This window comes from Clarias gariepinus, chromosome 27, assembly GCF_024256425.1.
Source record: "Clarias gariepinus isolate MV-2021 ecotype Netherlands chromosome 27, CGAR_prim_01v2, whole genome shotgun sequence".
In the NCBI taxonomy this organism is placed as follows: Eukaryota; Metazoa; Chordata; class Actinopteri; order Siluriformes; family Clariidae; genus Clarias; species Clarias gariepinus.
In genome coordinates, this window is record NC_071126.1 from 18815272 (window position 1) to 18887360 (window position 72089).

General features: G+C 38.6%; 4 protein-coding genes across 10 annotated transcripts; 2 read left to right on the forward strand and 2 right to left on the reverse strand.

Annotated features, from left to right (window-relative positions):
- Positions 1-2772: 2772 nt before the first annotated feature.
- LOC128514908 (hepatic sodium/bile acid cotransporter-like) lies at positions 2773-5339 on the reverse strand. The gene is made up of 4 exons (XM_053488827.1): positions 4948-5339; positions 4357-4558; positions 3564-3742; positions 2773-2974 (listed from the first exon to the last, which is right to left on the reverse strand). Exons 1-4 carry the CDS (start codon positions 5337-5339, stop codon positions 2773-2775), a joined length of 975 nt encoding a protein of 324 aa, XP_053344802.1.
- Positions 5340-14128: 8789 nt separating this feature from the next.
- Positions 14129-28268, forward strand: max (myc associated factor X). Of its 7 annotated transcripts, none has more exons than XM_053488949.1 (6): positions 14129-14287; positions 14706-14732; positions 23485-23592; positions 24864-24911; positions 25293-25479; positions 26947-28268. In XM_053488949.1, exons 1-6 carry the CDS (start codon positions 14252-14254, stop codon positions 27132-27134), a joined length of 594 nt encoding a protein of 197 aa, XP_053344924.1. In that variant the 5' UTR covers positions 14129-14251; the 3' UTR covers positions 27135-28268. The 7 variants fall into 7 exon arrangements, with proteins under 7 accessions (XP_053344924.1, XP_053344925.1, XP_053344928.1 ...); XM_053488952.1 differs by having other exon boundaries at positions 14134-14287; positions 25293-25416; XM_053488950.1 differs by lacking the exon at positions 14706-14732 and having other exon boundaries at positions 14130-14287.
- A 1891-nt stretch (positions 28269-30159) lies between these two features.
- On the reverse strand, positions 30160-42841 carry fntb (farnesyltransferase, CAAX box, beta). Its single transcript, XM_053488933.1, has 12 exons — positions 42581-42841; positions 42226-42290; positions 40258-40330; positions 38643-38734; positions 37826-37972; positions 37659-37742; positions 37361-37447; positions 36237-36366; positions 35075-35207; positions 33940-34051; positions 32570-32684; positions 30160-30544 (listed from the first exon to the last, which is right to left on the reverse strand). The coding sequence occupies exons 1-12, from the start codon at positions 42665-42667 to the stop codon at positions 30422-30424; spliced, it is 1248 nt and encodes a 415-aa protein (XP_053344908.1). The 5' UTR covers positions 42668-42841; the 3' UTR covers positions 30160-30421.
- Positions 42842-46453: 3612 nt separating this feature from the next.
- Positions 46454-60038, forward strand: rab15 (RAB15, member RAS oncogene family). The gene is made up of 7 exons (XM_053488947.1): positions 46454-46869; positions 55691-55751; positions 55858-55918; positions 57573-57650; positions 58382-58471; positions 58600-58665; positions 59483-60038. The coding sequence occupies exons 1-7, from the start codon at positions 46746-46748 to the stop codon at positions 59639-59641; spliced, it is 639 nt and encodes a 212-aa protein (XP_053344922.1). The 5' UTR covers positions 46454-46745; the 3' UTR covers positions 59642-60038.
- The last annotated feature ends 12051 nt before the right edge of the window (positions 60039-72089 follow it).

Here is a 72089-nt window from a genome sequence, read left to right on the forward strand (position 1 = left end):
CCACCTTTCAAAACCACTAGAGGGCACCCTCATTCACAGTTTTTAATTATTATTCTTAATTAAATTTCTTCACTTTGTTTTTAATGACACTAAATACACTTCATGCATTTTCCCAACCAGTTTTATGTTCTCCTTTTTACTTACATATTCTGTGTTTTTTCTTTATGTGGTTCTGGAGAGTTTCGCTTTCCATCATTTATTGTGCTTTTGTTCTGTACTTTTGTTTTGTTCGATTTGTTTGTTTAGGTGTTTACTCAGTAAAGATTATCCAGAAGCATACAAGACAAATAAAGTAATAGATCCAATTACGATGCTTTGGATTGAGTTGGACCGAAGAGTGAAGGAAGAAAAGCCAACATGTACTTAACATGTCTGGAACCTTGTTCAAGATTGTTGGGAAAACCATCCCAGGTGATGACCTCATGAGGCTGCCAAGAACATGCAAAGCTATCATCAAGGCAGAAGGTGAACATTTTCTTTTCGACTATCAAAGTCTATAAAGCCAACCACAGATTGCGTTTGTTCAAGTGTGTGGCACCCAGCATACTACAGCATATAAAGGAATACTGGCCACTACTGATTGGTAAAAACTCTGCAGGAGCTTCTTGTAGATGTTAAAAGAGCCCTTTTCCTCAGAAAGAACAGCCAACACTGATAAATGTTCACAGATCCACTCCAGTTTGTACATCCAGCAACAGTCATGGGTATTTATAGGTCCTCAATACCTTGACATTAACTCTGTCACTGGTGATCAAAGTCTATCACCATTCCTTTGGACATAGAAGTGTTCAGAACTTCTAAGTTGGAGGGAAGTCAAAGAACATGATCTTCACAGCACCTTTTCCTTCTTCTTATGGCCTGTAATGGCATTCACACCATTCCAGACCTCCCTCATGGTATTGTCCTACAGTTCCTAGGTAAAGTGGAGACACTTGCTGGACAGGGAAATTGGCATCTCCATAAAGCTGGCAGGCCTCAGGAGACTGCAGCCACTCAATAATTTAGGACTGAAATTCCCATGTAGAGTTTTTCACCCAAGCCTCCAAAAAGGAAGGTGGACCCTATATTAACTTAAACACCATTCCTGTTATATAGTTAATGTTCAACCTCATAGCACACAAATATAGCAGTGTCTGATTTCTGGCCATAGGATGTACAGTAATATCAGTGAAAGGCGAATGGGTTTCGTGTTGAGTCTGGTTCTTCTCTAGGTTTCTTTCTAATTTCATCTCAGAGAGCTTTTATTTGCCACTGTCGCCCCTGCTTGTTTCACAGAAGCAAACCTGTTCATTTTCCAAAAATATAAATTCTGTAAAAGCTGCTTTGCAATGACCACTGTAAGAAGCACTGTGGAAATAACATTTAATTAACTTAATTTTTTTTTTAACATTACATACAAAAAAATAGCAAGCCTATAAAATCCCAAAGTTGTTTTATCTACTTGGTACTTTTGCACAAAGTGACAAGAGTCACTCAACCACGTGTCATCCTGAGGGAACCAGAAGGTAGCAAGGTCTGAAAAGAAACAGAAAGAATAGGTCTCCAGTATCCCAGCAGCCCCACAAAAAGCTGCGACAGGCTGTAGTGATATTCATTCTGTTGTCTCTCGCTGCGTCACTGCTTCTTCTAAATGATAAAAAAAAACAAGCTAATCCTAGCTACTGGTTTTGTTAACATGAATAATTATTTCTTCTAATTTGCTAGCCAGGTGCATCATTATCAGCCCTTGATTAACTGATCATCAGCAGCTGTGCAGCCCTCTCTATAAAAGCAGAAGTTTTTTTGCAGTTTGAGGGTCTGGTGCATTCAAGTGTGTGTTAACACAATGTCAAGCCAGTTCTGAATATTGGCTCATGCTTGCGAGAAAAACAAAAGGGCTACACAGTGAGATCAGTTGTGTGTTATAGTAACTGAACTTGGTGAGGACTTCCCTGTTTTCCTTGAAATCCTAATTTTAAACAAACAAACAAAAGCATATAGATTTTTTTTTTTTCCATGCCTGTAGAAAAAATTAACAGATTAACACAGGAACAAAATGTGCATCAGCATTGCACAGTGATAACTAGAAGGAATAGATTTATTCAAATTATTTTCAGCAGCGAAGCACATACAGTAGTTTTACATAATTTGTGGACAACAGTCTAAATAGGTTGTTCTTTATTAAAATAAGATGCCTGAAGAAGCCTTTCATCCTCCAGCCAAAATGATTTCCAGGAATTCCTGCTAGCAACCACACCCATATCCTCAGCTCCAATTGTTATCATCATTCTACACACTAAGGCGGTGGCTTCTCCTCCACCATTATTACATCATTATAGTCTGTAGATCAATTCCCCATACCTGGCTGGTCTTTATTTTCAAACCTTTTTAATTAGCCTGTTTGTATTAGACATGCAGTTATAAGACTTCACAAAGAGCTCACATGGACTGGGAAAGGAACTGATCAACATAGAAACTAATACAGGTGTATTAATAAAAACCTAACAAGTAATTCAACGAATTAAAAGAGATAACTAAATACAATAATGATGCAACTATTTTTTGACAATAATTACAACAATTTTTAAATTGAAACTTGTACTGTACATTTTCCTGCCTTTTCCCCATCATGCATATTACAGCTGAGTAAATATTTCACATCCCTCTTGCTTCTATATTGAACTCAGAGAGTTGCAGAAAATCATAAATATAACATTTATTATTCCATTAAAAATGATTGTGTCGCGCATGAGGAAAGTGAAGTCAGATTGACATTGAAAACTCCCGCTAAAGCTACAGTATTTGATTTGATGATTTCTTGTAGCATCTGAAGATGATTATAAACACCAATGCCTCAAGAATTTGAAAGAGAAAGTAGACAAAAGGGAAAAGAGTGTATGGGCCGATGACCTCGCGATCGAAGACTACCTCTAGGATTGTGAAGCACAGCTGAAGATTTTGGCAACCTGTCTCCACGGCAACAGTCCTCCTACAGCTTAGGGTTAAAACAAAAGTAATAGACAACTTCAGTATCGGGTCATTTTGAATAATTTATTAACTTTAAATACTTTAAATTAACATACATTTATAGAGTAGAATAGAGCTAATGCATAATAATAATAATAATAATAATAATAATAATAATAATAATAAAATAAATAAATAAATAAATAAATAAATAAAAATAATAATAATAATAATAATCCTCATCATCATCATCATCTTCAGGCATTTTTCATGCAGAGATATTGTATTGATTTTTGTTTTATACAATCTAAATAATGCACCTCATTTTAGGGCTCAGTTAATGAGATAAATGGGGTTTGCTGGACAAAAACATATCCTGCTATTTAAACATTTAGGTTAGGATAGAAATCAATGTTCATCTCTCTTTAACAGTTCAGCCTTTTTTAAACAAATTTGGATGAGTTTCCTTGCCAATGTCACCTCTGACTTAATCTATATCTACTGTACACACTGTACATATACATAATCATACTAATTATGTACTGTATATGCAGAACTGTGTAAAACAATACAGAAGTGTTAAATCCATACAAAACAATGCTTTCCTATTAACTTACGGTTCATCAAACCTAAAGAACAAAGACAGCACAAAGCCAAGTAGGTATCCAATAAGTGGCATCAATGCTCCTGCAGCCACAAGCGGAGGTTCTGTAATAGCCCAGATCGTAGGTCCCAGGGACAGGCTGAAGAGAACACCTAAGACAACGTAACTAACCATCAATATGCCCAGTCCAACCTGTGACAAAAGAGAGAACACTGATATGCTCTTCAAATATTTACAAGTATGTACAGTACTGGGTGGCTATATAACGGTCACTGTCATGTTAGAAGGTAAAAATCTTCTTCCCATTCAACTGTCTGAAAAAGGGCATCAGATGTTCCTCAACAATTTAATGGTATTTTGTCCCATCCGAGCTGCAGAGAAACACCGGTAACAGGATATTACCCCTTCCAGGCTTTACTGTAGTAATGGTGGTAGTTGGATGGTGAGCTCTATTGAAATTCTACCAGACATATCTTTTGGTGTTGTGACCAAATAATTTAATTTAATCTGACCGCCTGCGTTTTAACCACCAACTTCTGCCTTGCTGATCAAAGTTATAAGTCGAAGGGATTTGTGTGCAATTGAGAAGTTGATTCGCTTCACCTGATTGAGTTTGCAAGTCATTTTTAGAAGGGGGTGATCCTTTTTCAAATCAGTGATTCTGTTTTTTTTTTCTGAACTGTTGCTGTTATATCTTTAACTTGGATGTTAAAAGTTGCACCGAGTAAATACAGATGGATAAAAAACTGTGTCTGCAAAGCAACAACATGGGATTTTACTTTTAGATACCCTGTTCCTAGGCCTACCTTGACAAACAGTTTGGACTTCTCCGGTACACGATAGTTAATATGGATGCCAATAGCACCAGGCAGCACAACCGAGATCAAGGCCAGGAAGATGCCGGCGTAAGGCACGGCATGAACATTGGAGAAGCCATGGCAGTAAATAAAGAGCAGAAGGGGTATCATACCTAGCGCCGCCAACGTCGAGCAGGTCGTCATCACAAAGCTGAGATGGGAAAAAAAATCAATCACATACAACTGATAGCAAAGAGCCAACTTTATTCATGTTTTTAACATTCGAAAAGAGGTTCTACAGTATATTATATAGTGTGGAATTGCTAGCATTTAGCTCTCTACCTTCTTAAGCTTTATTAGCTAGTTAGCTAGTTAGTTTTTTGTTAATTTATGTTGTAAATTTATGTCGTTTGTAGCACCTTGGCCCTGAAGGAACGTTATTTCGTCCATCGTGTACTAAACTGTATATGGTTGAAATGACAATAAAACTTGACTTGACTTGATTATAAAAATTCAATAATTATATCAAATGCATACATAACAAATATGTGAAATCATTAATGAATATTCTTGCTTTATAGTGTAATGGGAGAAAGGAACCTGAGATTCATGTCCCCATTAAGAGCAAAGGCCAGAGTATTGGAAAGAATTCCTCCTGGACAGCAGCCACACACCAGCACTGCCACGGCTGCACCAGAACCCAGCTTGAACAGTTTAGCCAATGAGAAGGCCGTGAGTGGCATCACTCCAAACTGAGCCAGCATGGCGATCACCACGCCTTTGGGCTTTACGATGTGGGCTTTTATCTTGGAGATCTCCATTGTACAGCCGAGAGAAACCATAGTGTCACACAGGAGGATTATGCAGATCCAGTTAATGGCCTGCTCCAGAGCTGTAGAAACAGGGCTGTTTGGTTTCACCAAGGTTCCATTGGGGAAATTATTTTGGCTCTGTAGATCCAGATCATAGGTTTGGTTAGAGGTGTCCTCCATTTTCAGTGCCAGTTGAGTAAAAGGTTCAGTTGAGCAAGTTCTGTAAAAGGAGGTCAGATACACATGTAGGATTAATATAAATAAGAGTTTTTTTCTAGACTAGCTTTTTAACATTCTCTGAGATTCACTGAAGTATTATTCAGGTGTGTCTTGACTTTCAAATCTTCTTTAAGAGATTGAGGTATATAAAAAATTATTGAATCAATTTTCATTATGTTTATGCAGGACCTTCAGTGACTTTTATGAAATCTCTTAGTTTTATAGATTTCTAAATTCATGCATGCCATGTAGTGGACACAGTCACTTTCTATACCTTTATTGGCTTGTGAATGTCTGTTTAAAATGCTATGAGACAATATAAAACATTTAGAACCACATATGGACAAGGACATCAGTGTGACATTATAATGAATATTAATGAAACATGATAACACTAGAAACGTTCTAACGTATATTTATCCATGTGGTAGAAAATAGTGTAAATGTTTTGACGGCCAAACAAAAATTTTTAGAAATGCTGATTTACTGTACTTCATTCACTGATGTGTATGTTAATGTGTAAGTATCGCACAGTTGCTTTACTTTTACTAACAAACTCTTAGAGAGCTGAGAAAATGACGGCTAAAACTTTGAAAGACCTTAAGAAAAAAATCCTTACATTTTATCAAATTTTACATCTGAGCAGTTAAAGGTTAAGGGCCTTAGGTTTAGTGATATACTGTATGTTAAAGAGTAACAAAGTTGTATTTGTATCATCTTGTACAGAGTGACATTTAAAAATCTTAAAATACTGCTTAGTTGTAAAACCAACTTAAATTCAGTTAAACTGACTTTGAAAGAGTCAATGCAATATTATTGTGAGAAATTCTCATAGCTTAAGATAGTATCAGTGTTGAATGTGCAAACTGTTTTAATATACAATGGCTGTAAATGCAAAAGTGGGCACTTTTTATTCATTCTCCTACGGCTGGTTGTTTAAACTGCACATGTTGGTAGAGTAACTCTACCTCCATAGTTACACTTCTCTGTGTTCCTCCATCCCCGAGGGTTCCTGATGGAAGAGGGGTGCAGGATGAACGACATCCGAGGAAGGCTACAAAAATTTTGAGATGACGGGAGCGAAGTGCACAGAAGGATGAAGAAGGCTAAAGAATGTTGGGTTCAATGATGGCCAAATGCATTGCTCGTGTTGGAGACTACAGTATGTAGAGTCGTACCTCTGTATAAAAGAGGTTATTCTATGTCAGGTAATAAGTTATGGACACTTTTTAAGCACTCTTTTTGCTGAAGAAAATGTTTTGATTTCCCCGCAAACCCAGGTCGAGTAACATATCTCAAAGATCTATAGGTTTACTTTGGTGTCTTATGTCAGTGTGGTCGCTTGAATTTAAACATACATCTATGGAAACCTTACACATGAAGATCTCAGCGGCTGTACACATTACTGTTACTTATTCACATTTAACACTAATCATCAGAGGACGCTCATGAAGGATTAAACTTTGAAAAAGTGAAACATTTTTTAGTTACTGTATCTAGTAAAAGTGAATATATATATATATATATATATATATATATATATATATATATATATATATATATATATATGTGGATAAATGTGTAAATGTGGGTAACAACAAATATATATTTGTTGTTATCCACATTTAACCCTAACCAGAGGAGGCTCATCATGCATACAATTTGTAAAATAATAATAATAATAATAATAAGTTTTTATCCACGTTTACCTAATCAGAGAAGGATCATGAAGTATGAAATTTTATTGTAAAACAATAAAAGAAATCTCCAGTTATTTAAGTAGAATTTATAGGCCATATTTAATTTTTCTTGTTTTTTTGCAATACATTTTTGGGGAAGAAAAAATTGGATGGCATGCAACTACAATTATCTATATTGAAAATGTTAAAGTTTGAAGTTTGTTGTTTTTTAATAAGGAAAATTGTCTTAGATAGAGAAATAATAATAATAATAATAATAATAAAACCAAATTGTTTTTCATTATTCTGTTAGGGCTTACCTTGATGACTTGCCTCCGGTGTATGTATGTAAACAGTTGTCCTTTGACCACGGAGATGCCTTTATTTGAATTTAGCCAATCCGACAGAAAGCGTTAAATAAATTATTTTTCTTACTATTAAGGTATTTTAACCCTGGGATGAGTCTCATTATAAACTACATGTTTGAGCAGAAGAACGTGCAACATATATCTAAAGGTTGACTTACATAAAATAACCATTAAACCACCTGTATTACAGTACAGTACATATTGAGCAAAGCTGGGTGGACGTTTCTGTTAATTATTACTGTAACGCACAGTCAGTCCTGCATCCTACTTGTTATTCTTACAAGCCGTCTGTGGGGTTTAAGGAATAAACATGTTTTTAAAAAACTGCAAATTTGGAATTTTAGTCAGTTTGGTTGCTTTTGTTTTTAGTTTTCTCACCAGCCAGTCAGCATTGTGAGGGTTATAAGACATTCAGTGCAACCTTCAAGATTCTGACTTTTGTAAGGATCAATCAGACTTTAAAAAACCCAAAGTGAACAGAAAGCTGAGAAAACAGCATTATTTAAAAAATACAGTCTCACGTGCAAATCATGCTGCAGTACCCAGAGTTAACCAGGGCCCGGTTTCCCGATAACGGACACTCTTAGCGCGCTTGAAGACTCTTAAGATATATCTTAAGTCGCTGCCTCTTACGTCCGACGTTACAAGGCGCTGTCTACAGTGAAGGTCCTGAATTAAAAGACAGAACTTTATATGCAAATTAAACATTGCACAAAATGCTTCTAATAACGTACATGGGTTAACTTATCTATGACATGCCATAATAGACAAATATATAAATTGAATCAACAAACTGTCGCTAATATTTTCATGTAACCTGTAATGGCGGTGAAATGAACCGGGTATACAATCATAGTTGATTGACAAACAGCTGCGGTCTTCTATACTTTTTCCTTAGTTCCTCCCAAAGACTTTGCTAATAGGCGTTTCCAAATTGTGTGTGAATGCACATGGTACTGTTGACTGGAGGTTCTACCAGTCAACGGTAGTCACTATTGGCCTCCACGGTCCCTAGTTGGACTACAGAGGTTTGTTGATAAATGGAGGGATTATCATTTATAAGTGGTATTGCACACTTTAATAAAATGCTGTTTTGTTTCTGTAAAAACATTGTGGGGTTGTTTATGCTGGGTCACAATTCTGGGTTATTTTGGGTACGTTAAACACACTTTTGGGTTGGGTGATGTTGGGTTACAAATGAACACCTTGTTGGGTTATTTTGACTCAACAACTTGACCTGGTTTATTCTTTATTCTTTGGTTTCTTAAACGTCAGCCTGCAATTTTTAAAAAATTGCCCCAACGTTTTCAGAGTATCCGCCCAACGCTGCCTCACCTCGGAAAGAACTTCTGTTTTTTCTTATTCAAAATAATGAGAAAAAATGAGTCATTGTTAAATCATAGTTGAAAACGAGCGTCCTTATGAAATATTCTGTTGTAAATTCATCACTTACTGTAAATATTGTATTTATCTAGGGTAGCTAGATGTAGCTGTATGTTCTTCACAAAAATGCTTAACATAAATGCCAGTAAAATTGCAACACTATGTGATGGTGTGTAATCCACAGGTGGATCAACATGGCGGAATATCTGCTAAATATGGAGATGTCTGGAGCACTGTTCCAAGTTTTGTGCCTTGGGGATGAGACAAGGAGGACCTGACGGACCTTTCCCATTTATGAGACAATGCTATTGAGACAGACTCTTTGGTGGAGGCCATTGATGCTTTTTTGAAGGTTTTTTTTCTCTTTGATGTTAACTTTATTAACTCCTCGGTATCGAATCGAATCTTAAACGTCGTCATCAAGTCGCTATTAGTTCTTATCGCCTCCTCACCTGTTCAGCAGCAGCAAAAAAATCCTTATATTAAATGTAAATGAAAGTAATGACAAAATTAACAAACTTATATTTTAAGGAAAATATAATTTAAACATATGATTCAAAGAAATATTACATGTTAACGTCTGATGCACAATAGAAATGTCTTTCATCTTAAATGTCTGTGGTTTGATCATTTCTGTTATTTTCATTATAAAGTCTGATGACAATTTTTTCCCCCTAAAACATATGTATTTTATTCAAAAGTTTGGAAAACATAAGTAAATTTTTTTTCATAAGTCTAATATCATTATAGTATTTATACATCAAGTTTCTACAAGTTTTATCAAAATTTCATTTAGATTTACAATAATTATATAGTTAATCACAAAAATACAAAAATTTATTTACTTCTTGAATAAATGAATGAATGACCGAAAACTTTATCATTCAAAAACATCCAACGGTATTGCACAATCAGAACAAAATTACGTTGCAGTTGACTCTCTGTTTAGAACTAAAAAAATACCTCATGGTTAAATTATTATTTATATAATTTATGTAATTTATTATTTAGATCTGTTATGTTCATAAACTTGATGAACAAATCCAAACCTGCAGTAACATTGTATATTTTTACACAACGATCTCATCGAACCATGTCTTTATAGTCCTTGCTTTGTGCACTGAGACACAGTCATGTTGGAATAGAAAAGGATCTTCCCCAAATTGTCGCCACAAAGTTGCATAGAAGCGTAGCATTGTCCAAGATGTCTTGGTGTGCTGAAGCATCAAGATTGTCCTTCACTGGGGATAAGGGGCCTGATTGAAACACCTCAATTCTATAATATGTATAGTGTATACAGTATGTCAGCAATCTGGCATCACCTAGTGTAATTAAGTTGATATGTACAATATACAAGTATAGTTTACATGTACAAGTATAGTACTGTATATTATGGAAGGCAGTACTGTATAAGTATACTTTGATATTACAAAAACAAACCACTGCTTCAGTGTAAATTAGTGAACAGGGTTCATTAGATAATCTGGTAAAGGTTATTCCATGATGTGTGTGTGTGTGTGTGTGTGTGTGTGTGTGTGTAGTTCTACAGTGTGCACGTCTGTATGTGTCGAGGATCCTACCCTGAGATACGTGGCCATGTTGTTATATGTGTGAAGCATAAGAACAATAGGAGGAAGAATTTGACAATAGATGTCAGAGCTTGTTTTGCCTCTGTTACTGATTGTAAAAACAACTGAAGTCATTAACATGGATTATTGACAAGTGGTGTTTAGTTGAGGCAGAAAGAGGAATACGGCTCAAGCCTGCTGAACATCGTCTTTTAAATTCATTCTTTAAATGAGTGCAGGGCAATTAGACGAGTTTGTGTTCATGTGTACATGATCAGTGATCCATTCCTAGGGAGGCAAAGTTACATGACAGCAGTTTCATGAGCTTTTGATAGTTGCAGAGATTATTATTATTATTATAATTATTATTATTTGAGGTTGAAGCCCACGTCCATGTCTGTGTGTCTCTCTGTACAGCAGAACTCTCTGTCTAACTTATTAATACAAAGAAATCCCATTCTGTAAGGTTGAGTATCTTACGCCTTGTTTACACTAAGTTGTCCTTCTTTGGTGGTCAGACAAATACACTCCCTGTTCGGTAATCGGAGAGTGAATCACAGATGAGAAATGGAAAAAGTAGATCAAAGGATAAAGATGAAGTTTTGTCTTAAAACCACTCCAGCGTGTTAAAATTCACTTATACAACTTCAGCGCTGTTATTTCAGCCAAAGTGAAAATATGAACTAATCCCAGTAAAAATATTCACTTTATCTTTTCTAATTAATATCTATTGGTGCAGGTGTTTGTTTACATTGAGACAGTAGCGCATTAGTAGCGCATCACTTTTACTCAACATTTAGATTTCACTTGAGGTTCAGGTTAAACTTCAGCTGTTACAAGAACAATACACACTTTGCAACTTGCATTTCAAGGTTGAGGGTCTTCATGGAAACCCAAACTTTGCACTATAATAGTGCAAGGACTAGAACTTACAACTTACCGTTCACGTGCCTAAAGCCCTAAGCTACATTTGTTAGGACCCATGTCTCCACCTTGCTTATATGAGAGTGACGTTCATTATTTCATCTCAGATTGGCTAAAGATTTTTGCACTCAGCATGGGAGGAATAGCATACCTGGGCATCTGCTAGCTCATGTATGCAGATGTGGCTTTACATATTTGAGAGAAAGCCACGTTTGCCACACCCTCCTCTGCTGGTAGTTGTTGTACAACCTAGGGCTTTTGGGAACTGGTTAAATTAGAGAGAAAATATGCTGGATTTGTTCTCCGTCCTTCAAAAACTCAATTCCTATACAGCACAGCATGTTGATGAACCCCAGGCTACACTACCAGCTGCTACCTCAGATGTGTAGCAAAGCTTGGTATGGATTGTGCTTTCTGTAGGTCTCTTACAGTCTCCTTCCCAGTTCACTTATATGCAAATACATCCCTATAGATGTCATAGCCTCTGTAATGTATTTGCATGTTTTGAGATTTGTATCCTAAAACGGACTGCGAGAGACCTGCAGCTTTGTTTTTTCATTTTAAATAACAAATGTGCCCTAAAAATGCCGAAGGTAATTAAAACACATAGAAACCATAAAATATGGCTGTAGACGTTAGGACTGCAGTTGGTATCAACAGTTTTGCACTAAATTCTCCATCACTGACGTTGGATGTTGTCTAAATGGATGCATGTTCGTATAAAAAAAAAAATCCAGATGCGTGCGTTTTCCTAATTTGGATTTCACTACTTTTTCAGTGTGAAATAAAAAGAAAGAGATTGGACAGGATAAAATAAGATAAAAAAAGATAAGATAAGATAAGATAAGATAAGACTTTGTTAATCCCAGAAGAAATTCCTTTGCCAGAGACTGCACCAAGAGCAAAGAGGGTAATAAAATATAAGAAGCAATAAAATAAAGTAATAAATAAATAAAAAATAGAAATAGAATATTCACTAAGTAGGCTTCTTTTTCAGTTTATTTTTATTTATTTTTTTGCACTATTCCCAGTAAAATATTAATTTGCATCAGATAGAATTAAGAACATTTTTATTACAGTCTCTATCAGTCATGGAAGTGGTTTTGACATTGCAAAGCTTTTTTTTTGCAGTTCTCCAGTCTAAGCCAAACATTTCCAGCCTGATGCTCTAAGAGTGTCTATTAAATTAGCAGACAGGATGAGCATCCAAAAACAAACAAGTAGTTTTCTTAGTCACTTTTGCTAAAGTCATTAGTAAAACCACCTTTTTAAAATCGTGCTATAGGTTGCCACAAACAAGAGGTTTACCCGAGGTTTACTCGCTGTGGAGACGTCGCGGTCTGATCTAGAGTTTCATTCGCTCAATCTATGTGCTGTCACTGTAGACGATCTGCAGTCTGATTAATCAGGGTTTCAGAGGCTATGAGCTGAGCTTGATGCTTAAATTTAATAAGGAACACCTCACAGTATGACATAAAAGCTGCAATGACGCTGCCTACTGTTACATTCGTAAGGAACGTCTGTGACACACCTATGACAGGACAAGCAGTGCAACACCGGCTACCAAACAAACAGAATATCAGTTTTTTAAAGGATCATCAATTGGTGGGCATTGGTGGCCCAGAAGTAGGTTTCTCGCCTGCTATGTGATAGGCCATGTTTAATTTTCACCAAGTGGAATGCAGTGCCGGTCCCAAGCCCGGATAAAATGGAAGGATTGTGTTAGGAAGTGTACACGGTGTAAAACCCGTGTCAAGTTGTGTGCGGATTGGATAGGCAACGTCTTGAAAGGCCAGCAACATCAATCTGTTTACATACTGTAGATTCTGCATAGGATATGGGTGTAGGCTTGCAGGCTAATGGTGCAAGTAAAAAATAAATAAGAAAAATGAACCTACTGCACCATTAATAACAAATGAAGCGCAAACCATGTCATGATTTAGTTCCAGGTTTTGTTGTGTACACTTTGTATGCATTTTATTTTTGACTTGTTATTATTACATTCATTCATCTTGTATATTGGGTCCACGATCACAGGGCGGGGCACATCCTGGTTGGGGTGCCAATACATCACAGGGCACCCCCCCCCCGCCCCACACACACAGACAATTTGGGGACACCAGTTGGCCTAACTGGCATGTACTTGGACTGTGGGAGGAATCCGGAATACCCAGAGAAAACTGCCATTGTGCCAAATTGCCTCAAAAAAATTTTTTTTTAAATTGTGCAAATTCTTTTACATTTTTTACATTTAGTTTAGTTTTTTTTTTCAAGGTTTTAAAAAGTATCAACTATTAAAAATATGCTTGTGTGCATGTTATCACTTAGATTTTTATTTCTGTATCTCTTTTAAAAAATATATATTTTTTACTTATTTTATTATAATTCTAAACTATATATATATATATATATATATATATATATATATATATATTTGTTTTATTGGGGGGGGGGTATTTCCGCATCTCTAATCCGCTCGCGCTGATTGGCCACAATCCGATTCGCAAAGGATTTTGGGTAGAACGTCACTATTGAATCCAGATGGCGCTATCGAACACCATTTTGAAGTCTGTATAAATTATATATCAGGAGGTTGTAAACGGGGCAGCGCATTACGCTCACGAGTAACTATTTTTTAACGATCTTTTTTTTGCGGGCCATTTAAAAATACCCCGGTGAATTATGGAAGTTGTAGTTTTCAAAAGTATTACTGCTTGGCAAAACGAGCGGCAAATAAACTACAAGTCCCAAACGCTCTAGCGCGAAAAGGGGGGGGGAAGTTTAAGTCTAGGACGAGTCACGTGACAGGGTATGTCCGCGTGTAGGCGAGTCACGTGCGGCGCAGCTCGAGCTGTTGAGTGTTGATGTGACTGAGGCAGGATCTGTCGGTGTCTCCGCTTCATGCGCTCTAAACATTAAAAAAAAAATAATACACCGAGCTCGACCGAAGAATGAGCGACAACGATGACATCGAGGTCGACAGTGACGTGAGTGAGGTTTATTTCTGATTATTAGCTGTTAGTAGTGTTAATGGAGTTGGAGTAATGTAGCGCGAGCGGCTTTAAGGGAGAGATAGAGAGTGAGGAGAGAGTGCGCGCGCGCGAGAGAGGGCTCGCGCTGGTTTTCTTTTTTTTTTTTTTTGGTCGATATTTGATCCTCTTCTTGCTAGCCACTTAGCTAACAGGATAGATCATCATAATTACACACGTTAAAAAAATTGTGTGTGATATATATATATATATATATATATATATATATATATACACGCGCGCGCACAGTAGCACAACCTTTTAGTTTTGGTCAAGCTACACAGTTAGCTTAAGGCTAAATCTTAACACTCACACCATCCTGTAGCAGCAAGTGTAATTCTCGTCTTTCTTTTTTTAATTTATTTTCTTTTTACAGGAAGAATCGTCGAGATTTCATTCTGTGGTGCGTAATAAGTGGATAAATTAATCACCTTTAGGAATTGGTGCTCAATAATAATGATTAATAATAATCATAATAGTAATCATTAATAACTAATCAGAATCATTAATAATAATAATAGTGCCTCCTGTGTGGTGTAAGAGCTGCAGTGTGTTCCAGAGATGAGACTCACCAGGGACCCCCCCAATACAATATTATCATGATACCTTAGTGTCGATTCTTTTATATATATATATATATATATATATATATATATATATATATATATAATTTTTTTTTGTATTGCAATTTTATTAATGTATCGTAGTTTTATAAATGTCCCTATTCAGTATAAATTTTTTTTTTTTTTTTTAGGTTTTTTCACAATTCTAAACCATCTTTTTACTTTAACAGCAAATTATTCACCACACAGGACGCTGTGCACTTATTGCAGTATTAACTCACTCTCAAATTCAAACAAATATATAAAATAATAAAACGAGAAAGATTTTGAAATCATTGAATTTGAAATCAAAAAGTGGCGATGGATGCCACCCAAAAGAATCAATTTGATGTATATTAAATTCATATAATATTAATGAAATCATAGTGTCATAATATATATTATCATATATATCAATATATGACGTATAGCAACAAATTTAGTAATAAAATATTTATACAAGGTTTTCTTTTCCTAAAGTCTGTATACATTTTATTTTACTGACTCTGTTGGTGTAGTAAAGGTTAAGCATAGTATGTCAGGTTCCCATGGCAACAAGACCCTCCAGGGGTCCTTATTTTCTCTTGAACTGACTGACTGAGGGTGAATTTGATTTTGTTTGTTTGCTTTCTTCTTTAAACGATTAATTGTTTGCTATACCTGCTTATTATCACTGAAGTCAATTTAAGTTATTTTTAGCTTTCACAAAAACAGACAAAAAAAACTTTTGTTTGTGTTTGATGATTAGATTAATGTTGTCTTCTGGTTTTTATGAGCGACCGTTAACTGACAAGGCGGCATGGTGTTACTGTCGCCTCGCACCTTCGGAGTGATGGGTTTGATTCTCAACTTGGGGTTTGAGTGTGTGGAGTTTGTGTGTTCTCCCTGTGCCTGGTGGATTTACTTCGGGGACTCCAGTTTCCTTCCACAGTCCAAAGACATGCAGATTAGGCTAATTGGTGTTTCCAAGAAGATACTTTCTTCTTCTTCTTCTACTTCTGTGTTGTTTGATGGCGGTTGGAATCCAGTAGGTTACAATGTCGCCAACCATAGATCTCCTCCTTCCTCATCTTTCCCATCTCTTAAAGCAATATTTTCGGTCGAACGTTCCCTAAAAAAAGCTTCTAACACTACCTTCCCTCATTTTATCTTGTCTTGTTCTGTGTATTGAACTCTTCGACTTCTTTTATCCGGCACTTGTACACATTCAATTTTCTCTACATGTTCCCCCTTTAGTACTGTTCTGTGCCTTTGGAGGGAGTTCTGTAAGTTGCATTACCGCCACCTATAGATCTCTTACATTCTCAACCTCTCAACTGTTCCAGTCCAGTCTAACTAAAAAAAAACTGAAACACTTCCTTACCTGATTAGTGACTCCCCTCATTCCATAAAAAACACACTTTAAAATTCGCTTGTTTATGTGATAGCTTTAGCAACCTCATTTCCCCTCTTGACTGACCCAACCAATCAGTATTCAGCATCAGCAGTATATTAATCATCAGCCTGATCATCTGTCATTATCTGCACCTGTTTAACACCGGTTCATGCTCAAGTTTGTTTGTTTTATGCTTGAATGCTTCATAGGTCACTCAGTCATGTCGACAAATGCTCAGGGACTGGAGTGAAAATGAGAGATTTTTCTGAAAATGAGAGAAAGGGAATAAAAAAAAAGGGGGGGTGTCAAGACTTTTGCACAGTACTGTATTTACAGAGACATTACCCTACAGCCAGATTTTTACAAAGAAGGCTGTAGAAATGCGCTATTATATTTCAATAAACCTACACATCAGCTTCTTAATCTGATCAGGAAGTGAGTAAAATCTCTTGTCGTTTCTGATCGGCACGAGAATGCGTTAAGGTTAATCTAGAAATAATTTGTTAATTCTGACTTTCCTTGAGTCGCTGTTTTTCTGAAGAGCAACAACCTGCCTACGCGTAGAGCGTCAGGTACAGTGTCCTTGGCAGATCTCAGAGCAGCCCGAGACGTCTTTCAGAAGGCCGGGTCATGACTCTGGTCATGTTTTAACCTTTTTCTTTGAATCGAGCTCTAATCCTGTTAACAATAGAAAGCAGGATTTCAAGATTCCTGGCTGTGTCTCTCTGAGACAGTCCACCCTCAGACTCGCACGCCTAGTTCAAAGGAAATCACACTTTTATTAATTTAGTTAGTTGTTTTTTTCCCCCCAGATTTAGTCGCGCATCTGTTCTAATCTGAGTGGAGCGAGACGTTTAGTCGTTATGATGATGATGATGATGATGATGATATAACAGCAACATGTTTCGCCGCATATGTTTCATCATAAACCTGCAGGGTGTACTTACTTCTTGCACGTCTGTGTGTGTGTGTGTGTGTGTGTGTGTGTAAATATAAATATAAATAGCTGTAGTGAAGGTTAACCGTAGTAGTACAAAGTAAAGTCTCCATGGCAACAGGACGTTTCAAACACTGGAAGTCCTGTTTTATTCCAAATCCTCCGTCCTTCCGAGTTAATCGTTCCTGTTCCCTTTATTGCAGGAATTTAATTGCAAGTTTTTAGAAAAATAAATAACGAATTATAAATAAATGCTCCCACACGGAAACACCACAATCTGTATGATATCATTATCATCTACGTAGGAAATTTTAAGTCTTTTTGAGATTTTTTTTTTAATCTAACGTCTAATTAGGTTTGTAATTTTTCAGTTAAGTGCCACACAAAATATCGCACACAGTAGTCGAGACTTAATTTATATCTCATGTTTCTGTAAAAATTCTCTCTTCTCTGTATTCTCCTGTATTGTATCAATTTAATATAGTAATTTTCTTTTATTTAGCCTTTGCCTCGTAATCCCAATAATTTCACAGGTCTTTACTACGATAAAGAAATGGTTGTTATTACACATGGTTGCCAATTTTTTCTTAATCGATAATAGAACCTGTTAACTGTCAATAATCAAACGTGTGGGTAAATGTTTTGAAAATAAAGATTTTACACAGAAGAGGAAGCGGATTGCGCGCACACTAAGTCACTCTGGTGTTCACGAAAGTAGTAGCCGCGCCTTTAAATAAGTTAAAATTGAGTATGTTAGAAACCTGGGTAGTCAGGATAGCTAAGCGGGATCGGATCAAATAACATGTTTAACAGGCCAGTTAATCAATTATCATTTAACTACATTCGCATCGCATCTTATTATGGGAATACGCTTGATAATTAGCATTCAGCTTCCTAGCATTGTATAGTATGTGTAGTGAGGGTTTAGTGTAGTAGACATTGTAGACCAGCAGTGTGAGAAATCGCTCTCTTTGCAGCGTGTTGCAACTTTTTTGTGTGTGTGTGTTCCTGGTATTTGATGAAATTTATACTTTTTCACACGCGTGTGCACGCGCACAAAAAAAATCATCTGAAGAATTCTTCCAAAATCCTGCTCGGTACTTCACAGCAAATCTACACAAGTAATGTCATATATCCAGGGTTAAAGTCTGAAGAAACGACCCACCTTTAGCCTTTATCAATAATCATAATGATGTCGGCCGGTTTTTTTATTTCCTCATCCCTTCTGTTATTTTCCAAAGTATAGCGAAAAACGGCTGCTTGTTTTTTTTTTTGTTTGTTTTTTTTTTTGCTGATCTTTTTCAATATAGCATTTAATTATAAATACATCACGTGAAGCAGGGTTCATGGAGTTAAAAGCTGATTGCTGACTATTTTCGTCCAAAAAAATACAAATTAAAATAAATCTTTTAGATGATGTCATATGAGCAAATGGTGCATGAAGAAGGACCAGGAGATAAAGATCTTCTTTACTTTTCTTCTTCTTTTTTTAAAAAGATATAAATACGACAGAGTGCAACAGTGAAATGTTGTGATCGCGTAGAGGAAAAAAAAACCTTTGAATTTCAGACTATGAAAGAGATTTTTTTTTTTTTTACATTAGGTACGATAAATTTCTCCTATCCTTGTTAAACACTGAATCTATACTTTGTTGTTCTGAGGAGAAACTGCGTCGCTCAATTCTTGAAAATTAAAAAATTAATTCCCAGGTAAGTTGAATGCAGCAACAGTTACCAGAACAGGCTTTTTTTTATTTTTATTTTTTTAAACCAATCAGTTTCATGATCCCATGAATATCACTCACTCACTCATCTTCTATACCGCTTTATCCTGTATTCAGCGTCGCGGGGACCTGGGGCCTTTCACACACACTACCCATTCACACACTACCCATTCACACACTACCTATTCACACACTACGGGCAATTTGGGAACACCAATTAGCCTAACCTGCATTTTTTGGACTGTGCAAGGAAACAGGAGTACCCAGAGGAAACCCAGAAAGCACGGGGAGAACATGCGAACTCCATGCACACAGAGGCGGGAATCGAACCCGGACCCTGGAGGTGTAAGGCAACAGTGCTAACCACTAAACCACCGTGTCGCCTCCCATGAATATCAGCTTTTTAAAAAAAAAAAAAAAAGTGTGCTTGGGACACAAAAAAGAAATTGTTGATGATGCTTTGAGGATGTTGGATTCATCACATCAGTTAATTATCCTTGCGCAGGCTGTATAAGAGCAGACGGAAACGCTTGATTTAAATCATCCTGTTTGCGACGACAGGCAGTCAGCTGACTCTCTGCAAATTATTCACTGTTTTCACTTTCACTTTAGTTGAAGATCCGGTTTACTGTTGTTGTTTTTGTATTTTCGGTAGACAACCTACAACCTGTGAAACAGGACTGAATGATCCATTACAAGAAATAATTGTAGAATCATTGTGTGTATTAAAAAATTATTCTGATTATAGCATAATCCTGTAGTTCTGCTCAGAGTTAACCTCTGGTATTTATAATCCATGGATGTAGATATAAATACGTAGAGCTGATGTTTGCTCGGATATTGTAATTGCGTTTTTGCCTGAAATGAAAATATAATGAATAATTCATACATCGTTCTTTTCCTCACATTAGATTGTTTGATTTTACCCCCGTTCTTTATCCTGCAGTGTTTAAAAACGTTAAAATATCCAACAGATGTATCCCTGATGTAGGCAAGCCTTACATATCCGCTTTAATGTTTATTTATTTTTACATATAAAAATTTAAAACGCCTCAGATCACCGCTCTCTCTGGTAACAGCTGAATTCTTAAACGGCTTTGTAATTATGTACATGGATTCTGTAATTTATTATTAATTATTATTACTATTATTTTAAATATCATCAGCTAGTTATATACGTATAACGTGTGTTTGATTATTTAATTAGTTACTTTGCTCCAGATCAAGGACGTTAACTGCCAAAAGTTTGTGCACCCCTGACCGTGTCACGCCTATGTGGATTTTGTCCAAAGTTTGAAGCTCGCCGGTGACCCTGTGTCCTGTTCCAGCAATATAACTGATTACACATGTCCTTCCACAACTGGAGGAACTAACTGACTAGGCCTGGCGGAGCTGGTGACTGACAGTTATTGTAATTAACAGGCGTAAAAATAGTTTTAATTCTTACCGGTACTATGTGGACCAAAGGTGAGCGGAATAGTGTTAAATGTAAAGCTCTAGTGCACTACATAGGGTGTACGATTGCTTGTTTCACACAAAAAGTAGTACTTATACTTTGGATTCAGCCAGAGACGATTCAAAACGACTTAGAAGTGATCACTGCAGAGACGGCGTGTTGTTTAAGACGACATAATGTTATCAAATGTTCCTCAGGTGTTCTTGCTGAAAGTGCTTCTGTGACTGGTTGTGAATTTGGGTTTTGTCAGAAAGCTGCTCTCTCCTCAGTACTGCGGACAGTTAGTAAGTGTAATTAATGACCGTAGAACTTTGATGTCGAAGGTATTTTAATCATAGACTTTTTTTTATTGTGCTTTTTTGTTTTCCCTCATACATGCTCAGGGATATTATGATTAATTAATACCTTGCTCTTGTACATAATGACCATCGTGAACATTACCAACACCAGCGCTGGTGACTGTGGCGTTCCAGGACAAGTATAGCACTTTATCATTGTCTACATTGTTTTTCAGTAGGAAATGCACGGGCGTCTTGTCTTGTGTGTTAGTGTTACACGCTTCACCCTTCACACGGCCGTCAGGGTGTTTTCCTGTGTGTGTGTGTGTGTGTGGTTTGACAAGGTCATCACTTGTGTAACACTGGCGACTTCCCGGTTTCAGACTTCAGTAGACCGTGCGCGATGTCAGCGCACGAAGTGTTAACCTGTTTGGTCGGGAGACACCCAGGCGGCTATGTACACTTCTCTTTATGTGTCTGAGTGAGTGAGTGAGTGTGTGTGCGTGCGTGCCATGAAAATAAAAGGTCCTAATTTCTGACTACTTCACATTCCCGCCCCATGTACAAGCGTGCCGCGAGCTCTGTTGCACGTGTGTCAGCCGAGGTGTTCGGCTCTTCTTTGGCTTCGCTCTGTCTGCTTGCTGCAGGAGATCGGAGTCTAGATGTCTGTGGCCTCCCTCCAAAGAGCGCTTTTATCTCCTATGCTGTGAAAGAAAGAACTTTGCTTAAGAATCAAGATCTAAACAAATATTGTGTTAGACGGTAAAACGCCACGACTGTTGGAGCTTAGAGCGTCAGGACAGTTTGTAACGCTGTACTCGAATACCTTGAAGCTTACCCACGATGCAGGGAACAACAAAGCCGATGATTCGTCAGGACAAAAGCCTGGACGAGATTCCCGACCACGTTCAGAGCCACGCCCTAACTTAAACAGTACATACATAATGTTGTGTCAACGAAACCGATCTGGATAACCGGTTTGTGTGGGGGGAAAAAAACTAAACAAACAATTGACAGAGACTAGAAGATTTAGAGAGCGCGTGCTTTAAAATATTTACGTTTACAAATAAATTAATTCAAGTCCAAGTTCTTGAAGATTTTATTTAACTATTAATTATTAGATATTTACAGAACCACTAACAAGTTTTTTTTTTTTTTGCAAATATCATGGTGCTTATCGTACACACCCGTGTTTCCTGTAGTTGAGCAGTCTTAACCACTGTATGCAGTAAATCACAGGATCATTAAGCAATTGTGAGTCAAAAAAAACCCGAGCCAAGCCTGTCTACACCTCCCTCTCTCTCTCTCTCTCTCTCTCTCTCTCTCTCTCTCTCTATCGTTAAATTGTTTCTCATTTGTTACATTTGTTCTTCCCAGTTAATAAACCTGCTCGTTAAGTTAACACCGCGTTGGTGGTTCTAAGACAATAAGGGATTAATTAAAGTTCCTTTCAGAGAGGAAAAAAAGCCTTGAATGTGAAATGAGTCAAAAGGAAAAAAAAGTGCAGACATGAGTGTGCACTTCAGTGATGAGGTGTAACGAGTGCAGCGTAAAAAAAAAATTATTAAAAACCGCATTTTGCATTTTGCAGGCAGCTGTAGCATACTGTAGTATCGTTTTAAGCAAGACTTTTTTTGTCATTTTTATTCATACAGTCTTGAGGAACTCTAGTTCTCCAGGCTTCCTAAATTATTATTATTATTATTATTATTATTATTATTATTATTTTGTTTGTTATATATTTTTAGTTCAGTCTCCCTGTACTTGAGCCTAAACACAGTGACCTATAAATCATTCACGCATTAAAAAAAAAAAAAAAAAGGATCTAATTGAACATATGAACCAGTGAGAAACAGGTGCAGGTGATGGCAGATGATCAGGTTTGGTGATTAGTATACTGCTGAGTGGTTGGAACAGACTGACGAGCAGGGAAACGAGGTCGCCGCTGAGGTTTACATAGACAAGCTGCTTTTTAAAATTGTATCAGGCTGTCACAGTTAAACACTTGCTCACATTTCTTCATTTTACCCACATCATTTAATTTAATTTAATAAGGTGGGGTGTCAGGACTTTTGCACAGGATTGTTTTTGTGCCAAAATATAGCTACTGCGCATGGTCTGGAAGAGGAAGGGTTACAGAAGCAACTTTTTGGTTCTTTTGGAAGGTTGTGTTATTATGTTATATTATACAGAATGCAGATCAAGCACGTTAACAGCCGAAAGTATGTGCACCCCTGACCGTATACGTGGCTCTTCTCCGACGTTTGAAGCTTGCAGGTGTCTTTGTGTCCTTAGTGGAGCTTTTAACAGTCACGTGTCCACAAACTTTTGGCTGTTTGGATTGTAGCTGCATGCGGAACGTTTTGTGAACGTCAGTAGAGTTTATTTTTCTCCCTCTCTGGATGTTCACCAGGCAAGTAGAAAAAAGATGTGGGTGCCAATACTTTAATCCACAGCGTCGTTTCCTTTACATTATACTGTATGTTAAGGAGCAAACATACATACAGTACATAAACAGGGAGGAGGAAGTCACACAGTGGTGATGCAGCAGTTTGACCAATCAGTAGCTTGCAGTGTTTCTAGCTCCGCCCCTTTTCTGTTCTCATCTTTTAGGATTTGGTGAGGGTAGGGGAAGCAGATTTTAGATTATAAAAAAAAAAAATGATGGAACGTGGATTTATTACTGCTCTGATTTGTGTGTACTGAGGTGTGTTTAAGACTGTGAGCATAATGGTGATGTTTAATGAAACCTCTAAACTCTGTGTGTGTGTGTGTGTGTTGCAGGCAGACAAACGAGCTCATCACAATGCGCTGGAGCGCAAACGCAGGGACCACATCAAAGACAGCTTTCACAGCCTCCGAGACTCTGTGCCCGCCTTACAGGGCGAAAAGGTCAGTACACGTCACGGGTTAAACACACCAACACGCACGCTGTTTTAAAATGTCCCACGTGTTTACTGTTAGCTTCAGTGTAAACCACAGTACTGAACCTCTGTAATTTGCTCCTCTGAGACACGGCCACGCTCGTTTGAACCTGAATACGAGATCGTTATCTCTCTCTCTCTCTCTCTCGCTGAGACACCCGCGGTGCATTTTGGGTATTCTGTACATATGACTTGGGCGTGAAGAATAAAACGCACGCAATCAGAAGTCTGAGCTGATGCAGTCCCGAATTATTTTCAGTGATCAATGTATCATCTGATGGAAGTAAAAGGTGTTATTTTTTGGCTTTATTAGAAATATAAAAACTGTATAAAAGGAATGTATGGAAAGTGCTATATTGTGTGAATTGTTACTAAGATTTAAAAGTTATACATTTTAAAACACAAGTCATATTGATTTAATTTTTAAATAGTGTAACTGGTGTAGCGTCGTCAAACGTTGTTTAATTTAAACACCACCAGCTTTTCAAACGCCACAGCTCGTCTCTTGACCGATATCTGTGAGCATGAACGCATCACCCCGGGCTTGCGCTCTTTGCATCGGCTCCTGGTCTGTTTTGGAATCGAATACAACATTTTACTTTTAACCTGTAAAGCTTTACATAACTGTGCTCCTGCCTACATTGTTGTACTTTTAGAAGCAGCTCCAAACAACCTGGTTGTAAGTAAATGTGCTATACAGTCGACCCCCGAAATTCGTCAGAGTTACGTTCCTAGAGCACCCGCAAAATGTGAAAAACCAAAAGTTTTGAATATGGTTAGAAAAATGTCTATAAATGCCTATTTTTATAGTTTAAACCCTAAATATGCCCCCAAAACTTTTTATTTCAGCTTATTAGATTACTCAAAAAACAAACAAACAGAATGTAAAGGTAAACCCGTGTACTGTACAGTACTGTACTGCTCCAGTGCTAGAATGTAAAATACAGATGTTATATGTACTGTAATTCATGCGACTGCGTTTTCCTTGGTATCAGTACTGTAGGGTAAATACAGTAATAATTCACCATCACAAGCCGCGTTGTTTTCCTCTACGGTCGCTTTTTGTTCTCGCTACCGTACTCAAAAATGTATACAGTGTTATATTTTGTATGGAAATTTAGCTAAATTTATGTTAATATTTAAGTAAAATCCGCAAACTTCGCGAAGGGTCAACTGTATAAATATATTGACATTGACATCAGACAAAATATCCTCTTTTTTTTCTTTCTTTTTTTTAAGAAATTAATTCGGAACGGATTCAATTCGTGTGCAGATGTTCCACCGAATGTATGTACTTTTTTTTTTTTTTTTTACACTTCTTGAATGGGAAAATGTTAACTCCTCCCATATTTAATTGAATAAAAAAAAATTTTTTTTGAATTAAAAAACTATAAAAACGGGCACTGTTTCTCCATACAGATCCCATAGTTATTTTTAAAGGTAAAAATAAATAAAGAAAAGTAAATAAATAAATAACAATCTTCTATTGCACCCTTAAAGTGCAGCTCTATAATGAACTTCCTCGTATTGTGCGTGCGTGCGTGTGAGTGAGTGAGTGAGTGAGAATATTAGTGACTGGGATTTTGTACATGATGTGTATTTAAGAGCAAATAGGTTTAAATTTTTTGTTTTTGTTTTTCCATTTCTCCCACTGTGTGTGTGCACCAGGCCTCCCGAGCGCAAATCCTTGACAAAGCCACAGAGTACATCCAGTTCATGAGACGGAAAAACCACACGCACCAGCAGGACATCGACGACTTGAAGCGACAGAACGCTCTGCTGGAACAGCAAGGTGAGCAGCTCCGTCACCACCTCCTCCCCTCTGCCTCATCCTCCTCATCCTCACACCACGCAGGTACTCGTCATCTGCTCAGAGCGCACCTTGCCAAAACCCTAAATCTGCTGCTCTGTTACAGAAACCTTCTCTCTCTCGCTCTCTCTTTTTGTGTATTAGGTTTTAATATGTTATTATTCATTTTATAATTTGTTATGTTAATAATATAAATGCTTGCTGATTTTTAATGTCAGAAATGCTACAATATTACACAGGCAGCGTGTGAGGTTTGAGACTACAGTGTACGTCAGATAAAATGATGGGTTTCAGGATCGTAAAAGGATGTTAAAGTTTATCTATTATAATGTGTGCTAGACCCGACATTCTGCGTCGACTCCTAAAGCCTCAATCGTCATTGTTTTACTATTATTATTTATTTTAAACATTTCTTACTTGATGCATCAATAACATGAAGGATACACAAAAAATATACTTACTAAAGGAAAAGAAAAATAGTATAATGTATATGGGATTAAAATAATATGAATAATATCCTTATCATATTTAAAACGTGTGGTAGTAATAAATTAATAGTAAATAAATACTTTATTACTAAATAGTAGCATTAAGTTTAGTATTAAAATATTTGTGCAAGTTTTCCTTTTCCTGAAGTATGTATACATTTTTGTTTTTGTGTTAGGGGCGGAGCTTCATGAATTTGGGTGGGAATTATGCAAATGTTAAAACCAAGTAACTGTTAAACCCTTTTCAGAGATGCACAATCTTACTGATTTTTCTTACAGAAATAAAAGTCTTTTCGAAAAAAAAAACAGCATGTTAATCTTTACAAACAGTTTTAATGTTTATTAGGATGGAGGAAGAGTCATCTTAAAGACAAGGAGAGATAGAGAGGGAGGATTAGAGTAATATGGACAGTGAGAGAGACAGAAGTAAGAGAGGGACAGAAATGATGACGAGTGATATGGTGGAGACACAAAGGGAAAGAGATATGGAGACGGAGAGAGAAACAAAGAAAAAAAGAGACAGTGCAGTTGACGTGAATTGTTTTTTTCCATGTGCACGCAGTCCGCAGTGTGTTATTTACACACACACCCTGAGGGCAAATCGATATTTTAGAATAACGTCACATCCCGAAACGATCATACGGACAGCCAAAAGAAAATTAAGGAAAAGAAGAACTTATGTGAATATTTTTATACTAAATTTATTGCTATACGTTATATCTTGATATTTATGATATTATATTAATCAATTTTTATTTATATAGCTCCTGCCCACTAACGTGGTGCTGAACAAAATGCAAAATGTGGAATAAATTTGTAAAATGTAGCAGGTGATAAATAATAACAATAATAAGATAAAATACAAATAAAAACATTTAAATAAAATTACCAATAAAATAAGTATAGTGTGTGTATAAAGTGTGTATGATGTACAACATACTATTGTTCTTTTCCTTAGGTGTGTGTATGCATTTTTTATTTTATTTTTGTCTGACTGTATTTGTGTGTGTGTGTGTGTTGTCAGTTCGCGCACTGGAGAAGGTAAAGGGGACGACACAGCTGCAGGGCGGCTACTCCTCCTCAGACAGCAGCCTGTACACTAACCCTAAAGGCAGCGCCGTGTCCGCCTTCGACGGCGGCTCCGACTCGAGCTCGGAGTCCGAACCCGAGGAGCCGCCCACGAGGAAGAAGATCCGCCAGGAGTCCAGCTAAAAATCGCACCGTTTCGTCCTCGCTCTTCCGGCTCGTCCCTCTTTCTCGGTGCGGACCGATCAGAGACTTCACAACTTTCTGTTCCGTGTCTCTTACAGCCTTTCCAGATGCCAACCCAGACACAGGGAGCGGGGAGAGAAGCACTCGTAGCACACGTCTCTCTCTCCTCTCTCTCTCCCTCTTTTCTGTCTCTTCCTCCTTCTCCGTCTCTCTCTCGGGCCGGCTCAGCAGTAACAAGCAGCATCTCAAACCTACAACGAGGCAGCTTAATGATTTACGGACTTGGCGCTCCTTGCGTACACGTCCGTCCACCTGTAGGACATGGCGAAGGAAGCGTACAGCTCCTGGCACTGCTCGATGTTTCCTTTTTTTTTTATGCGTTTAAAAATATATATATATATATATATATATATATATATATATATATATATATATATATAAAATAATCTGAGTACTTACCCTGTGTGACTGTTCCAAAGGAGCGCTTCATCTTTCTTATGAAATGTGAAAGCGCTTAACATGAACCTCTGCGGTTCGCCCGTCCGTCTGAGCGATCGAATCTGATCGGAAATTTGGCTTAAAAAAAGAAAAACAATGAAAGAAATGTTCTTAGAGTTGTTGTGTTTTAGCCGGAATTAGTTAGCGAGTTTAGATAGCCGAAAGGGTTTTTATTTTATAAAGTATAAACGTTAATTTATATTCTCCCTATATATATATAAATATAAATATATATATATGTACTGAGTTTTGTACGTTTCATGCAATTTTAAGGAAAATAAATTTAAAGTAAAAGACGGCTTTTGTGCCTCTTCAGGGAAAAACAAAACGTCCATGCTGATCAAGTTTTCACGCAGCTCCCATCCATCCACTCCTGTTCAATTTTTTTTTCTTTTTGCGTGTTTATACGTTGTTTGTAAGTATATATAAATATTAATTATATTTTATTTGTGTTTGGTTGTTTTTTGTTTCCCACCCCCCCCTCCCTCTCTGAAAACAGATTTCTCTTTCATTCCACTCCAGTCATGGAAGTGACCGGCGTGTATTTCATTCATACTGCATTAAACAGATCCATCATTACAGATTGAGGCCTAGAGTTAACTACCAGATCATAAATAAACTATTTTATCCTTTCGAGTAAGGTTTTATTTGTGAGTAGATTTGTTTGCTCGGAATTTAATCACACACTTATAACAAGTGTGTATTAGCGCTCAGCCTATCATCCGGGGATCGCTGGTTCGAACCCTGGGTGATGCTGTTTTCCTCTCACAGTCGGAGGCACAGAGAGAGCTGATTGGCCGAGCTCTCTCAGGGGGGAGGGATGAGAGGTACTTGCGCTCCCACATTAATAACGGCTCTACAGCCAATCAGGGGTGTCTGTGAGCTCGCGCACGCGGAAGGAGCGGCTAGCGCTTCCCTCTGAGTGTGTTACTCCGCCCCTAATTGTGGGTGAGCAAGCAGTTCGAAAAGATGCGGTTGGCTGACGTCACGCGGTTCGGAGGAAACACAAGATAGTCTTCGCCCTCCCGACTGAGTGGTAGTAGGAGCCTTAATGTGGGAGCCCCCTAGTGATGGGGAGGAATTGGCTACGACTAATATTGAGGAGAAAAAAAATAAATAAATGCGTATTAAAAGAATGTACAGCGCCATCTGTTGGATTTTGGAACAAACTAAAATCTGTGTTACCATGAAGTGCGCGGAATGAAGGTGCGAGATCGCGTTTATTAAGTAGATTTCAATTGCACACTCGAACGTATTAAAAAAAAAAAACGCCATCTGTTAGATTTTGAAAAGAAGTAATGTTTTTCTTTCAAAGTCGAATTTTAAAAAAGATTAATTATTTTGATACAAGTGCGTTTTCCATTTAAAATACAAATACACCTGTGAAAACATTAAAATTTCATTTGGTAGTTTTTATGTGATGCATGCACAAACAAATGAAAAAATTCAACAAAAAACATGTTCTGTTACTAATCTTGCGTCACCTCAAATAATTTTTCCACAAACATCTTCGATGTACAGACATTCCTTTACAAAAACTTTACATTTTTTATTATATTTATGGATTAAATATGTTTTTTTTTACACATGCAGAGAAGATAAGGACATGAGTCGCTTGAGTTTTCTTCTGGTTGGATTTCTTTTTTGTATCGTTCAGGGTTGAACGATATAAAAAAAAAATCATTTTTTAAACAATCCTATAATGCCAGTCCCAAGCCTGGATAAAATGGGAGGGTTGCATCAGGAAGGGCATCCAGCATGAAACCTGTGCCAAGTTGTTGTACGGACTGGGACATCCGCTGTGGCGACCACTTGCCGGGAGCAGCCGAAAGACTAACAACAACCTATAAAACTATAAAATGTGTATTTAATGCTTTTATTGATTTCCTACAAAAATATATATGTTTTTAACAGATTGATTTGACTTGAACACATCATACAAATCAATTGAATACAAGAACACACACAATACAAACCTGTTTAATTTATTTTTAAACAGAATTGTATGATGTGCACTCAAGTCAAACCAATCTTTTGAATGAAAGAACACGGCTCTGAGAGTAAAAACTTGCTTTATTTCTCTATATGATCTCCTGCTACACTAATGCACTTATCAGTGTTTCACTAGTGCTTGGACACCATCAAGGTGGAAAGTTTAATCAATGATCGGACTGCATTCCTAAAAGTCTCATCACTGTACTGAGCTGGAAGTCTTGTGTAAACGTCACTTTTACAACTTCATTCACCAGAAATTTCATAAGTCTCGGTTGACTCAAACCTCTCGTAGTTGCAATTTTAAACTATCAGCTGCTTAAAGAAACAAAAATTAATAAAAGGTGTTTTTACAGTATTTAAAATATCACATCGGCCAGCTCTGGTAGAATCGTTGCTGGTTGTTGGATTTACAATTTATGCTACTTTGGCATTTGTTCACGAATTATAGGGCAACTTGATTATTTAATTTAATTAAATTTTAGTTTTTCCGTAAATAACACCATATTTAATACAAACTAAGACCAGACCAGAGTGAAACGGATGAAGCTTTTATTTCCACAGCACCACAGAACCTTTTACCTTAAAACATGATTCTTTTTTAAAAAAAAAGCCACTATGTGCCTTTTCAATCATCAAGAACAGCAAGAAGCTTCTCAGATACTCACTAACGGCCCAAAAAAAAACATTTGCTTTCGGTTTTTAATTAAAGAGATTTCTAAACCTGTTTCCTGTTTACATCCCAGATCACCACAGGAACGTCATAACTCCTAACAAAAGCTAAGTTAAAAAAAATCCTACAGGTGATCTTTCACGCCGGCAGAGGCTCCTCTCTGCGCCGGGACGGGCAGCTTGCGGAAATGCCGGATGGCTTGGGCCACTTTCTCAGGGCAGATGTTGTACACGGGGTGAGTCGGTGCCTGAAACAGAAAAGAGAGAGAAAGAGAGATGGGTGAGAAACAGTGATGATGCAGGAGCAAGAATATTAGAGTCTTCACTTTGGACTCACAAACTAGAGACGAAGGTTTTACAAACTGAAGATATCCTTTACATGAAAAAAAAAAATCTGAAATTTTTTTTTTATGTACTTTTTCTAACAAAATATGCCACTTTGGTAAAATCTCTCGGTTTTTTTCTGACAGGCTCAATAATTATAATTATTATTTTCTTAGATATTTATGGTTGTCTCCCTCAACACACTTAAATCTGTATTCGGCTGATATTACGAAATTGTTTTAACTTTTGAAGATTTTTATATGTACAAAAAAGGATGACGGCTATAAAAGGCTTATTTGGGATTCTAAAGGTACAAAATAAATGATACACAATGACAAAAAATATATACATTTTGAATGAATTTCAACATGTACAAAGCCTTGCTTAAGAATAATTTATATGAAGTAATTAAAAAAAAAAAAAAAAAAAAAAAAACACACATCAACTGTACTGTGATGAAAAAGGTCTCCTAACGAGCCCTAGTCATGTGTCCAAGTATGACATTGTAGAAATGGACAAACATTTTAAAACAAAGTTTTTTTATTTAATTTATTTTAACTTTAAAGGCATTTAATTTTTTGGGAGGTTATGAGAGATTACACACACACAGAACACTGCCTGGCCATAAAAAAAAAAAGTAAAAAAAAAAAAAAAAAACGCATTTGCACTCTTAACATTCCTTTTAAATCACCTTAAGCTTTGATTACACACAAACACACACACACACAGTGGTGTCCAGTTTATGTGTGCTCCCTGAACCATTCTTTCACACTCAGAGTCCTGGAATATGGCCGTGATATATACAGTAACAGCTTTTTATAATCTTTATCTGTATACATCGTGTACAAAAACATCTGGCCTCGTTACGTTCCAGCTCAGAAAACAAACAAACAAACAAACACACACACACACACACACACACACACACACACAGCACCCTGAAAGCGTCTTGGCTGATCGACCGGGTTTGTTTACTGACTCGGATATAATTTACACATGCTCTAGTGTTCTGTATAATTAATCCACAGTGTAGTTACAGATGGTTCAGGTTGACTGGACGTGTGGAACTGAAACACAGAGCATCCGGAACGTTCACAGAGATTCACTTTTTGACGTTACAGCTTTATTTCAAAATAAATTAAAATATTTTTTTTCCTTAAAATTCTACAAACAATATGTGAAAGAATTTCGTTGGAAATCTTTGCACATATATTAAAAATATAAAAATAATAATTCTCATGTACATTTTTACATTTATTACAAAATTGAAAAAAAATAAATTTCTTATGGTCCGCGAGTCCTTCAAGTTCCTTTTCAGGTTCCTCCGGGTGAAGCTCTTTGAGAATGACCATCAGGGTCTTGGTCACCTCCGCGACTAAGGCCCTTCTCCCCCAATCGCTCTAGGAAGAGTCCTGATGGGTCCAAACTTCTTCCATTTACACATGATGGAGGCCACTGAGATCATCTGGACCTTCAGTCCTGCCCCCTTCCCCAGACCTGTGCCTCGATACAACCCTGTCTCGGAGGTCTACAGACAGTTCCTTGGACTCTGCTGCTTGGTTTGTGCCCTGACGTGCACTGTTATTACCTCATATAGACAAGTGTGTGTCTTTCCAAATCATGTCCAATTAACTGAATTTACCACATGGTGGACTCCAATCGAGTTGTAGGAACATCTCAGGGATGATCAGGGGACACAGGATGCGCCCGAGATTGATTTTGAGTGCCATGGCAAACGGTGTCAATACTTACAGTATGTCCATGTGATTTTTTTTTTAAACAAGGTTTTAAACAAACTTCTTTCACGTTGCAAATTACTGGGTATTGTTTGTAAAATTACAATTAAGAAAAATAATGAATTCAATCCATTTTGTATTAAGTCTAACATTATAAAATATGGGAAAAGTGAAGCTCTGAGTACTAATGAGCTGAGTAGCTGTTACTCTCACCAGTCTGTTCTCATCTTTGCCGAGGACCAGCTCGTGGTGGAGATCCTTGTTCCCGAAGTGCTGCGCTATCGAGAGACCGCTCAGACAGTAGCACGTGTGGTAAAAGTCCCGGGACCTCGAGGGAAAGAATAATAAATAAATAAATAAAAAATAAATAGCACTGCAACAAAAATGCAACTCTAACAGGAATTATTATCAATTAGGACATTTAATCTCTTCAATTAATTAAACACCACGTGAGCTAAATACGAGAGAGCTCTATAGTAACGAGTCAGCAGTAAACAGGATGTAAAAACAAAAGATTTATTTACAGTACTCACGCATTTAGAGTCTGTTTTTTTTTTGGCTGTTGTAAACATGATCAAACTCACTCGGATACAGATACTAAAGTATTGAAATCCATCTCTCTACACTATATCGACAGAAGTATTCGCTGGCCTGCTTTCACATGCATATGAACTCGAGTAACATCTCATTCTTAATCCGTAGGGTTTAATGACGATGTTGGCCCCGCCTCCTTCTGCAGCTGTGGCAGCTTCAACTCTTCTGTGAAGGCTTTCCACGAGGTTTAGGAGTGTGTTTATGGGGATTTCTGAGCGTTCTTCCAGAAGTGCAGACACCGATGTTGGACGAGAAGTCCTGGTTCACAGTCTCTGCTGGAATTCATCCCAATGGTGTTCAATCGGGTTGAGGTCAGGACTCTAGTCTAGTCTAGTCCTTCCACACTAAACTCGCTCATCCATGTCTTTATGGACCCTTGCTTTGTGCACTGGTGTGCAGTCATGTTGGAACTGGTGTGGGGTTGTTCCTCAGGTGTTGGACTCGGCTCCTCAGTTCGAGTGAAAGGAACTCTTCATGCTTCACCATATCAAGACATTCCGGACAATTTCATGCCCCCAACTTTGTGGGAACAGTTGATGAGCGAGTTTGGTGTGGAAGAACTGGACTGGCCTGGACAGAGTCCTGATAGAACACCTTTGGAATGAATTACAGCAGAGACTGTGAACCAGGCCTTCTGGAAGAATGGTCAGAAATTCCCATAAACACACTCCCAAACCTTGTGGAAAGCCTTCACAGAAAAGTTGAAGCTGTTACATTTTATTTATCCACTGATCATCGTACACTGACCTACATAATCACCTTCAACAAATAAACTCCCTCACCAGCCTGTTTATTCTCTTCAGAAGTCCTGACGATAAAATGCCCCGACACTGGAGACGCCTTCCATTAAGGCTGATAAAAAACTTCACCAGATTTTCAGCTGTTACGATAAAAACGCTGACGCGAGCGCATCAATATAAACCTGCGATTTGTGTGAGAATTCAACGGCGCTCTGGTCATATCCACAGCTCACAGGAAGCGGTACTCACTTGCCCGGTTTGTCCAGCAGGCCTCCTCCGGGGTTCTGGCAGCAGAGCAGGATGTACTCCTGTAACGCCCGCTGCTCGAACATCCAACTGCTCACGCTCAGCGTCTCCTCTCCTACGGCACAGCACGGTTAAAACTCACACAGGCACCTGCTCCGTACATACACACTCAGCACGTTTTTAGTTCACGGATAGCTAGTGCTTCCCAAACACAGGAGTAGTACTGAGAAGAGTACTGAGAGAGTCTCGGGTGGTTTCTGAGGTTCACAGGGCTGATGAGGATTATAAAGCAGTTTAAGATCCGATCGAGTAATCTGATTGGACGAGAGGTATACAGAGTGGTGATAATAGAGTGTAACAGCACTGGGAGTTTAAAGGTGTGTGTGTGTCTGGACCAGAGTGCCTGGGGGGGCGGGGGTATAATCAGTCTGATGTAGGATAAAAATACAGCCTTAAAATTTTATTTAAATTTTTTTTTTTTAAAAGATGTCAAGGAGGCAACAACTGGCATCCTTGGCCCTTATTACTCCAATGCCTGGAGTAATCGTTTTTTTTTTTTTTGATTGATGGAAACAGGGTTAAATGTATGAATTAGTTTGTTTGTTTGTATTAGGATTTATTGCCATATCAACTTCCCAGGCTATTTCATGATGCATATCAAACATTAAACTGATTTATTTGAACCAACATAATATTATGTTATATTGTAAGGGATTTAAAGAGTAAATAATAATAAAAATAATAATTAAGAATAAATAAATATTACATTATAGCATGGCCTTGGCCAGAAGAATAAGAATTTACATTAGGTTCTTTAGGTGCACTTTTGATAAAAAAAAAATTTCCGATTTTGTCTTGCAGAATATGTTTGTGTGTGAAAAGTGGTGGTGGTGGCGGAATCTGTGCCAACTCCACAGATCCTGAGATCCACTTGTTCATCTCATCTAAATAACAAAAACCTCTTCAAAAAAAAAATAAATAAATAAATCAATTAAAACCACTGTAAGATTATTTACTAACGACACCTGACGGGTTATATAGTATATAATACTTCTAAAACCATCTTTACCAAGGGTGCCATTAATTCTAGAGTCTAGCGTAAGCCCTAACGCTTGTAACGACCATAAGAGAGTCTTACCGTCTATCAGGAGCGCTCTGTGGAGCAGTGGGAGCAGGCCGGCCTGCCAGAACGAGTAACAGCCGTCCACCAGTTTATTACAGCGGCCCTGAAAGCCACCCTCGTAACGCATCTGCCTGCTGGTGACCCAGCGCTGAGAAATGCACACACACACACACACACACACACACACACACACACACACACACACACACACACACACACACGGAGAAGAGAATGCCCGTTACTTCTGTACATACATACAGTAGAATTTGTCATTTTTAATCATTTTTAGTGTCATGCAAAAAACATGAGGAAAAACAAACACCTCCCCTTCTTTCTTTACCTTCTTTACATTTACTTTTTTCTCTTTACAGAGGCAGTAAGATCTCCCTGATCAGCTCGGGGATCAGCTCCACCCAGTCGTCGCCATTTAATTTGCCCTAATCAGACGTTCTTTAAATTAGACCCTTTACACCATTGTGTGCGTTAAACACTTCAAACATCAGACGGTTTTCTTAACGAGCAACTAAACTGATTCTGTGAAAATCCTAAAGCTCGAGTGTGGATCTGTTCCATCCGTCTGTGACTCGACTTTAGATCCTGAAGCTGTAAACTGTTGCCATTTTCAAATGATTCTTTGTTAAGCTTCTACTTCATGTGGAAGTACGATAAACATTCAGGACAGTAATTTTGAGAAGTGAATCATACTGCATGTAACAGGGATTGTCTTTTTTTTTTTTAATAGCCACTTAGAAGCAACATTGTGCGTGGATTTTTCTTTTTATAAATAATGTCCTAGATGTGGACCTGTTCAGTGACATAAGACACAGAATAGGGCTGATTTGGTGCTACATCTCACCCAGCCTTCTTTCGTTCCCTAAAACTGTGTAATGGAGCGATCTGCACTTCCTGTACGCTGTGGTTATTAAGCGCAGCAGCTCATATCAGACCCCTCTTCTCCTCCATCCTTCCTGAAGTGCTTATAAACAGCGTGAGCCGGGACATGGACTGGCGTCTCGCCCAATAAAACGTCAGTCTGTGTTATTCTGAGCAGAGCATCGGTCTACAGCGCCATCAGGGTTCTCTCTCGTGGACTTTCGTGCTCATATTCTCTACGAGAGGAGTTATGGAGGGACAGTGAGGCATCATGGGTAATACAGAGTGAAAGTGCAGCACTCACTAATAAGGCCCTGAGGTCCAGCATGTGTTCCTTTCCCAGTATGACCAGCGCTGCCATGCCGCAGAAGGCGTAGCCACCGTGAGCCTCCAGACCGGGCATCCCTCCCAAACCACCTTCCCAATTCTGACAGCTGAAAACACACACACACACACACACAAACACACACACACAGAGTAATGGTTTATTTCACTTAATGTAAAGTGTGAACAAAACTGACTTTTAAAATGATAAAATGTTTTTTTTCTTTGTTGACGTCTGTTATGTTTTGTCTGATATATTTTCTAACGTGACACATTTTGTCTGAGTCTGATACATTCTATTTTAGTTTTTCCTAAGTCTGATAGTTTTCTCTGAATCTGATTTTTCTACATCAGATGTTGTTTGCTACATTTTTTTCTCCTTTGAAGTCTGTTCTGTGTTGTTTGAGTCTGAAACCTTTTTTTGTGATATGTATTGTCCGAGTCTGATTTTTCTTTTTTGTTTTTAGTGATGTTTTTATGAGTGAAATGTTTTTAACTTAATTTTAGTCTCAAGTTCATTGTCTACTTTTGCTTCATTTTTTTGTTGAAGAAGTTAATGTTTTGTCCAAGTATATATTTTTTCCTGTTTGAGTGATGTGTGCTGTGAGTCTGAGTCTTGTTAGAATTTTTTTTCTCTGTTGCAGTTTATCATATTTTTTTCTGATTCCATTAAAAAAGAAATTTTGTTCAAGTTCGATATACCTTGTTTCAAAAATTTTTTAACTAAGTCTGATACATTTTAATCAGAGCAACACTTTTTTTCTAAATCTATTACACGTCTGTCTGAGTGTGCTTTGTGTCCTCTGTCCAGGTCTGCTGCATTTTATCTGACCCTGACACATTTTGTTCTTGTGTATGACGAGTTTTTATCCACGTCTGATAAATTCTGTCCGTTGCCAGTTGAAATGTTGACAATAAAAAACGTTCTGATCCACATTTCATAAACCTTCTCGTGTTGACTCACTCACAAGACGCATTTTATTTCCCCTGCCACTTTGTCCTTCGTGTTTGTTTTCCTCACTTGCCGCTTAACGTTCTTCTCTTTCTCCACTTACAGCAAAACATCAGCAGTGTATTTTAAAAGCAGCTGAAACTATACGGTACCTGATGACCCAGTTGTGTGTTCCCTCAAACAGTTCTGGAGTCATGATATTAGTGAGAGAGGCCACGGACGCTGCGCAGTACGCGCTCCTGTAGAACAGCATTAATTCACGTTTACATTCACATCATCAGCAGGTCATGGGGAGAATTTAATATAATCCACAATCATCATTTATTATTATTATTAAGTCAGTATGTATTTAATAAAACATCACAGAATTGTGTTAAATCTGTGTTTGAATCAGGCTTTGGGGAATAAGCCGTGCAGACACGACCACGAAACCATGGCGATGGAGCTCACCTGACGTCCACCTCCCCACCCACGTGCATAACAAAGGAGCCATCTGGCTGTTTCACCGAGAACAGGAAGTCCAGGAGCTTCTCCCTGGTGGGGGAAGGGGAGCAGCGTTATCTCACGCCGCTGACTGACAACCGAGCGTCACGGGTGCAAACTGTGGCAGTACGGACCTGTTTATGACGCTGTAGGCTTCCTCCGTACCCAGGATACAGAGGGCATTTACCGCGGCGTAGGTGGGTGCCAGGTGGGCGTGCTGCCCCGGACCTCCTGCGAAACCACCGTTCGGGCTCTGGCACCGCGCCAGGAAGTGGCACACGCTGCAAAACAAGCATGTGTTTATACACATCAAGCCAACAACCTTCAGAACATGATTACATACACGAGGGGTTCCCGGACTGCGATTGGACGACTATAAACGCTTTTTAAAATTCCTGTAAAATTTAAACATTTTATTACATCCATATACGCGCATAACCTGAACGATTATCCGTCTAATGCGTAGTGTTGTGTTATTATCAAAACTATGATTTACACACACGTAAAGCAGACGTGTCCAATTAACATCCGTCACATAAATTTGCATGCACATGCAAAATCATCGGCGATGCGCTGCACACGCAGTCTCTTGCGAGATGATCTAATACACACACATCTAGAAGGTTTTAAAAGCATCCCTGTTAAAGACCGTACAAGAACAAAACCCTCATTTAAGACCAGAATAAAGACATCATGTTTAACTCGGTAAAAAATGCTGCATTCATTAAAACAACCTACAGAATTCCTGGATAAAAGGACCCTCTGTGGCGGAGAGGCACATGTGCCTGAGGTCACACCACCACCATTAAATCATTTCTGTGTGCCGTGACTACATGCAATGGGAAAGGTCAGGGGTCAGCGCATGCTAAGCGAGTCCGGGGTGTCAGTAGGCACAGGGGAGGCGGCGGGGGGGTTCAGGGGGAGATGTCCTGGCAGCGGCTCTGTACTCACTCTGATGCCACAGAAGCAGACACGGGTTCCTCCAGAAGCTCCAGACTGTGCAGGATCCAGTAACACAGCCAGGGCCGACTGGCATCCAGACACTGAGAGCAGCAGACCGAAAATACAGTGAGACAACAAGTCCTTACTACAACACACACACACACACACACACTAGACAAAGAGTGCGACTCAATTATAAGCTCAAAATGTTTTTGCTAACCTCTAAAAACTTAAAAGAAACTCGATTATTTATAAATTATTTTGAGTGTTTGTGATCAGGGAAAGACTTTCTCTTTTTGTTTGTTTGTAGAGCTGTTAATCGATTTCTGTAAACAGTTTTTTGGGATTCTTAGGGGCCAGTGTAGGAACACTATCAGGGGAAAAAAAGGTTAAAAAAAAGAAGAGCTGAAGTCTAGACTTCGGATTAAACGCAGAGGACTGATATCTGAGGGTGTGGTGATCTCGCGTGACGATGCACGTCCGCACGCTTCTGCCCACACTGTCGACACCTTCGTTTGAGGAGTTAAAGCATCCTCCCTGTAGTCCTGATCTCACTCAGATTTTCACTCGTTTGCGTCCCCTGAAAGGAGCCCTACGAGGACGGAGATTTATTTCTGATGAAGAAGTGAAGACAGAAGTGCATTTGTGGCTTGCAGCTCAGCCTAAAGCTTTTTTTTTTTTTTTTTAGGAAAGAGTACGAAAGTTTGTTGGCAGATGGACGAAGTGTATTAAAAAGCAAGGGGGTTATGTCGAAAAAATATTGTTAGGCTCATTTATGGCTGTTGAGACCAAAAAGCCAGCCTGTCTGGCCCGATCGAAACATAGGAAGTAGGATCTCAATCCGATCGCGCACCCACGGAACGTCTTGGACAAACCAGTATGATTATTGATGACTTAAAAAATATACTGAGAGATCTACTGAGAGATCCCGCCCTTGCCAAACCTCTGCACCAACTCAAAAGAAGAAACTCAAACCATAAACTTAAAAGAAGAAAAACCGATACTTTTGTAAAACGTGAATATTTGTAGAAGACGGAAGTGGTTGTATTTTTTGCAAAAGCTTTGTTATGTTTTTAGGAATTCATTAATACCAGTTCATTTAAACTTTTTAAGTTTACCTAAATAATTAAAAAGATCTCACACTGCTCTTCCCAGCTGGGAACACTGGGAAACGCAACACTTCTCTGGTTTATATGGGTTTTATAGACACCAAGCTATCAATAATATTAAAGTAACCATTTCATTCTATTTCTTATTTCCCTTATTAATTTAAGATTTAAACACTTATTAAATAAGTTATTATAATACAGAGAAAAAACGTTAAAGGTAATCTGAAATGTTTCCGGTTTGTCGCGGACGAGCGGTTACACCATGCACGGTATCACACTACAGAACACGACGTTATCATTAGCGACTCTGCAGTACATGCTAAGCCATGCAGAAACACTAAAAAAAATAAACAATAAAAAAAGGAACAGGGTAGAAATAACCACAAAAAAAACAAGTATTAATAATTAATTTTGCCTCTGGGAAAGCACTGAAAAACAAAACATTTACATTCTTTAAAACCGTTTTTATATCAATGTTAGGACTTATTTTTCCTGCCCTGAAGGCCACTGCTTACCTCGTAGGCGTCTGAGAGATGGCGTAAACCTTTCTTCAGATACTGGTAGTGTTGTTCTCGTAATAACGTCGGCCTGAAAAACAGCGAAACAGATCACACACCACTATACTGCACTGACGTGGGGTAAAGCCCTCTCGAAATAAACACTGCTCAATCTTTAATTTCAATATGAAATAATACATTTAAAGCTCAACACTAGTTTGTCCACATTTTAGACTACTTCAGCTAAAGTATTACCTCATGAAATGCCGTTAGAACAAACCAACAGCAAAAATCTAATGCCTACAGACTGGTCTGATGACTGAGGTCTGGGCCAGAGACTGGACTGAGGTTAAAAGGTCTGGGCTAGAGATTGGTCTGAGTTTTGGTCTGGGCTAGAAACTGGTCCAAGTTTTGGTCTGGACTAGAGCCTAACATCTGGTGCAAAGGTTCCATCTGGCGTTTAAGCTGAAATTTTGCATACAAGTCTGGTCTGATGTTCGTCCAAGTCAGGTTCAGCTTGAATTTATTTCCACACCTTTATTTAACACATTCCACCAATAACCATCCTTCTAAACCTTCCTGATGCCACACAGAACCCACCCTGGTTCCTGGAGTCCTGAGGGAGTCAGCGTACCTGTGCATCAGCACCGATGGTCCTAAATGTGGTGCTCCTCGTCTAACTGTAGGGAAAATAATCTGAGCTGAACTACAAGCGAGCCACCTATCATTAAGTCATGAGCTCAACTCCGCTGCTTCCCACTGAGCCACGACAAACATAGCAATTACAACTAAGGATAAAGCAGCTTTGCACCACGCAGGGGTAAGAACAGTCCTGATATCCACACCCGCTCACCGCTAAACCCTGTAATCTGCACAACAAACACAATCCATCACGAGGAACAAGCGTGCATAGATCCCCAGATAACAATGTCTCTTCTGAGAAAACAACATCTTGACGATTAAGCATTACTTTTACATGATTGACATGTCACAGAGAAACCGCAAAGAAGTGTGCAAATACTTAATACTTAAAACACTAACACTGGAGACTCCTTCCACACACTTTCAGAAAACATACACACCCATATCCTACATGGCCTAAATATTTCTTAAAACAAATAATTTTCAAAATTAATCCATAAGATAATGATTTATAAGTTTAATCTATGACCTTGAGATCCACAAGCATGTCCTGATGTCTGCAAAACGCTGCATTGTGTGCTAAACATCTGCAGAAGCATCTGCTTCATTGAACAAACTCCAAACTTATATGAGTAACTCTGAGAATTATGAGTATACTAGATTCATGCGATTGTTTTGTGTGTGTGTGTGTAAGAGTTTGCATTACAGGTGAAAGCAGTCACCCGGTTCAATCTCAACTGTTTTTACACCCACAAGGGAAGGTTTAACAGAGCAAAGCAGCGTTGTGTCACATGATACAGCTCTTAAATAAACTCACTGCATTATAACGCACATGTGTTTATCTCTTTATTTAAAAAGAAAAGAAAAGGAGTTAAGGATTATTAATGAAATGCGTTGAGTTATTTAAGATTCATGGGAGGAGTCTCCAGTGTCAGAGGTAAAGTTGAAGCTGCAAAGTTGAAACTTTCTGCACAGAGAAGGTTTCACTTTCCTCGGTTATATGACTGAAATGTTACAAGACTGAAAGCATGAAAACTCCACGCACACAGACCGGAGGCAGGAATCGAACCCAGACCCTGGAGGTGCGAGGCGACAGTGGTGACCACTAGGTCATTGCGCCTCTTTGAATTTGTTTAGAATTGAAAAAAAAAAAAATACAATTCCAACATCGTGATACAGAATCGCAATACAGACTGAATCTGCACCTGGGTATCACGATAAAACAGTACCAGGTCATTTAAAAGAGGGATGGATGGATGGATGGATGGATAGAGTATTAAACCATATACTGCATTAAACCCTGGAGTTGTGATTAGAGATAATGGGGGGTTGAACAGTACTCACTGGGGTGAAGTGTGGATCTGCTGGTAAACACTGAGAACCTCTTTAATGTTCCTCTCAACTTTTCTCTGAATTAAACAAAGAGAGAGAGAGAGAGAGAGAGAGAGAGAGAGAGAGAGAGATTTGATTTTGACTCAGCAGTCTGAGTAAGTTAGCTTGTAAACTCATTATAAACTCTTTATAAATCAATAAATAAACCAGCTAAGACCACCGGATGTGACGTCATACCCGCTACACGCGCACGCCGAGCTGTTATTCAGTTACAGTACAAAATTTAAACCCTAACCGTTTAACCGTTGCTAATGGCAACCGCTCGCTCTCAGTTAGCTAGGAGGAGCGCGTGACATGTCTCTCTCACCTGCTCTGTTGAGGTCACGCTCTGCAAACCGTCATCTTTAAACTCCTCCAAATAATGAGAGTCACTAAAACACCGTAACGCCTCCATCTCTCTCTATATATATATATGCTCAATAATAACAATAACAGTAAATTGCGAACGAATCCGCGGGCTAGCTTTAAATCTAGCAAAGTTTGTTTTTGCTGTCACGGTTTTCTTTCTAGCTTGCTTTCTTGCTGGCTTGCTTTTCGGTTCCTTGCTTTTCACGGATCTTAATACCATACACGTCTATAACTTCCGGGATAACATGCGCTCAAGATCTGCGAATTTGGACAGCGCGTCACTTTCAAGCGCCAACAGATTAAACCGGTTCGCAAACCTGTATCCAGACAATCACCGCCCACTCCTTTCTACCAAGTTCTTATTGGCTATCTAAACGTGCCTGTTACATGGATTACCCAATCGTCTTTCAGTATACATGTATACCAGCCAATCATAACGCCAGACACGAACTTTATCACAATGCGCGTGGGAAAGAAATAATACATTTATAAGAGTTACTCCACCTGAAGTACGGAAAGCCGAAAAGGACATTGTGTTCTTTAGAAAAAAAAAGAAAAGAAAAAAAAAGAACGCACAATTCTAAATTAAATCCTTTAATTTAAAAAAAAAAAGTTTTAAAAAATTACTGAAATAAAAGTAACACAATAAGTGAGTTTTAAATCATCACTGCGCATGTTTAACAACACAGATTAACACAATTATAATGATAAATAGTAAAAAAAAATTACTAAAATTATATAATTATAATATAATAATAAAATATAAATACAAATCTTAAATGACTTTTTAAAACAAACTGAAAATCAGGATGAGTCCAGACTGTCCCTATTCCAGAGTGATGGGCGTGTCAGGGTGAGAAGGGAAGGACATGAAGCGATGCTCCCATCATGCATAGTGTCCACTGTACAAGCCTCTGGAGACAGTGTTATGATCTGGGGTTGATCAGTTACTCAGGTCGAGACTCAGTAACGTTATGGGACAGTAATATTATATCTCTGACATTCAGTGCTAATATTTACTGTAACAGCACGATTGAGCAAGTGTGGTTCTGTTATATATATATATAAAACAAGATGTAAGTTGTTTGTACAGATCTTACCACTCCACTGGTTGGGTGAGTAAATTATCTTTCCAGATAGTAATAATTTAGTTTGTAAAAATTAGCATTCAATATGGCAGATGAAAAAACTTGCTAGAGCTTCAATGGAAATTAGAAAAATATTATTAGTAATATGTATGCAAAACTATTATAATCAATGTAATGTTATGCTGGATGAAAGAAATAAACAGGAAGCGATAACAATGATGACCTTCATTTTTTATTTACTTCTCATCTCTGTTAAGAAAGAGACAAATACATTATTTTTGACATAATCTCTTTGCTGTTCAATACATGTTGTCATCACATGAGATCACGACGCCCTCAGATATCAGGAAGTTTAATCTTCAGCTCTTCAATAAGCGTCTCACTGTAACAAATGCTGTTGATTGTTGAACCTTTTTCCCGATAAGGTTCCAATACTTCTGGCCCTTGAGAATCTCAGAAAACTGTAACATTTGATGAATTTTCCAGCTGATGGTCGACTTACCTGCCGGATTTTATTAACCCCAGATATCCTTCTGTTTACACTCTCCGTGAGTTGTTGTGTCACCAGTTACACCCTCAGGTCACAACAATAATCCACAAATCCCTGCACGCTGCTCTTCGTTGGTGCAAATCACAAGTGAGGTGTCCATTTCTGCTCGCACTCCAGTTACAAGTGAACTGATATAAAATGTTCACACCTTCACAGCAGTGACCGGTGAGACAGGAGCCTCGAACAGAAAGTGCTGATCAGACAGTGCGGCCAAGAGAAGCTTTAATATTGCTGTAGTGTGCGGATCATTCTCAGCTCACCCTCGTACATCCTGACAATGTGCAGCAATTTGTCAGCGTTACGGATTGTGACGTTAATACACAGAGAAACAAACTCAAACATAAAAAGTTTAGATTTGAACATTTTTGGGACAAATCATTTTGGATAAACTGGTGTTATGTTTCGGTGACCTTTTAACATTTACTTCCTCTTACTTTAGCGTCTCTCTCTCACACACACACACACACACACACGGCGCCTGAGCGCATAACGGAAACACTTATCTGTCAAGATTTATTTTTACTTTTTTAAAGGTAAAGTGCAGGTTAATTCGTTTTATTAATTATAATTTTTTAAAGATTTTTTTTTGTCCCTAATTTAGTCGTGTCCAATTCCTCCCCGTCACTAGGGGGCTCCACATTAAGGCTACTACTACTGCTCAGTCGGGAGGGCCGCAAACTATCACGTGTTTCCTCCGAACTACGTGATGCCAGCCGATGGCATCTTTTCGAACTGCTTGGGGGCGGAGTCACACACTTAGAGGACAGCGCTATCCGGTCCTTACGTTTGTGCGCACTCACAGATGCCCCTGATTGGCTGTAGAGCCGTGATTATTGTGGGAGCACTAAGTACCTCTCGTCCCTCCCCTCGGCCAATCAACTCTCTCTAGACCTCCGGCTGCGAGAGGTTACAGCATCACCCTAGAACTGAACCAGCGATCTACGAATGATAGGGCGAGCACTTTACCACCACGCCACTCTGAGGCCTAATTTGTTTTATTTGTACTTAATATTTTGTGTTACTTATTTTTATGTTTTTTTTTTTTTTGGGCTGTGGAATGAATAAATTAAGTTTCCATTATTTCTTATGGGAAAATTCGATTTGGTTTACGAGTGTTTTGAAATATGAGTCCACTTCCGGAACGAATTATGCTCGTAATCCAAGGTTCCATTGTACGTATATAAAAGAACACACTGGAATATTCACTTTTAATATTTGAAATAGTAATTATAAAATAACTAAATAGATGATTATTGCTGAGATTTTTTTTCTTCTCCTATTTTTATTTGTAGTTTTTCTCGCTTTCGTCTGCTTTTGTACTTTTTCATGCTCAGCCCTGGACTTCACTGTTCAGTTCACAGCTAATGGTTTACATTGTGAGCATGTGTAGTATTTACTGTAGTGGATCAGTACAGTGTTACAGTGTGATCAGTACTTTTGCATGGAAGTATTTCTTCTTAATAATACTTACATAAAGTATAAATACAGCATTAATAATAATAATAATAATAATAATAATAATAATAATAATAATAATGTTCAAATGTATTCATGATCCATTCATGGACATTAAAAATTTGAACATTTATGCACATTTGCACTCACCCTGGACATTTCCATTTCACACTTTTGCACATTTTTCCGTATTTTTACAGCCATTATCGTCTATTTTTTTGTGGTTTTTATATCCTATATTTTATATTTTGTTCTTCTTTTTTTCTGCAGCTAAGTTTTAAAAGTCTTATTCTATTTTATAATTTATTTCTTACTGATAATCTTGATCTTAAGGTCACGAGCGGTCGTATAGCCATTTCACTGCATATCGTACTGTGTATGACTGCGTAAGTGACAAATAGAATTTGAATTTAAATAATAATAATAATAATAATAATAATAATAATAATAATGACAATAAGGAAGTAGCCTAGAATAATAAAAGTACACACAGACACACACAAGCTGGGGATAGGGCTTCATCACTGAACCTGCATACAACAGCACTAAAGAGGAGGAATCTGGTAACCATGGTAACCTGTGACATACTACAGTAGGTCTGTGTGTGTGTGTGTGTGTGTGTGTGTGTGTGTGTGTGTGTGTGTGTGTTTAGGCCTCGCCCCTTTCTGGAGGTGAACGGATCTCTCACCACACCCTTCCTCTCCCCTCCCCTCTCCTCTCCTGTCATCTCTGCTCACACACCACACCGCGCTCTCTCCTCTTCCTGCACACACACACTCTCTCTCTCCTCTCCTTCTTTCCTCCTCCTCTCTTCCACAACGCCCCCCCCCCTCCTCTCTGTATGAGCCGATCAGACCCGTGCTGTGGATGGACAGAGGCAGAAGGGGAGCTCAGGATGCGGGTTGTCGGTGCGGGGCGTGTGTCTGTGCTGGGAATCCGTCACTGAGCTAGCTGAGCACTCTCCTCTCCCTCCACCTCCTCCTCTCCTCCCCATCCTCCTCATCCTCCTCCTCCTCCTCCTCTCCGACATCATGGCCAAGCAGTACGATGTGCTGTTCAGACTGCTGCTGCTCGGAGACTCAGGAGTCGGGAAGACCTGTCTGTTATGCAGATTCACAGACAACGCGTTTCATCCCTCACACATCTCCACCATCGGTAAGGAACAACAGAGAGAGAGAGAGAGAGTGGTGCGGGGGTGGGGTGAGAGGTAACGGAGGTAATGGGGGAGGAGGGTGGTTCGGGTGGATAACATAATGTTTTCACTGCCTCTGTTGTACGGAGCTGATACAGTTATAGACATGCACTGTTATTCTATAGGTCTCATAATAATAATAATAATAATAATAATAATTTTATTTGTCTCTTTTTTATTATTATTATTATTATTATTATTATTATTATTATTATTATTATGTCTAATGAGCCTCTTACTTTGGTGTTAGCAAACAATACCAACATTCATGTTTCAAAAGTAGTTTTTTTTTTACATCAATGAATATTACAATATAATAAGTAGTATATAGACATAAAGGCATACGTAGTACAACCATTAAATAATATTTATTTATTAGTTATTAGTTAACATAAACATTCACAATATTATTAGTTTAATTTTTTTGCATGGAAAGGGTTTGTTTACTGTCAGGGATGAATGGAAATTTACTGTAAATAAACTAAGATACAAATTAATTTAAATAACAAATAATTAGTCTAATATATACAGTATATAATTATTATTTTTGCATAGGTATCTAATAATAATATTATTCTTATTATTATTATTAATAATATTAATAATAATAATAATAATAATTGTAAGTCTCCTATTATTATTATTATTATTATTATTCCTAATGAGCCTCTTACTTTGGTGTCAGCAAAAAATACCAACATTCATGTTTCAAAAAGTAGGGATTTTTTTTTACATTAATAAATAAATAAAAGTATTTCATTTGTTTCAACAACCAGAATTTTTGTTTATTATATATTATTTAATAGAACCATTAAATATTGTTGTTGTTAAGAAGAAGAAGAAGAAGTATTAACAATATTATTAGCACTGTTGCCCTGCACCTCCAGGGTCCGGATTCACCTTCGATTCCCGTCTCTGTGTGTTTGTGGAGTTTGCATGTTCTCCCTGTGCTTGGTGGGTTTCCTCCGGGTACTCCGGTTTCCTCCCACAGTCCAAATACATGCAGGTTAGGCTAATTTGCGTTCCCAACTTGCCCATAGTGTGTGAATGGGTGTGTGAGTGTGTGTACATGTGATAGATTGGCACTCCTCGTACCACACCTCGTGCCCTAAGTCTCCTGGGATGGGCTCCAGGCCCCCCGCGACCCTGAATACAGGATAAAGTGGAATAGATGAAGAGCGAGTGAAATATAAACACTTTACACATTATCACACTCTAACATTCCCAGCTTCACAAAATGCTACAGTTTAAATAATTATAACTGGAACAAAAGTAGAGAGAGAGAGAGAGAGAGAAAGAGAGAGAGAGAGAGAGAGAGAGAGTGAGCGAGAGAGAGAGAGAGAGAGAGAGAGAAAGAGAGAGAGAGAGAAAGTGAGCGAGAGAGGAATTTGATGCTTGCTTTACAATTTAATAATAAACTTTGTGCTGTAATGCTTTTAAACTTTCATCATCAGCTCCCAGACATTTATCTCCTCTTACACTTCATGACTGAACAATAAACAGAGATTACTCCTTTTATTTATTTATTTTATGCATTTATTTATTTTCGTGTAAATCCTGTTTTTAAAAATCTGTCCTTATCACGTGTGGTCGTAGATCAGATGTACAGTATAGTCCATATGTGGACATGTGTGCGTTTTCCCCTCATATCATCATCATCATCATCATCCTCATGGTCGTCATCTTCATTATCGCCCATTGTCTGCAGCAGGGATTATGAATGATCGCCCTCTTAGCGATTTACTTAGCCGCGTTCCTCATGCAGGGAAGAATGTTTCCGTTAGGATTAGCAGATATTTCCTTCGATCCTCCATCTTCAAAAAATTTTAGGTAAAATTATTTATAAATAAAGGAATTTAGTCCTAATTGGGAAATGTTTCCTTCCGCATGGCAGTGGAGCAAACCGCCACTGAGCCACTAACGCTCTGAGCTCTGTAACAAGTCCACACTGATCATTTGGGAATAATAATACTCATAATTAAACCAAATTATTAAAGTTATTGTTACACTCACTCACTCGCTTTATTCTGTATTCAGGGTCGTGTGGGGCCTGGAGTCGATACCAGGAGACTTAGGGCACAAGCGGGGTACATCCTGGACGGGGTGTCAGTCCATCCTAGTGCACGTACACACATAGACACACACTATGGGCAATTTGTGAACACCTGGTAGCCTAATCTGCAAGCACGGGGAGAACGTGTAAACTCCATGCACGCAGACCGGAGGCGGGAATCGAACCCGGATTCTGGATCTGTCACTGACATGATTGTTATATCCCCTAGATCAAAAGGAAAACGACGGTGCTTATCAACCTGATGTCTAGCTATTGCACTTGAGGTGTTTGTGTGATTACCAAAATAGAAACTAACTGAACATGACACTCTTCAGTAAAAAAATCACTTAATGTTCACCTGTAAAAATGTAAAATATTAAAACGCAGCCTTTACACTGAACTATCAACCCAAATGCAACGGTGAAGTGTTGGTGCTGATTTAATTTCTTAATGTTATACTTCTGCTACTTCTGAAGTTTATGCAACATGAAGGTGATGAAATCTCGCTTCCCTAAAAATGTCAAGTCCCTAACTTCAGCCGTTTTGGAGAGATGATTTTATATGAGCCCCAAAAATGGACATTTTTCAGCGTTATACTGTCTCGCTTCAGGTTATTCATATTTCTTTATGAGTATTAATACTAAACTTGGTGTAAGCTTCTAGAAGGATATGACCTGTAAAAAGTGTTGCCTTTAATTAAAGCATTCGGTGCAAAATTGAGGATTTTTTTTTTTTTTACCCGTGATCTTGTTTAAATGCTCCAAATTAGACACACACCTCTTGTTATGTGGCCATAAAACATAGAAAACTATAAGTAATTCAGTTAAAATTGCTTTTTGTGATCCGCCCCATTAATTACTGTTAACACATATACTGTAGCATTTAAATTCCAGGGCGACCTCAGTGTTTTACACAAGAGATGGGTATGAGCTTAAAAAGCCAAAAAAATCTGTAGTGTCCGTAACCATGTCAAATTCATGTTGCAATATCTTAATAAGTTAGCATTTTAGAATAATACACCAAATGAAAGGGCATGAAACTGTATTTAGCAAATGTCTATTTATCAAAATTTTTATCTGATAAAAATATAAAAGTGTACAGTATATTAACAAAAAAACGAAGCATGGATCTGGAGATTATATATATATATTCAGGTTACTTTACACTAATGATGCCACTTTATTACTCTAATTTAAAAAGTCCCATAATAGTAAGGATCCCAATTCCCCAAATTCAGCACACACATAACTAAATAATTCGATTTAGTCTCATAAGTGAGTTTGGTGTACATGTGGTCTAATCCCAGTGCAGCTCAGTGGGATCCATATAGAGCTGATTTTAAACACTGACTAACATCTGAAAAAATCTAACCCACTTAAAGCTTCGAAAGATTTACCGAGAGAAGCCGAGAAAACCTTCTGGTTATTGACATTGATAAGATTCACACTGAGTAAAATACATACAGTGTACAGTCCTGTACTGTACTGTACTGTGATAAACCAGGAAGTGAACATCTGATAAGATTTCTGTAGCCCCCTGCTGGTGAGAGGAGGTAATGTCCTGGTCTGTTGCAAAGTTATGATTGTCTTTTAACAACAGTCTTTTAACTAACGCACTAAATATACAGTGAATACAAGGAAAACAACACTGGAGTCTTTACTTTAATCTACATTTATGTTAATTGAACTAATTTAAACTTGACTTTTAACCAGCTGAGATTTTCAAGCAAAACCTTTAGTTGTTAATTTTTCACTTTTAGCTTTTAGCTTCTAGCTAACATTTGCCTTTGGAAATCTCGTCACCTGATTTGTGTTTGGTTGTTTCTCATCCTTGTGTTTTACTTTTCTGACAACATAGAGTTCCATTTTAAGAGACCGTAAGCCAGATCATTTGTGTTAGCATGCTAAGGCTGTATTTAGCATGAAGACTAGCGTCAGTTGAGCGTTGTATGGCGGTAACACTCCTCTGTTTCTGTGCTTTCACTCCAGTTTTGCTTGCACACAGTCTGTACCAAATCATCTACTAAATCCCTGAATCTCATGCGAGTCACATGACCACGTATCGGACATTCAGTGTATCCGATCTAGGATCAGATACCAAAGTCAGTCAGATATGAAGAATATTATAAAATCATATCCGTGTTACATTAAGGTACAGAATCAGATTTGAGTTTCTTCAGGCTGGTAATGTGATGTAATGTTTCATTTTCCTTTAGAAATATTTCAGTGAGAATCATCTTAACTCTCAAACTCTAATGCAATAAGGTGTTTGCGCGGCGTCCGAACTGCATCACGCACGCTTTTACAGAACACATCTCGTACAACGAAGCAGGGTTTTTTTCAACCCTTTTCCAATGTAATATTTTGGTGAAGATGCTGTTTATTGGTATTTTTGTGAAGATCATTTACCAGCATGGACAGCTCATGCCTCTGCTAAAAAAAAAACAACAACAATAAAATAATTTCCTGCCACATTGTGTTGGGTGCATTTGGTTTTAAATTATTTCATCAATAATGATGAAATACAAGCTAATACAAATGTTGTCTCAAAATCTGTTGTTGTTATTCTTTGTTCTGCTCCCACAGACGGGTCATACAGTACCATCTGACCCCCTTTCACTTGTGCAGCATTGGACTGTTTAATACCTCAACCCAGCAATAAAGAGCTGAATGCATGTCACTTTAAACAAACTAAAAGCTTACTTGCACTACTCTTCATTTGCACCAGTTCCACTTTGCACCATATCAACCTTCTGTCGAGTGTTATCTTTTTGTACTTAGTAGAGAGCAACGTAATTTAAATTCTCTATATGTATGTACTGTATACATATACATATAGCAGAATCAACAATAAAGTTGACTTTGACTTTTTGACCGATCCGCACACAACTTTGGCACATGTTTTATTCTGTATGCGCTTCTTGACCCGACCCTTCTATTCGATCCGGGGGCGGGGCACTGCATCCAGCGGCTGGGGTTTGGCCATTGGGTGGGACTCAAAACATACCACTGAGACACCAATGCTGTTGCCTTAATGTCTGCAACATTGCCAAATCAACGTCACTACAACGTTTTGACAACCTAAAATTCATACTTCGTAAGTCTCACACGCTCAGAGCTGTTATTACATGACATGATTCAATCAACTACTACTGTATCTCTATTCACTTAATAGGTTAAAGTAAAATGCTAGATTTATTTTTTGTTTTTATGTTTAAACCTATACATGTACATTATTAAAATTTAACACAATGTCACCTTTACATTTCCATCATAATCTCACAAACCACCAGTTTACAGTATAGGCCTACTACCTGCTTTAGTATACTGTAATGCCATCGCTCTCGTTGCTGTTCCACGGCGATTAATCTCTCTAACAGAAGCCTGTCTTTAATACCATCTGTATGAAAATACCAGTCAGGCTTATAAACAGGCCGAAAATATGCTGTCATGTGACGAGTTCTGCCTGGAAAATATTAAGGAGTCAGACAGATGAATCCAAGTTTGGATCTCCTGCTTTAGGAAAAAATATTTCATCCAAGTTCGCGAGAAACTAAAAAGTAGTGCATTAAAGTTGTGATTTTTCTATAAGATGGGATTCTGGGAAGTGAGATGATGAAAATGTTATTATACTAAGAATATTAGTGTATTAATATTAATGCTGCTCCAGTTTAAAGTCTGATTGGACAGCACATGGAGTATAAGTTATGTGTAACTAACTTTTTAAAACATGAGAGTTTTAATAATGTATTTAACCCGGCTGGACCCTCCCACCTGTTATGTATTACTGTTTCTCCAAAAAGTAAAATATCCTCCTTTCCTAAGCTAGGGTGAGCTAACGTATGACCTACATAAGATACTTACAACATCTGATCATGAGCAAGAACAGATTTATGTGACAAGAGCACTTGCTTATAATGAAGCTGTGGACTGTGTGAATTTACATCTATTAATAAGCCAAGTATGAAAAACCTGCATAATGTACAAGGAAGTAAGCATTTGGAGAAAAATAATCAACTGATGCAATGAACCAGAGGCACACCAGTCTAAAGTTGATTATTTGGCTATAACAGCATGCCATGAAGTGTTTTATTCTGCTTACATCATAGCTATTTAGCAACAATTACAACACTTCTTATTTATAGCTCTAATGAATGTTACATTATTTATAACCTTTTAAAACCGGTTCCTCATGAGGTTTCTTCCTAATGTCATCTCAGGAAGTTTTTCTTTGTCACCACCAGCTTCAGGTTGATCATCAGGGCTAAACGTATAAATCTAACAATACTTTCTGAAATTTATATAATTCTAAAATGTGACAATATTCTTGGGTTAAAGTTTGGCATGAATACAAATTAGTTTAATGGAATTTAATTATAGGAGCCATAAACAATCCACCCCTTACCAATCTGTCTCTTAAAGTTTAATAATACCAAATACAATACTGTATAGTGTAGTTGCAAGCAACAATGATCGGGGCCAAGCACCTGCGCCATCATTGCCCTGGCATAGAAAGACAGTGGGAATAGTGGGCATTAATTATGATATAATTTTAAAACAGGGGGAATTTTATGTTAAGACCTCCATTCCCGGGTGAGGTCTAGAGAGAGCTGATTGGCCGGGGGAGTGATGAGAGGTGCTTAGTGCTCCCACATTAATCACGGCTCTACAGCCAATTAGGGGCGTCTGAGAGCTCACGCAAGTGTAAGGAGCGGATAGCGCTGTCCTCCGAGTGTGTTACGCCATCCCTAACGGTGCGTGAGCGAGCAGTTGGAAAAGATGCGTTAGGCTGGCGTCACGTGGTTCGGAGGAAAGAGGTGATAGTCTTCGGCCTACTATAGTGTGGGATCCCCCTAGTGAAGGGGAGGAATTGGACACGACTTAAATTAGGTCGAAAATCGGGGGGAAGACCTCCAAAAAGCCCGGATGCTGGAACAAAAGAATCACACTCAATGTGATGTCACTCAGGAAGTTATTAGCCACTTTTCAGCATAAGTTTAAGGCATTCTCATGGCTGACCTGATTGGGATATCAACAATCCCTTCGCAATTTTGCATCCTCAATGTCTTGAGATCACATTGGACTGGTTTTCGTCACAATCGTATAAATCCCCTAGGAGGAGTATATCAAATTCCATTGGGTGTGTTTTGCAAGCAACCCAAAATAACTGACTTACTGTTAAATAGAGCCCATGACATGCAGCTGATTCCAACCTGTGTGCTGATTTTCATGAGCATGTTAAGACCTCCAAAAAAGCCCCAGATGCTGGGAGGGAAAAGAAACAATAATCTAGAAGAACAAGAGGGCTCTTCACACACTATGACGGCACAGGGCTGATGTCATAGTAACACACTCTTAGTTGTACAAGTGGAAAAAACGAAACAAAACATCATTGTCATGTAACTGAGAAATGGAAAAAAAAAGAGTAAACACATTAGTCCTGAGCGTGTTGGCAAACAGGACACTCCTGCCGTTAATATTAAACACATGATTTTTCCACTGTGAGTGAGCGGTTGCGGTATTATAAAATGAGCAGCTGCACTGCTGTCTGAGCTGCTGTTAAATAAATCTAATCAACAGCCTTCTGACCAAATGAAAAATTTTACAAGGCTATTTTTATAGATAGAAAGACGCTGCCATGCCAAGTGTACCTTATTATATTAGTTTATTAGTTTATCTTCTATTCATTCACTGTTGGTTAAGAACCTTATAGGTGAGCATTGTACTTCTTTTCCCATTTTACAACCGTGGTAAGACCTCTGGTCAACATTTACACACATATTTGCACACTATGGGCAACACCAATTAGTCTAATCTGCATGTACCCGAAGGAAACCCACCAAACACGAGGAGAGCATGCAAACTCCATGCACACAGACCCCGAGGCGGGAATCGAACCCTGACTCTAGAGGTGCGAGGCGACAGTGTTAAACACCAGCTCATGCCGCCTTATTGTTGCATATTTGAAAAATAACCAACCATATGGCATTAATTATGTGGCAATAAAATACACACACGTGCACACACAAAATCTAGTTTCTGTTTGTATTTTACCGGCAGTTGAAAAAAAAAATCAATGAAACCTTGGGATTGAGGCACTTATTCATGCTGACATCATGGGGTCTGTGTGGGTTGCACTATGGTGATTAAGCGGTAACCTTTAGCAAGTCGATAAAGCCCTGGAGCGGAGAGTTCAGCTGTTCCATCGGCTCCGTGTGCAATGGCTCAGGACGCCCTAGATCTTCAGCTTCAGTAAACTTTAAGACAGCGTAACATTTATTACAGCAATAAACACAGAACAGGGCCCGAGTGCCATAAGCACCGGATAGACATTGTGTCCAGCAGTTTTTCAGTCACATGATAAAGTAAAGTGGAGATGTTTCTGAGCAGCACAGTGGCTGACACGAGGGGGTTAAGTATATTCAAAGGGCCCAGATGCTGGGAAAAAGGGGTCACACTATGATGTCACAAAATGTGACGTTTAAGGCTTTGTCATGGCTGACCCGTTTGAGATATCAAAAATTCCTTCGCAATTTTGTATCCTCAATGTCTTAAGATCACATTGGCCTGGTTTGATGTCCATCGTATAAATTCCCTACTAGGAGTATACCGAATTCCATCGGGTGCATTTTGCATTTTTTAGCTCTGGCTGTGTTTTAATCATATAAGACGTGTCCATGATATCAATCTGCTGTCTCTCTCTCTCTCTCTCTCTCTCTCTCTACCCCTCAGGAGTGGACTTTAAAATGAAGACATTAGAGATCGATGGAATCAAAGTGAGAATACAGATATGGTGAGTAAGCGAGAGGCTGTGTGTGTGTGTGTGTGCGTGTGTGTGAACTCTGCACTGTGATTGGCTGGTGCTGATCCTGAGTCTCTGGTACGTCTGTCTCTCACAGGGACACGGCAGGACAGGAGCGATATCAGACCATCACTAAACAGTACTACAGACGGGCGCAGGTGAGCTCATTCATCACACGGCATCACCACCAGTCTGGTAATAATCACTCCTCATACTGTACGTCTCACTGGACTGGGAGAGAAAAATAAATGATGTAGGGGGCATTCTGTAATTGCAAAGTGAACAAAACCTTCCAAAAGAAGTGCGTCAGTGCTGATAACTGCACATTTATACGTGGCTGTGTTTGTAAATCTTTGAAAAAATCAGTGCAGATTCCATGTCTCTAATAATTATTAATAATCCTGAATGAAGACGTCCCTGTATACAGGATAAAGCGGTATAGACGATGAATGGGTAAAAGAATTAAGGTTTAATTTATGTTTTTTTAATGAGCCGATAAAAATGTAACAATGGAAAAAGATGCTTTAGCCACGTACACAACTACAGCTTAGAGTTGGATATAAATTAGTTTCAGCGTGGCGAGACCGCAGTGCACTGATAAAGGCTGCGCAGCTGGAAATTACATTAACTTCTGTCCTTTTAATAATAATAATTATTATTATTTCTTTTTGTTTTTACTGAAGAAATAAAAGTAACATTGGAGGTTTAGCTTTTTTAGTCCACACACATTTTATGTTATTGCACTAATGAAAAACTGAAAATATGCAGTTGTTCCTGATGGAAATACTAACGATGGCTATGATTACTAACAGCCTCCTTTAGATTCACATAAAAACAGTACACTATATGGACAAAAGTATTTGGCCAAACCTGTTAATTATTGAATTCAGGTGTTTCAATCAGGCCCCTTATCCCCAGTGAAGGACAATCCTAATGAATCCGCCCCAGTGCCCAAGAACTATAAAGACACGGTTTGATGAAGAACTCGACCGGGCCGAACACAGAGCCCTGATCTCAACCCCATCAAGCACCTTTGGGACGAACTGGAATGGAGGCCTTGTCGTCCAACATCAGTGTCTGACCTCATAAACACTCTACAGAAGGAATGAGCACGAATTCACACAGAAACACTCCAACATCTTGTAGATGGCCTTCCAAGGAGAGTGGAAGCTGTTACTTATAGCTACAGAAGGGGGACTGATGACATGTTGAAGTAACTGTATTTGGATATAATATCACTGCAGGTTTGGACAAATACTTTTTGTCCTTATAGTGTGGAAAGAAAAGTGACACAAAATTACACACAAAAAAAAACACTGGTGCATAATTAATTTTTTACAAGGGCCGTTCATGTCAAACCGGGACCTTTGATTGCTCAGAATAACAGAACACAGTTATGAGAGTAAAACATTTAGTGCATTAGAGGATTATACACAGTAGAGTAATGATAAATGATCAGATGTGTTAGATACAGATCTGTGCAGTTTTATAAGTAAAAAACAGATAGTAGGTTTTACTGAGTGTGCTGGAGAATATCTTCTGTGAACTTTGTCACACTTGTTCTTTTCTGTTTTCATACACAACCCAGGAGCCCATAATAGTTTTTTTTTTGTTTGTTTGTTGTTTCTGAAAACTGCTCTGCTGCTCTGTTATGTAATGTGTTGCTTTCTTTACAGGCATGAAAATATTCTTCTGTATAGATAAATATATATTCAGATACGGCATAAATTTTTGATTTTGATGATTTTGACCATAATAATGCAGACATTTGTACTAACAGTACTGTATAAAATGACTTATTCACTTCACCAGGGAATATTTCTGGTGTACGACATCACGAGTGAGCGATCCTTTCAGCACATCATGAAATGGGCGAGTGACGTGGACGAGGTGGGATTCACACAACAACAACAATAATAAGGATTATTATAATAATTCATACCAGAAATGCACCGATTTTTTAGATCCTTTGAACCCAATACTGCCTTTTCAACAATGATGTAGACCAAAAATAAAGCTGATTATATTTTCATAAAATAAGATAAGTTTTTTTATCCTTTTACTGGGAACAGAGAAATTTCGCAATAATTACATGAGGTGCATTTTTATCATTTACACTGACTCTATTTTGCACTCTTGAAAACAGAATGAAGTAGAACTGAATAGATAAAGAATATGAATAAAGCCAAATATTAATTCACTGAGAAAAAGAATAAAACAAAACTTGAATAGAATTGTACAAAACGAGTTTCTACAGAACATTCAGAACTCCTAAAGGGACATAAAAATAACTAAAGTAACTAAAAATACAAATATCTAGTAAGCGCCCCCCCTCACACCCTTATGTCGTTTTAAGGGCTCTGTAGAGTAGAATATAAAAGAAAATAATTTATGTAATAAAATTATATGATGAAATGTCCAAGCTCAGACCTTTAGTGTGTTTTTCTTGTATGCTGGATGGATGAATAGATGGATGGTTGGATAGATGGATGGATGGATGGAATATAAATATAAATAAATGTAGATGAAAGAACAGATGAGATGGGTGGAGACTGTTGGTGAAAATTCTGTCCACACTTTATGAACATAACACTAACACACACTCTTGTGTTTCTCTTCAGTACGCTCCTGAGAAAGTGCAGAAAGTGCTGATCGGAAACAAATCTGACGAGGAACACAAAAGACAAGTGGCCACAGAGCAGGGAAACAAGGTGTGTGTGTGTGTGTGTGTGTGTGTGTGTGTGTGTGTGTGTGTGCGTGTGTGTGTGCACATGTGTTTTCACCGTTAAAGCAGTATAGATTCTGTACAAAAATACACATGTTTGTTTCTCCTCTCCAGCTGGCTAAAGCTTATGGAATGGACTTCTTCGAGACAAGTGCCTTTACCAATCACAACATCACAGAGGTGCGTGTTAATCTGTTCGTTTTATTAGAAATAATATAAAGCAAATAAAAAAAATGAACTGAAGTGAAAGGGTATGAAAATCTGATTAACGATATATATACAATTAAGAAAGTAATATGTAGAAGTTTGTATACTCTCAATACAGAATGAAAGAAATGAAAGAAGCCTTAAGAACTGAAATTTTGTAAGAGATCCGCCTCGGCATGAGAAGCTGTAAACGCCAGCTAAATTGTGCGTTCGTCTAGGAGTTTCCATATTTTTTGTGAGTGTTTTTTGCATTTTATACAAGATTTAATAAAGACACAGCACCGTGTGTCTCAAGAATGTTATCAGGGACGGTAGCAAGAAGAAAATGGAGCCGCTTTTAGTTTGGGTTTTAAAGCAGCCGGTGCCAAGAGAAATCATAACTTAAGGTTAAATGAGGTTGAACGTATATTTATTTAATATTTGACTTCATTTGCATGTCTTTTCTAAATGTTTTGATTGTTTTTATTTGCAAAAATATGATTATAGTGTTGAAAATTGGTTATATTTTTGGAACGGATTATCTGTATTTACATTATTTTCTATAGGAAAATGCGTTTTGCAAGACGACATCGTCTTAACCTAAATGTCTTTAGGTGTTAGGCACTACACAAATACTATTACCATTAAGGATACGTTTAGGGTCACGTGTCAGATCTGTGCCCGAGTCCTAAGAGTAAAACCACCTTTAACCAGGTGTGTGCCAGCTGTGCACAACTGTAATACCTGCTGTCTCTGCTGCATGTCTGTCTCTTATTTCTGTCCTGTTTTTTTTTTTTTTTTTGCCCTCCAGTCCTTTACACGATTAGCTGAGCTGGTGTTACAGGCTAATAAAAAGGACCTGGATCTCCTTCGGGTTTCCGTCAACGACCAGCTGGATCTGTCAGCCCTAGAGGAGGAGGCGGGAGTGTGTGATGGCAGCAGGAATGCCCAAAAGTCCTGCTGGTGCTGAGGACAGGAAGTGACATTTTCCATCAATACATTTTCCCTTCTTACCCACTGTCACTTTGGCGGATTATTTTTTTCCTCTCAGTTTGGTGCCTTTCAGTCTCATCACGAACGAACGAACGTATGAACGAATGAACGAATGAACGAATGAATGAATGAAGTCTAAAGACTTTGTTAAAATCCTCTTTACATTCAGGAAGCCTAAATATCCATCATGGGTCAGGTGACTAGCTAGCGACATCGTGACAAGTTAGTAGCAGAGTCAGTTAACTAGTTAGTGTTAGCATCATCTGTTTTAATGTTTCAGTTAACGAGTGTTCTATTTAAATGACGACGGTGGAGACCTGGTCCGGACCGGCCGTGAGGGCGAGCTCAGAAGATTACTCGTTTATTACTCGTTTATTACTCGGACACCTTTCTGGGGCATGTGATTAAACGTATTACTGTTTGCTAATAAACTTATTGAGAAGCTGTTATATTTAAGAGCGTTTCCAGTTTTGTGTCTTTCATTTCCTTTAATTGTCCACAGCACAAAGAAGCAAGGAGTCGTATCTATCACAAAAAAAAGGTCCAAAGGTTGCTCGGCTTGAAACCCAAGAACGATCAAAGAAGAATGACGATCCAAAAAATAACATTTAAAGCTTTAATGCAAGAATGAACTTTGTGTGTGTGTAGACTCACTCACTCACTTACTCTCTCACTTACTCACTCACTCTCTCTCACTCACTCACTCTCTCACTCACTCTCTCACTTACTCACTCACTCACTTACTCTCTCATTTACTCACTCACTCTCTCTCACTCACTCACTCACTCTCTCACTCACTCTCTCACTTACTCACTCACTCTCTTACTCTCTCACTTACTCACTCACTCTCTCTCACTCACTCACTCACTCTCTCACTCTCTCACTCACTCTCTCACTTACTCACTCACTCTCTCTCACTTACTCACTCACTCTCTCACTCTCTCACTCACTCTCTCACTTACTCACTCACTCTCTCTCACTCACTCACTCACTCTCTCACTCTCTCACTCACTCTCTCACTCACTCTCTCACTCTCTCACTCACTCTCTCACTTACTCACTCACTCACTCTCTCACTCACTCTCTCACTTACTTACTCACTCTCTCACTTACTCACTCACTCACTCACTCTCTCACTCACTCACTCTCTCACTCACTCACTCACTCTCTCTCTCACTCTCTCACTTACTCACTCTCTCACTTACTCACTCACTCACTCTCTCACTCACTCACTCACTCACTCTCTCACTCACTCACTCTCTCACTCACTCTCTCACTCACTCACTCTCTCACTTACTCACTCTCTCACTTACTCACTCACTCACTCTCTCACTCACTTACTCACTCACTCACTCACTCACTCACTCGCTCACTCACTCTCTCACCCACTCACTCGCTCACTCTCTCACTCTTTCACTCACTCACTCACTCTCTCACTCACTCACTCTCTCACTTACTCACTCTCTCACTTACTCACTCACTCACTCTCTCACTCACTTACTCACTCACTCACTCACTCACTCGCTCACTCTCTCACTCTTTCACTCACTCACTCTCTCACTTACTCACTCTCTCACTCACTCACTCTCTCACTTACTCACTCACTTCCTCTCTCACTTACTCACTCACTTACTCACTCACTTCCTCTCTCACTTACTCACTCACTCTCTCTCACTCACTCACTCACTCACTCACTCTCTCGCTCACTCACTCACTCTCTCACCCACTCACTCGCTCACTCACTCTCTCACTCTCTCGCTTACTCACTCTCTCACTCACTCACTCAGTCACTCTCTCTCTCACTCACTCACTCACTCACTCACTCTCTCACTTACTCACTCACTCTCTCACTCACTCACTCACTCACTCACTCACTCTCTCACTCACTCACTCACTCACTCACTCACTCTCTCACTCACTCTCTCACTCATCTTCTATACTGCTTTATCCTGTATTTAGGGTCGTGGGGACCTCGACCCTATCCCATTAGACTTAGGGCACAAGGCAGGGTACACCCTGGACAGGGTGCCAATCCAACGTAATCAGTGATATTATTATTTCAGGTTAAAGCCCACGTACATGGTTGTCTAAGAAGATTCTACGAAGAATTAGGGACCGGGGGCCTTAACACGAAGCGCACTATCTCTCTTTCAAAGCCGGCTCTGTGTGAGAGTGGAAGTGCTGCAGGAGATCAAGCAGTCTTTCCATGGCTGTTCTTAACGTGGAGATCAAACGGCGGCGTTCGGTTCTATGCCCTTTGATGTCTGGCAGCTCATTACATCACCCCACTCTCGTGCCACTCTCTGTATTTAATCATCTGCTCTTTAGACCGCGAGTCTAGACCTAAACTCCCCGCCACATTTTTATAAAAGGTGCTCTTTTCCGCGGCCCCACTCCTTCACTCACTAGCCTACCTAGTGAGCCTATAGAGGGAGCAAAGAGCGACAAAAGATTTAGGCTCGCACCCATCACTGGCGCAAGCTGTCACAGTCTTTTACGCATTGTTTACACTAAGTTGTCCATCATTGGAGGTCAGACAAACACACTCCCTGTTCGGTAATCGGAGAGTGAATCACAGATGAGAAATGGAAAAAGTAGATAAAAGGATAAAGATGAAGTTTTGTCTTAAAACCACTTCAGCGTGTTAAAATTCACTTATATCACTTCAGCGCTGTTATTTCCGTCAAAGTGAAAATATGAACTAATCCCAGTCAAAATATTCACTTTATCTTTTCTAATTAATATCTATTGGTGCAGGTGTTTGTTTACATTGAGACAGTAGCGCATTAGTAGATTATTTTACAGTAGATTATTAAATCCGACACATAACTGTTCATAACATCACTTTTACTCAACATGTTGATTTCACTTATGGTGCAGATTAAACTTCAGGCAGAAATCTTAGTACAGCAAAATTTTTTGTAAATTATGTCCAGCGGTTGATTTAAGACGCGTCCACAGTTTGGCACATGTGCAGTACGAACTATCAAAACTTGTGGTTTGTAATCTGGCACAAAACCGTCACTTCTACTCAACATTTTTCGTTGAATTTATGGCACAGGTTAAACTTCAGGCAAATACTTAAGGACTGGCAAAGTTTCATTAAATTAAGTCCAGCCAGTTTTGTGTGATGCTGTGACAAAATCTGGTCGGACAGACATACAGACATACAGACAGACAGAACATTTTCGGGGAGATTGGTTTCGGATCCTACATTAAAGAGTAAATTCTGAACAATGTACAGACAGAAATTCTTTTTTATTTATAGATTTGACATTTAACATAATGACTTGTAAGAGACACTCAGAGTTCTGCTTATGTACCTGCATTTACTGTTTTTCCCCACTAGATGGCACTGTGGGCTTAGTTTACTTTTAGAACCCTTTTCACATTTCCTCCCAAATATTCACATATTCCCTGCTGAAATTGGCTTTCGCAGGGTAACACAACAACAACAACAAAGTCTGAGTCAAACAATGTTTACTAGATGTTTTGTGGAAAACACTGAGATTTAAGCGTATTTAAAGAAACAGCTTGGGACAGAATAGATTAGAATAGAATTGTTGTATTAGTGGTTCAGTGATTAGTCTTTGGGAGTAATTGAAGCAGTAGTGATTCTTTACTCAGAACAACTGTGATCTGTGATCGGGGATTAATGGTGCTGAGTGATTAGTCGTTGGTATTGGTAAGCCAGAGGGTAATGATGATCTGTGATGATCTTTTAGGAGTAACGGCGCTCAAGTCGTTGATATTTGGGAGTAATTGAGATTGGTGTTTAGTCATTGTCAAACACTGATCAGTGATTAGTCATTGCGAGTAATGGTGATTGGTGATCGATTCCATGGGAGCACTATTGATCTGGACGTGTTTGGAAGTAATTGATTCGTCAATGGGAGAAGCAGCGATTTGTTTTTGAAAGTAGTTGTGCTCAGGGATTAGTCATTGGGCGTAATAATGATCTGTGATTTGTTGTAGGGAGCCATATTGATCTGTGATTGGTGTTTGATCTGTGATTGGTGATGTGCTGTGAGTAATGTGATCAGTGACTAGTCATTGGGAGTATTGGTGATTAATTGGTGCGCTGTGATTGATGTTTTAGGGGTAAAGGTGATCTGTGATTATCTGTTGAGACTAATGGTGATTAGTGATTAGTTAATGAGAGCAGATTGGTGTTTGATCTGTTGTTGGTGATGTAATGTGAGTGATGTGATAACTGACTAGTCACTAGGTGTTTGGGAGTAATGGTGATTGGTGATTATTCACTGGGAGCACTATTGATCTGTAAGTGTTTGGAACTTATGGTAATCCGTGATTAGTCTTTGTGAGTAAGTAATTGTGCTTAGTCTTTAATATTTGGCAGTAATGGAGCTTTGTGATTAGTCAATGGGAGCAGTAGGGATTGGATTTTGGAAGTAGTTGTGCTCAGGGATTAGTCATTGGGCGTAATAATGATCTGTGATTTGTCCTAGGGAGCCGTATTGATCTGTGATTGGTGTTTGATCTGTGATTGGTGATGTAATGTGAGTAATGTGATCAGTGACTAGTCATTGGAAGTATTGGTGATTAATTGGTGCGCTGTGATTGGTGTTTTAGGGGAAAAGGTGATCTGTGATTATCTCTTGGCAGTAATGGAGCTTTGTGATTAGTCAATGGGAGCAGTAGTGATTGGATTTTGGAAGTAGTTGTGCTCAGGGATTAGTCATTGGGCGTAATGGTGATCTGTGATTTGTCGTAGGGAGCCGTATTGATCTGTGATTGGTGATGTAACGATCAGTGACTAGTCATTGGGAGTATTGGTGATTAATTGGTGAGCTGTGATTTGCGTTTTAGGCTAATGGTGATTATCTATATACTGTATTAAACTGTGATTATCTGTTAGGACCGATGCCGATTTGGGATTAGTCAATGAAAGCAGTATTGATCTGTGATTGGTGTTTGGGAGTACTGGTGCTTATTAATCTGTGATTAGAAATGCACTAGTTCATGCTCGCATTAGCATTAGTGTTAAGGCAAGTTTTTATAGCATCCATCTTTCCAGAACCTCAGTCTGCTGTGTAGAGGGGTTTCAGGTTGTTGAATTTAGGCACGTCGCCTGAATAAATGAATCTCTGGATGGATTACATCATGGATTACATCATCGAGTCATTACAATGTGACATAATGGGTGACATTGAGGGTGCACAAACTTTTCTACAGGTTACATTTATGTGTTAATGAAGAACATTAAAATCCACTTGCTATACAATGTGTGACTCGAGCTTCTTACGTCCATCCTGTCTCTCGTCCCAGTGCCTCATGATGTTCGCTTTAGATGATGATCCACAGCGACGGCACTGAGCGCCCGCCGCACTGTAAGAGATGTAAATTTATAACTCTCTAATTAGAGCGGCTGTGCGGAGGGACGGCGCTCCACTCTCTCACTTGGCTCGCGCCTCTCTTCCAGGCGCTCGGCAAAGGCCAGACTGAAACGACGAAAATAGCGCTGGCTGGAATGGGCTGTGACTTTGACCCAGCTGTTCCAGCTCACACATCGGTGGATTAGACACAGCGGCGGTAACTAGTGACAATGTGGTTAATTAAACACAAGATTCTCTAATTAAATAAAGTGACTGTGTTTGTACTCTGTCTGTCTGTGCGTGTGTGTGTATTTGTGTGTGTGTGTGTGTGTGGTTCACTGAACTACATTATAATCCTGGTTTAGATTCTGAGTATGTTCCCATGGGCGCAGTTCCACTACTGGTACAAAAGGAATAAAACACACTGTGTCATGCGGCTATGGGAAAACAATCAACACACAGTTTGATGTGATTAAAACGATTTATTGTCGATTACAGTCATTTTGCAGAACTTTTTATATCACAGAACTCAACCGAGGATTACACATTTTCTTTCTTTTTTTACACTCTATTTCTTTTGTCCGTAATTTTCCAGATTTTTTGGGCTGTGGAAATAATTTGAATTTCCAGTATTTCTTATGGGACAATTCGGTTTACGAGTGTTTTGAAATACGAGCCCGCTTCCAAAACGAATTATGCTCGTAATCCAAGGTTCTACTGTACTTTTAAAATAATCTACTAATGCGCTACTGTCTCAATGTAAACAAACACCTGCACCAATAGATATTAATTAGAAAAGATAAAGTGAATATTTTGACTGGGATTAGTTCATATTTTCACTTTGGCTGAAATAACAGCGCTGAAGTGGTATAAGTGAATTTTAACACGCTGGAGTGGTTTTAAGACAAAACTTCATCTTTATCCTTTTATCTACTATTTCCATTTCTCATCTGTGATTCACTCTCCGATTACCGAACAGGGAGTGTATTTGTCTGAGCACCAAAGAAGGACAACTTAGTGTAAACAAGACGTAAGCAGACAGACAGACAGACAGATATGTACGTGGGCTTCAACCTCTAATAATAATAATAATAATAATAATAATAATATCACTGATTACAATAAAGATCAGCAGATCATTTTGGCTTTAACCTTTGAAGTATTAACTCATTTCTCCCAGCCCCTCCTCCAGCATGTAGCACTGCTGTTTCCCGGCTTTTAGCAGTAGCTCATTTACATAGACACTGAAATGGCATGTTCGTAAGTGGAGTAAAGCAGAGGGGATTTAAGGTATGAAAAAAAGCTTTGCATCATCTGAGGGTTATTCCAGCTGGGGTATTAACACACACACACACACACACACACACTACGTGGGGGAGCTCTGAGACGAGAGCTCTTAATGACTCTGTTAATGTTTTAAAGAAATAAACAAATATGAGACCTTTAATGTTGTGCAACAGGATTAAATCATAATGCAATTTATTTCCGTTCCCGTTTTCGACTGACAGGGTGCACAAACTACTGCACATGCCTTTGTGTCACAACTGTTAGGAACATCGTCGCTGTGCTGTATTTCCGGTGTCGGTTTGAAAAGAAATGCAACCAAACGCGATTGGACCAGGGGTGCGCAAACTTTTGCATCGATACCGAAGCTGCAGGAGCACGAGCACAGCCTGAGATGATGGAAGAAACATGAGCAGAGACGCGGTGGCCTAATGAGGCTGATACCCAGATCTAATTGAGCTGGTTGTTTAGTCGTGTTAAAGCGAAGCGAGCGGGGAGAACACTCGGGCTGATCACGGGCTCGTTTCTCCGTCGCAGCATCCTGGGGTTTGGATGTTTTGCTCCGAGCCGAGCTTAATTTAGACCGAAAAGGAGAGAGCGAGGCTTCTGAGCGGCAGACTTTGGCTCGTATCTCTTTCTTTAACTTCAAAATCCTCTCACACTGTGTAGCCAAATATGGTAACCGCCGCCTTGGCTCGGTTCTTGTTATCGTCCATTTATTTGCTTTGCTGCAGAGATCTTGGACATAGAGAGAGAGAGAGAGAGAGAGAGAGAGAACATATAAAAAGAAGTCTTCCTCAGGGACAACAAGAAAGAGAGAGAGAGATGGGAAAGAGAACTAAAAGATGTGCCTGGCCATTATTTTTGTGCTCTTGTGCGCACGTGGCGGGGGCGTTCAGTGTGGGTGGGGCTTTAGGGCACTTCTGCCAATCGCTGTGATGTCACATCCGCCCACGCCACCGCGCTGCGCTTTCACACCAGAGTGAGTCATGTTAGCACTGGAGGAGGACACTGAGGAATGCTAAGCACCCCAAAAAAAGACCGAACTTTGCTGGATGCTCGCGATCCACATCTCTCTCTCTCTCCCCCTCTCTCTCTTCCTCTTCATTCGTACAATGGAAATGTTATTCCTTCCACTGCCGATGTCCGCTAGATTGATCTGCCACCTGCACCGCGAGATACTGATGCTGCCAATAAGCGTCCCAGGCAGAGTGGCTACGTTAGCTTGAAATACCTGCAAACTAAAATTTGACCTCAGCTCACGTCTCATTACTAATACATGCTTTAATGACATCACTATAGTAGCTCCATCCGTTAATATGATCCGAATCATGTGATCAACCGTGACAAAACCAAATTGCCTCACCATGAAGGACTGGAGAGACATTTCGAAGCCAAGTCTAGAGGTTTTGCGCGTTCTTGTCATGTCCACACAGGTTTCCTCAGGGTTCTCCGGTTTCTTCTTACCTTACAAAAACATCTCAGTAGCCCGGTCCACTGGGAACACTGCCCGAAATCAGCCCTAAATATATTTAATAAATATAAAACCTATAGTGATGTCATGATGTGGGCAAATTTCGCCTTAAAAAAAAGGAACAAATGAAAACACATGTAAAGGCATGTAATAAAAAATGGAGTATATAAAAATTATTCATTTATTCTTTATAGCGCTTGTCCTGTATCTATAGGCCTGGAGCCTATACCAGGAGCCTTCATGCACACACACACACATACACACTAGAACCAATAAGTCTAATCTGCATGTTTTTGGACTGTGGGAGGAAACCCGAGTACCCAGAGGAAACCCCACAAAACTCCACACACACACACACACACACACACACACACACACACACACACACACATCCCAGGCAGGAATCGAACCCTCGACCACTACGCAACTGTGCTGCATTATATTATTAGTTATTATAAAATATGTGCTATTTATTAATTATATATATTTCATATTAAGCAGTAATTTGTTACATTCAATTTATTTATTTATTCTAATGTATTTTAAAAGCAAAAACATTACAAATGAGTGATATAGTGAGAAGCTCAAAGCTGGGCACAAGACTTTATCCAGTTTCTAGTAGATCAAATCTATTGTCTAATCTAATCTAATGTCTAATCTAGTCTAATGTCTAATCTAGTCTAATGTCTAATCTAATCTAATGTCTAATCTATTGTCTAATCTAATCTAATGTCTAATCTAATCTAATGTCTAATTTACTCCAATGTCTAATTTAAGATAATGTAACATAATGTAATTTAAGATAATCTCATCTAATCTAATTTAATATTATCTCATCTAATCTAATCTAATCTAATCTAATGTCTTGTCTCAGACCACGCCTAGAGAAGCCTTGTAGTGTTCAACTTGCGAAAAGAAACTCGAACAAATTCCAAGTTGCTTCAGTGTGAATCAGTTAAACAATAAATTATGCTGCATTACAAAAACATTTTAAAACAAGTATTGCAAACTGATACACACACAAAACCTTTCTAATTATTTTTAATTAAACAATTAACCTTTTCCTTAATTGGTTTGTAGCTTTTCCCGACACATCAATCATCTCAGATGGTTACGGACACGAGATGGACATAGAGGCGTGCATGATTGTTTCTTGTTTCCCCCAACACTTTGTAAGTCGAAAGCACAGAAGTTGAAAATGATCTCATCCCTGACCCCTGAGCTCTTAATTCACACTTGAACACAGCGTTAGTATCCCAGGAACAACACATGGAATAAAAAACAGTAAGTTAATATTGTTTGATTGCGACATAACGAGATAATAACTAGAGATTGTGAGAATTTAAATCAAATGAAATCAAATTATAATGGGAACTAACATAACGTCATACAGTACAGGTCTTCAGTGTTGTTCCAGAGTTCCTGTACTAATGGTCTCCATTGGTGTTGTGAGTTTACAACAATGAAAACCAAATAAGCAAATGTCCCCATGTCTCCATGTCCCCATTGTCCATGTGTTGCGTTGTGCCTGAGAGGAGCTGATCAATGGGGTCTTTCTTCCCATCGCCCTTCAGCCGGGACTCGGCATACCACGCATTCTTTACTGCCCTGAACATGCTCCAGGGGGCGTCGGCTATTACACAACCGCTCCAGCCTGGACATTCCACTCAGCACTTTCCTCTCCCAACCCTACAGTAGGTCTCGTTTACATCCTACAGCAGAGACCTTCAATATTACTATCACTATATAAAAAAACACCACCAAAGTTCCTTTTCAATGTGAACACGGACGAGGCTGATATACAGGTAAGGTAAGGAATAAGAACAGGATTAGAAAACAAGATTCTGATTTAAAATGTTAAACATGTAACAAACATCATTATAAAGATAACAGATGCAAACTTGTACATTAAACACAAACCAGGAACTAAAGAGACGTGTTGAAGATGAACGCAGCGTTTCACTGGTCCACAGCGGGAGAGTTGATGTGACACGTTTTACTACGTGTAATGTGCGATATAACACACTATTCATCTGCTCACTGCTAACATCATGTTTTTTTTTCAGGAAGCTGTTCTTTAATTCACAGATCTGGGAGCGACCAGGGATCGATCGATATGACATCATCGCGATACCTCCTGTAGGCGCCGATGATATTAGTATTGAGGTTTTATTTACATCACAATTACATTTTGTTACAATTCTAAACAAACTTACCACACTGGATGTTGTATATGGTTTAGAGCACGCCACCTGCAGGACTATAGAGGATAATAATAATAATAATAATAATAATAAGAGGAAGAAGAGTAATATGAATTTTAATTATTTTAAATATTGATACAGCACTTTTTAAAAACAGTTAAAATGGCTTTCGAGGGATAATTAACCAACACACCATCAGACATACAGTATAAACACACACAAGGTACAGAAATCACCAATTAACAACCAGCACCTCAGATTAGAGCCGTTATGAAGCTTCACAGAGCATCAGTAGCAGATAAACATCTCAATATCAACTGTTCAGAGGATAAACTCCTTCAGTATCGTTTTAGGTGTAGAAAAGAATCAAAATCAGGAACGACCATGGCCCATTTAGAAGAAGGGGTGTACAAACTTTCGACTGGTAGTGTATATATAGTCACATTTAATATTGCAGGAAATCCCTGTTCTCAGCAGGAATAAACACTTGCTTCCTCCACCAGTGACTCTCTATTCTTTTGTTAATAAAGAAGAAACATGGCTTGTGATGTTACTAATAAACCGCAGACAAGTTCGGAAAATGTTAAAAAAAAAAAAAAAAGCTGACACTGGAGAGTTTCTGTAAAAAAAAAAAAAAGCTGTTTGTTGTTGTTGTTGTTGTTGTTGTTGTTATTGTTATTGTTGAGTTGTCTGCCATTCAAGTCCGTACGACCAAACTGTTGCTATAGAAACCATAATGTGTTAGAACGAGTGCATTAATCTCCTCCTGTGACCTGCAGCTACAGTATATACTGTACACCATTACTATAAAATTTAAATTGATTTTACTCACTAGATTTCAAGCACGATATTTGTAATGTAAATGTTAACAAAATTTCAATAAATATAAACTAGTTTTATCTTATGACTCATGTATATGATTTATCTGAGGTGGTATCAGAAAGATTTGAGACGAGTCACTTTTTCGTCGTTGTGCACAGAGAATTCGTCCCCGGAGCCCGGACCGTCAAGAGCGAATTCTACTGCCGAAGTTTTACGGCGACTGAGGGAGGACGTACGGCAAAAAACAGCTCGGAACCAGAGCTAATCTTAAAACGTTGCAAAAAATATTTGCTTTATGGAAAATTTGAGATCATGTGACAGGTGTGTTTGGCTGCTCACTCCTACACGGACAAAACTTGAACAGATTTCTGTCTTGGCCTCGTCTAGTTTCCATTCATCCTTCTACAGAAACAAATCTCCAGATATGTTGCGAGGGGAATCGTGCTGTTGCTAGAGCAACACTTTCCAGGACTTTTTATTATTTCCATTCTACAGAAGCCATTTTATTAGGCATGCATATCTTATATCTATGTTTATTTTCCATTATACAGAACATAGCATTTACACGTTAAATATAGGTGTACATACTGTACAGTAATGTTTGTGGAATGACTAGTTATTATTAAACCCTAATAATTACTATTTTAATATAATGTGTCTAAAATTCTTCTCCAACCTGAGCATCTTTCTACCGATATATTCACCATCTCTCCTCTGAACATGTCCAAACCACCTCAATCTGGCCTCTCTGACTTTATCTCCAAAACATCTAACGTGGGTTGTCCCTCTGATAGACTCACTCTTGATCCTGTCCATCATTGTCACTCCCAAAAAGAACTTCAACATCTTCATCTCTGCTACCTTTAACTCTGCCTCCTGTCTTTTCTTCAGTGCCACTGTCTCTACTGTCTCCGTAGAGCATGGCTGGTCTCACCACTGTCCTGTACACCTTTCCTTTTATTATCGCTGATACTCTTTTATCACACAACACACCTGACACTTTCCTCCACCCGTTCCAACCTGCCTGCACACGCCTCACCATTCCTCTTGGGTTCCTTCTCGTTCACACACATGTACTCTGTCTTGCTGCAGCTACAGTAACCTTCATTCCTCTGCTTTCCAGAGCATACTTCCACCTGTCTAGATTTTCCTCCGCCTGTTCCCTGCTCTCACTAGAAAGCACAATTCCATCTGCAAACATCACCATAGTCCATGGAGACTCCTGTCTAACCTCATCTAGTCATCCTGTCCATCACCGGAGCAAACAAGAAGGGGCTCAGAGCCGATCCTTGATGCAGACCCACTT

What these genes read in the sequence shown, in the direction of transcription:
- LOC128514908 (XM_053488827.1), bottom strand. Translation starts at nt 5,339, where the DNA reads ATGGAGGACACCTCTAACCAAACCTATGATCTGGATCTACAGAGCCAA. An exon ending in AATGGGGACATGAATCTCAG is followed by an intron (nt 4,559 to 4,947) that starts GTTCCTTTCTCC and finishes TTCCCATCTCAG; the next exon opens with CTTTGTGATGACGACCTGCT. An exon ending in AGTCCAAACTGTTTGTCAAG is followed by an intron (nt 3,743 to 4,356) that starts GTAGGCCTAGGA and finishes CTTTTGTCACAG; the next exon opens with GTTGGACTGGGCATATTGAT.
- max (XM_053488949.1), top strand. Translation starts at nt 14,252, where the DNA reads ATGAGCGACAACGATGACATCGAGGTCGACAGTGAC. An exon ending in CGTCGAGATTTCATTCTGTG is followed by an intron (nt 14,733 to 23,484) that starts GTGCGTAATAAG and finishes TGTGTGTTGCAG; the next exon opens with GCAGACAAACGAGCTCATCA. An exon ending in CTCATCCTCACACCACGCAG is followed by an intron (nt 25,480 to 26,946) that starts GTACTCGTCATC and finishes GTGTGTTGTCAG; the next exon opens with TTCGCGCACTGGAGAAGGTA.
- fntb (XM_053488933.1), bottom strand. Translation starts at nt 42,667, where the DNA reads ATGGAGGCGTTACGGTGTTTTAGTGACTCTCATTATTTGGAGGAGTTT. An exon ending in TCTGCTTCTGTGGCATCAGA is followed by an intron (nt 37,973 to 38,642) that starts GTGAGTACAGAG and finishes CTTGTTTTGCAG; the next exon opens with CGTGTGCCACTTCCTGGCGC. An exon ending in TGGACCTCAGGGCCTTATTA is followed by an intron (nt 35,208 to 36,236) that starts GTGAGTGCTGCA and finishes TGCATTTCTCAG; the next exon opens with CGCTGGGTCACCAGCAGGCA.
- rab15 (XM_053488947.1), top strand. Translation starts at nt 46,746, where the DNA reads ATGGCCAAGCAGTACGATGTGCTGTTCAGACTGCTGCTGCTCGGAGAC. An exon ending in AAAGTGAGAATACAGATATG is followed by an intron (nt 55,752 to 55,857) that starts GTGAGTAAGCGA and finishes TGTCTCTCACAG; the next exon opens with GGACACGGCAGGACAGGAGC. An exon ending in CCAATCACAACATCACAGAG is followed by an intron (nt 58,666 to 59,482) that starts GTGCGTGTTAAT and finishes TTTGCCCTCCAG; the next exon opens with TCCTTTACACGATTAGCTGA.